At 43.3% G+C, this 72,089-nt stretch overlaps 2 protein-coding genes across 2 annotated transcripts; both read left to right on the plus strand.

Moving 5' to 3' along the window:
• The first annotated feature begins 25,101 nt into the window (after positions 1-25,101).
• LOC141114338 (keratin, type I cytoskeletal 10-like) lies at positions 25,102-31,703 on the plus strand. The gene is made up of 8 exons (XM_073607956.1): positions 25,102-25,269; positions 25,836-25,918; positions 26,730-26,886; positions 27,179-27,337; positions 27,545-27,670; positions 27,846-28,063; positions 28,489-28,595; positions 30,943-31,703. Exons 1-8 carry the CDS (start codon positions 25,102-25,104, stop codon positions 31,038-31,040), a joined length of 1,116 nt encoding a protein of 371 aa, XP_073464057.1. The 3' UTR covers positions 31,041-31,703.
• A 10,832-nt stretch (positions 31,704-42,535) lies between these two features.
• LOC141114337 (keratin, type I cytoskeletal 12-like) lies at positions 42,536-47,141 on the plus strand. Its single transcript, XM_073607955.1, has 8 exons — positions 42,536-43,032; positions 43,285-43,367; positions 43,473-43,629; positions 43,806-43,964; positions 44,056-44,181; positions 44,921-45,138; positions 45,289-45,326; positions 46,863-47,141. The coding sequence occupies exons 1-8, from the start codon at positions 42,592-42,594 to the stop codon at positions 46,958-46,960; spliced, it is 1,320 nt and encodes a 439-aa protein (XP_073464056.1). The 5' UTR covers positions 42,536-42,591; the 3' UTR covers positions 46,961-47,141.
• Positions 47,142-72,089: the final 24,948 nt, after the last annotated feature.

The raw sequence follows: 72,089 nt of genomic DNA on the forward strand, positions 1-72,089 counted from the left end.
TGACACGCACTGACCTACCTGACATACACTGACCTACCTGACACACACTGACCTACCTGACATACACTGACCTACCTGACGTACACTGACCTACACTGACCTACCTGACATACACTGACCTACCTGACCCACACTGACCTACCTAATACACACTGACCTACCTGACCCACACTGACCTACCTGACATACACTGACCCACACTGACCTACCTGACATACACTGACCTACACTGACCTACCTGAAACACACTGACCTACACTGACCCACACTGACCCACATACACTGACCTACCTGACATACACTGACCTACATACACTGACCTACCTGACATACACTGACCTACATACACTGACCTACCTGACGTACACTGACCTACACTGACCTACCTGACATACACTGACCTACCTGACCCACACTGACCTACATACACTGACCTACCTAATACACACTGACCTACCTGACCCACAATGGCCTACCTGACATACACTGACCTACACTGACCTACCTGACATACACTGACCTACACTGACCTACCTGACACACACTGACCTACACTGACCCACACTGACCCACATACACTGACCTACCTGACATACACTGACCTACATACACTGACCTACCTGACATACACTGACCTACATACACTGACCTACCTGATACACACTGACCTACCTGACCCACACTGACCTACATACACTGACCTACCTGACCCACACTGACCTAAATACACTGACCTACCTGACCCACACTGACCTACATACACTGACCCACCCACACTGACCTACATAGGACACAGGCAGGGGTGGTGGGGGTTAGACAAAGGCAGGTGTAGAGGAGGAGGGTTAGACAGACACAGGCAGGGGAGGCGGGGCGGGTTAGACACAGGCAGGAGTGGTGAGGGGGGGTTAGACACAGGCAGGAGTGGTGAGGGGGGGTTAGACACAGGAAGGGGTGGTGAGGGGGGTTAGACACAGGCAGGGGTGGTGAGGGGGGTTAGACACAGGCAGGGCTGGTGAGGGGGGGTTAGACACAGGCAGGGGTGGTGAGGGGGGTTAGACACAGGCAGGGGTAGAGGAGGAGGGTTAGACATACACAGGCAGGGATGGTGAGGGGGGTTAGACACAGGCAGGGCTGGTGAAGGGGGTTAGGCACAGGCAGGGGTGATGAGGGGGGTTAGACACAGACAGGGCTGATGAGGGGGGGTTAGACACAGGCAGGGGTGGTGAGGGGGGTTAGACACAGGTAGGGGTGGTGAGGGGGGTTAGACACAGGTAGGGGTGGTGAGGGGGGTTAGACACAGGCAGGGGTAGAGGAGGAGGGTTAAACATACACAGGCAGGGGTGGTGAGGGGGGGTTAGACACAGGCAGGGATGGTGAGGGGGGTTAGACACAGGCAGGGGTGGTGAGGGGGGGTTAGACACAGGCAGGGGTAGAGGAGGAGGGTTAGACATACACAGGCAGGGATGGTGAGGGGGGTTAGACACAGGCAGGGCTGGTGAAGGGGGTTAGACACAGGCAGGGGTGATGAGGGGGGTTAGACACAGACAGGGCTGGTGAGGGGGGTTAGACACAGGCAGGGGTGGTGAGGGGGGTTAGACACAGGTAGGGGTGGTGAGGGGGGTTAGACACAGGCAGGGGATAGAGGAGGAGGGTTAAACATACACAGGCAGGGGTGGTGAGGGGGGGTTAGACACAGGCAGGGATGGTGAGGGGGGTTAGACACAGGCAGGGGTGGTGAGGGGGGTTAGACATACACAGGCAGGGGTGGTGAGGGGGGTTAGACGCAGGCAGGGCTGGTGAGGGTGGTTAGACACAGGCAGGGATGGTGAGGGGGGTTAGACACAGGCAGGGCTGGTGAGGGGGGTTAGACACAGGCAGGGGTGGTGAGGGGGGTTAGACACAGGCAGGGTTGGTGAGGGGGGTTAGACACAGGCAGGGGTGGTGAGGGGGGTTAGACATACACAGGCAGGGGTGGTGAGGGGGGTTAGACACAGGCAGGGCTGGTGAGGGGGGTTAGACACAGGCAGGGATGGTGAGGGGGGTTAGACACAAGCAGGGCTGGTGAGGGGGGTTAGACACAGGCAGGGCTGGTGAGGGGGGTTAGACACAGGCAGGGATGGTGAGGGGAGTTAGACACAGGCAGGGCTGGTGAGGGGGGTTAGACACAGGCAGGGCTGGTGAGGGGGGTTAGACACAGGCAGGGGTGGTGAGGGGGGTTAGACACAGACAGGGCTGGTGAGGGGGGGTTAGACACCGGCAGGGGTGGTGAGGGGGGTTAGACACAGGTAGGGGTGGTGAGGGGGGTTAGACACAGGTAGGGGTGGTGAGGGGGGTTAGACACAGGCAGGGGTAGAGGAGGAGGGTTAAACATACACAGGCAGGGGTGGTGAGGGGGGGTTAGACACAGGCAGGGATGGTGAGGGGGGTTAGACACAGGCAGGGGTGGTGAGGGGGGGTTAGACACAGGCAGGGGTGGTGAGGGGGGGTTAGACACAGGCAGGGGTAGAGGAGGAGGGTTAGACATACACAGGCAGGGATGGTGAGGGGGGTTAGACACAGGCAGGGCTGGTGAAGGGGGTTAGGCACAGGCAGGGGTGATGAGGGGGGTTAGACACAGGCAGGGCTGGTGAGGGGGGGGGTTAGACACAGGCAGGGGTAGAGGAGGAGGGTTAAACATACACAGGCAGGGGTGGTGAGGGGGGGTTAGACACAGGCAGGGATGGTGAGGGGGGTTAGACACAGGCAGGGGTGGTGAGGGGGGTTAGACATACACAGGCAGGGGTGGTGAGGGGGGTTAGACACAGGCAGGGCTGGTGAGGGGGGTTAGACACAGGCAGGGATGGTGAGGGGGGTTAGACACAAGCAGGGCTGGTGAGGGGGGTTAGACACAGGCAGGGCTGGTGAGGGGGGTTAGACACAGGCAGGGATGGTGAGGGGAGTTAGACACAGGCAGGGCTGGTGAGGGGGGTTAGACACAGGCAGGGCTGGTGAGGGGGGTTAGACACAGGCAGGGGTGGTGAGGGGGGTTAGACACAGACAGGGCTGGTGAGGGGGGGTTAGACACAGGCAGGGGTGGTGAGGGGGGTTAGACACAGGTAGGGGTGGTGAGGGGGGTTAGACACAGGTAGGGGTGGTGAGGGGGGTTAGACACAGGCAGGGGTAGAGGAGGAGAATTAAACATACACAGGCAGGGGTGGTGAGGGGGGGTTAGACACAGGCAGGGATGGTGAGGGGGGTTAGACACAGGCAGGGGTGGTGAGGGGGGGTTAGACACAGGCAGGGGTAGAGGAGGAGGGTTAGACATACACAGGCAGGGATGGTGAGGGGGGGTTAGACACAGGCAGGGCTGGTGAAGGGAGTTAGGCACAGGCAGGGGTGATGAGGGGGGTTAGACACAGGCAGGGCTGGTGAGGGGGGGTTAGACACAGGCAGGGGTAGAGGAGGAGGGTTAAACATACACAGGCAGGGGTGGTGAGGGGGGGTTAGACACAGGCAGGGATGGTGAGGGGGGTTAGACACAGGCAGGGGTGGTGAGGGGGGTTAGACATACACAGGCAGGGGTGGTGAGGGGGGTTAGACGCAGGCAGGGCTGGTGAGGGGGGTTAGACACAGGCAGGGATGGTGAGGGGGGTTAGACACAGGCAGGGATGGTGAGGGGGGTTAGACACAGGCAGGGCTGGTGAGGGGGGTTAGACACAGGCAGGGGTGGTGAGGGGGGTTAGACACAGGCAGGGTTGGTGAGGGGGGTTAGACACAGGCAGGGGTGGTGAGGGGGGTTAGACGCAGGCAGGGCTGGTGAGGGGGGTTAGACACAGGCAGGGATGGTGAGGGGGGTTAGACACAAGCAGGGCTGGTGAGGGGGGTTAGACACAGGCAGGGCTGGTGAGGGGGGTTAGACACAGGCAGGGATGGTGAGGGGAGTTAGACACAGGCAGGGCTGGTGAGGGGGGTTAGACACAGGCAGGGATGGTGAGGGGGGATAGACACAGGCAGGGATGGTGAGGGGGGTTAGACACAGGCAGGGGTGGTGAGGGGGGTTAGACACAGGCAGGGATGGTGAGGGGGGATAGACACAGGCAGGGATGGTGAGGGGGGTTAGACACAGGCAGGGATGGTGAGGGGGGATAGACACAGGCAGGGATGGTGAGGGGGGTTAGACACAAGCAGGGCTGGTGAGGGGGGTTAGACACAGGCAGGGCTGGTGAGGGGGGTTAGACACAGGCAGGGATGGTGAGGGGAGTTAGACACAGGCAGGGCTGGTGAGGGGGGTTAGACACAGGCAGGGCTGGTGAGGGGGGTTAGACACAGGCAGGGGTGGTGAGGGGGGTTAGACACAGACAGGGCTGGTGAGGGGGGGTTAGACACAGGCAGGGGTGGTGAGGGGGGTTAGACACAGGTAGGGGTGGTGAGGGGGGTTAGACACAGGTAGGGTGGTGAGGGGGGTTAGACACAGGCAGGGGTATAGGAGGAGGGTTAAACATACACAGGCAGGGGTGGTGAGGGGGGGTTAGACACAGGCAGGGATGGTGAGGGGGGTTAGACACAGGCAGGGGTGGTGAGGGGGGGTTAGACACAGGCAGGGGTAGAGGAGGAGGGTTAGACATACACAGGCAGGGATGGTGAGGGGGGTTAGACACAGGCAGGGCTGGTGAAGGGGGTTAGGCACAGGCAGGGGTGATGAGGGGGGTTAGACACAGGCAGGGCTGGTGAGGGGGGGTTAGACACAGGCAGGGGTAGAGGAGGAGGGTTAAACATACACAGGCAGGGGTGGTGAGGGGGGGTTAGACACAGGCAGGGATGGTGAGGGGGGTTAGACACAGGCAGGGGTGGTGAGGGGGGTTAGACATACACAGGCAGGGGTGGTGAGGGGGGTTAGACGCAGGCAGGGCTGGTGAGGGGGGTTAGACACAGGCAGGGATGGTGAGGGGGGTTAGACACAGGCAGGGCTGGTGAGGGGGGTTAGACACAGGCAGGGGTGGTGAGGGGGGTTAGACACAGGCAGGGCTGGTGAGGGGGGTTAGACACAGGCAGGGGTGGTGAGGGGGGTTAGACACAGGCAGGGGTGGTGAGGGGGGTTAGACACAAGCAGGGATGGTGAGGGGGGGTTAGACACAGGCAGGGCTGGTGAGGGGGGTTAGACACAGGCAGGGATGGTGAGGGGAGTTAGACACAGGCAGGGCTGGTGAGGGGGGTTAGACACAGGCAGGGATGGTGAGGGGGGATAGACACAGGCAGGGGTGGTGAGGGGGGTTAGACACAGGCAGGGCTGGTGAGGGGGGTTAGACACAGGCAGGGGTGGTGAGGGGGGGTTAGACACAGGCAGGGGTGATGAGGGTGGTTAGACACAGGCAGGGGTGGTGAGGGGGGTTAGACACAGGCAGGGGTAGAGGAGGAGGGTTAGACAGACACAGGCAGGGGTGGTGACGGGGTTTAGACACAGGCAGGGCTGGTGAGGGGGGTTAGACACAGGCAGGGCTGGTGAGGGGGGTTAGACACTGGCAGGGGTGGTGAGGGGGGATGACACAGGCAGGGGTGGTGAGGGGGGTTAGACACAGGCAGGGCTGGTGAGGGGGGTTAGACACAGGCAGGGGTGGTGAGGGGGGGTTAGACACAGGCAGGGGTGATGAGGGTGGTTAGACACAGGCAGGGGTGGTGAGGGGGGTTAGACACAGGCAGGGGTAGAGGAGGAGGGTTAGACAGACACAGGCAGGGGTGGTGACGGGGTTTAGACACAGGCAGGGCTGGTGAGGGGGGTTAGACACAGGCAGGGCTGGTGAGGGGGGTTAGACACTGGCAGGGGTGGTGAGGGGGGATGACACAGGCAGGGGTGGTGAGGGGGGTTAGACGCAGGCAGGGGTGGTGGAGATGAGATCAATGGCGCTGACACTTATTTTCTCTCAGTGTCAGCTGCGCCTCGAGCGATCCCTCTTTCATCATGGGGTCTCAGTGCACCAGGAAGCTCCTCCCCTTCACGCTGTTAGCCGTCAGCTGACTTTCTCTTGTCGTCCCGACATGTCAGCAGCAATAGGGGGGAGCCGCGGAAAGGATGGGCGGCGGTCCGCTGTGCGGGTATAGCAACGGGTGCTCTGCCATCACCTCTAAAAGCAGCGGCGCCGCCCAGGCCACCCTCACAGTGGGATAAGAAGCGGAGCGATCAGCGGGAGTTCCGCCACCGTCTTCTTAGGCATCAATGTGCCGTCCCTCAGAACCTGCCACCCGGGACCCATGGTCCCACCGGGTCCCATGGTAGGGCCGGCCCTGCCCATAAGCACTAGCCCAATGAGCACTAGCGTGGAAGTGCAATCCTCCTCCGCTTTGAATGCTGGGCAGTGTGGGCACAGTGGGCATTGACGTCACTGGTTGCTAGCCGCTAGGCGGCTATAGCAACCAGTGACCAAGAGTAGAGTCAGGCGGGGGCGGAGCTGGAGCCGGAGCCATCGCTACCACGGCTCAGTCCACCCCTGTCCCCTGCATTCTAGGACCGGGACAAGAGACCCGGGGCTATTAGCCCCAGGCTCGGGGCTGTAGCCCCAATAGCCACCCCCTGACGACGCCTCTGGTCATAACTATAACTAAGCCATGACTACAAAGGGTTTCCCACTGGATTGTAAAATGGACAAGAGGACAGTGCCTGTGAAGTGAAGATGCAATCTTGAAGTGATTGTAAATGATCACCTTGTAAAACAACCCATTCCATTTAAAATAGAAATGAAAGGCTAAACATTTGTGTATAGCTATAGAAAAAAACATTTTAAATGCCTTTTTGTTTTTTTGTTTTTTAACCGCATTAAGACCAGCTAACATCATTTGACGGTGGCACAGGTGACGTTCTGACAGGTGACATGACAGGGATCTGCTGTTCCCAGTGGTCGGGAACAGTGATCTCTGTCATGTAAGCCCATCCCCCTCACAGTTAGAAACACTCATAGGGAACACAGTTAACCCCTTGATTGCCCCCCTAGTGTTAACCCCTTCCATGCCAGTGACATTTATACAGGAATCAGTGGCTATTTTTAGCTCTGATCGCTGTATAAATGTCAATAGTCCCAAAAAAGTGTCAAAAATGTTGCAATGTCACAGTCCCGATAAAAATCTCAGATCACCACCATTACTCGTAAAAAAAATAATAATAAAAATGCCATAAATCTATTCCCTATTTTGTAGACACTATATTTTTTTGCGCAAACCAATCAATATACACTTTTTGCAATTTATCAGTTATTTATAACTTGCCTGAAAATTAGTACCAGGAAATTGACACAAGACCGTTTAGTGATAAATTAACTCACGGGTTAACTACGGGTTAGAATAAATGGTGTTTTCATAAATGAACACACAGAATGTAGGTTCAGACACAGCTTGTTAGACAGTAAAATCACTATGTCAAAGTAATTTAGAACAGAGTTCTATACTACTAAACTGGGATTAACTCATGAATCAGCAATCAACAGTAAGCAGTGCGTATAAGCATTAACTGCAATGGAAATAATAGTGCTGTAACAAGTCTAGAGTGCACTCTAGGAAAATGGCTAGGATATCATGCAATGTACTCTGAGTGGCACCTCTTAACATAAGCAATAGGTAAAGGTCTCTATGTAGCAGCTGTAAGAGGACAGTCTTTAGTCCTAACTCTTCAGCCAGCTAGCATTAGGGCCAAGTTGTACCATTGGTGCTCATGAGAATAGTCCCAATCAAGCATGCATGCAGCAGTAAGGCTGCTATATGGCTCTATGGTCAGTTCCTAAAGGTCTCAGGCTCATTCTCCCTGTCTCTCTCTCTCTCTTTCTTTCTCTCTAGCAGCAGAGAAAATTGAGTACTGCCCATGATACTTTTTTATTTGCACTAACACACAATTTTTCAGAACAAGCTTTCGGGGTATGTCCCCTTCTTCAAGGTCCAAGCAGTACTGATTCACAAATTTTTACGCAGAATGTTAAAAAAAAAAAAAAAAAGACACACATCTCTGCGGGAAAGGAGAGAGAAAAAAAAAGAGAAAAACAAACACATACAAATCAATTGTAATAAAGATAGCAGCAGAGTTAGTGAGATAGGACAGAGGGAGAGCTATAGAATGGAGGGGGGGATGATAGTCACAGAGGGGGTCGTAAAACATTGGTATAATGGGTAAGGAAACCAATATCTAAATTCAGGCCATTATTTTTTTTGTCAAAAAGAATTATCATTCTTAGTTCAAATGTCTCTAGCAGCAGATAGTAAATCTCCACAGCAGCAGCTATCAGCGATATTGCAGCTCACCATCTAGTCATACACAGTGATTAGTGCACGCTCTGCTCTGCACCCAAGTTACTCTGTCTGAGAGTACCCCCGAACTCAGCACTCTGGATCCTGTTTAGGCGGCCATTATGCAGCAGTGATGGTACACACTGGGCGACGATAAGCACTCTCTGGTCTTCCTCACGACAAGAGGAAGCTGTGCCCTGTACAGCCTGGGAAAACTTAGCCCTTACCAATTCTTCCAGCAATCTCATCTCTGGGGAATGTAGTTCAAAAGCTTTTGATTACACAGCAGAGTCTCTACTTAGGACTACAGTTCCCACAGTGCATTGCTGTCTGACTCAGTCCATTAAACTCCTCCTGCACAGAAGCTCTCCCCTCCTGCTGAAACAGCTATTAACCAGTTCAGCACTGCAGGGCAGCAGCTACAGAAGGCACAGACAGTGTTACTCTCACTCTCATTCTTAGCCAAGCTTCTGGCTACATATATACACTACTGTGCAAAAGTTTTGGGCAGGTGTAAAAAATGCCATGATATCGTCATGTATGAGTGGAAGAGGACTTCAGTGGCAACCTGTGAAGCTCTGGTGAACTCCATGCCCAAGAGGGTTAAGGCAGTGCTGGAAAATAATGGTGGCCATACAAAATATTGACAATTTGGTCCCAACTTGGACATTTTCACTTAGGGGTGTACTCACTTTTGTTGCCATCAGTTTAGACATTAATGGCTGTGTGTTGAGTTATTTTGAGGGAACAGCAAATTTACACTGTTATACAAGCATTACACTCACTACTTTACATTGTAGCAAAGTGTCATTTCTTCGGTGTTGCTACATGAAAAAATATAGTAAAATGTTTACTGGGTTTCCAGTTTTCTCCAGGTTTTGTAATCCTGGATCAAGGTCCAGAGTCCAAAGGCTTGTCCAGGTCTTATTGAAGACATGCAGGCTGTGTGAGTGAACAGATGTGCACACTTGTTATAAGCAAGGACCTGACCATAGTTTAGGGCTCCTGTTTGGAGACAGGTGTGTGCTCCTGTTAGGAGACAGAGGTGCTCTACTTAAGGGAAGGCACTCCATGCTGGAGAAGAGATTCCATGTCCATCGGATTGAGAGAGTTGAGGCAGCTAAGCGAGTCTGGGAGACTGAGGGAATCTGGAGGTCTTGAAGGAGTGAGAAAGCCCTGGGTGCCAGGAAGGCCAGGGAGTGGGCCCATACAGCAGGGTGCTGAGTGAGCCAGCGGAACCCAGAGAGCCAGTGAACCAGTGCACCAGTGAAAAGACCAGCAGTGCTGCTGAAGATGGAACCAGGTGGCTCATCATTTTTTGTTATCTCATCTGCTGGCGAAGATCCCCGTGTGGGCAACTGTTCTGTTTCATGCCTTTCTTCAAGTTTGTTTAATAAAAGTGGGCAGGCAAGTCCTAAAACTGCAGTTCTGACAAGCGTTGACTACAAATGCTTTTACCACTGAGCTACTACATATACTGTTCACATTGAGGTTAGCGAGAGAGAGAAGGAGAGAGAGAGAGAGAGGTCAGGTTTGTGACAATTTTGGTGAGAAGGCTAGGGTCAACATCATAAGGGGAAATTCCCATGTTGCAGCCATGAAGTATTTTACTAAGGTTAACAGATAAGTAAACCTGATAGAGTCCACCCAAAACACAATTTGTAATTTCAGTTAGTTTACACTATAACAGCTCAAAAAAGCTATAGCATATGGCTTGTTTTATGAATTTAATGGGTGAATAAAGCTAAAAGTAAACAAGGTGGTTTTCAAGCAGTGGCTTGAGGAGAGGCTTCAAGCATCTGGCCTATAGCAGATTGAGAGCTGGGCGATACTTTTCTCCTTCGGAGTGGACGTCATATGACATCCTCTAAGAAGGCGCCGCTGATCGCTATACCAGCCCGCTATCAGTGTCATGTGAGTCCTGTGACCAATCACAGCAGATCACGTGACAATTGTAAGCAATGGATGCTTCCTTTCATTTCATCCATTATATACAATTGTGTTGCTAGACTGTGATTGGTCACAGTGATCACATGGTACAGATAAGGCCAATCACAAGCCATTTGTATCACGCATCAGCTCCTTCGTCGCGTCCTCCTAGTAGTCTTAAAGCGGCCGACGTACTAATACGGCGATTCGTCCAGGGGAGCCAACCTGCCGCAATATAACTGCAGCGGCTGGTCCTTAACTGGTTAAAGCATACCAATAATGGAGTTATCCAGCAGGTCAACTGTAAAAAATTTAAATAAACTAATTTGTAATAAAGATTTATTTCACATATATGGAATGAGTCACTTTTCAGGGCCCTTAACCTAACCCTCCTGACGAAGGGTCTCATCTCTGAGTTTAATTTTGGCAAGTAAAAATGTTTAAGTACTACAAACTACAACACACAAGTAAAGGGTATGTCTCCTAAGTCATGTGTTAACGAGCATTGCTGTACATGCATGTTGGCGTGCAACCATACCATCCATTTCATATGATTTTTCAATGTGCTTCTTACCCAGGGCTGCTGTTAGAAATCACGGGGCCCCATACAGCCTGACAGGGCTTCTTGCCCCCCCCCAAAATTTCATACAATATTTTTGTTAAAATGTCATGGCTGTGATGCTATGCTTCGCAGCCATGGCAGAATTTAAACACCTTTCGAACAAGACCCATTCATGTAAATAGCGCTGCTCTGCAAATGCCTGTGCTGGGTTAAAGTAGGCTGAGAGGAGGCAATATGCTGCTTCCTCACCTCCTGTCAAATGCTCTGAAGAGTGATCCAAATGATGGCTGCTCTTCAGAGAGGAAAACACGTGTGTGAGTCCTTACATTTTTAAAATTATTTTTTAGAACTTTTTTACTTTTTTTGGAAATTTTTTTTTTATCTGCCCTGTTGGGGGTCTCTAAACAGACCCCTGAGGTCTCCAATTTGAAACAGAGAAAGGGAATGAGGACCTAGATTCATAAGTCTCTTTCTCTGCAGCCTCAGCTGCACTGGACAGTGAATGAATTGGAAGTGCCCTGTGGCTTCCTGTTCATTCGCAAACTGAAGCATAGTAAACACAGTTTACTATACTTCAGTGATGAATAGACACAGTGAGTGATCGGTACCAATTGCTCACTGTGTTCATTCAGGAATGGAAGAAGCTGATTCAATATGACATATTTAATGGCCCCCTGATCTCCATCCTGAAACAATCCCTCTGTGTGCCCTCAGCAGCTGCTAGCGGGAGGCAGAGGAGGGAAGCTGACAGCATTGGAGGGGAGAGGGGCCCAAAAGCAGGTGGAAGGGGGCATAGGTACTAAAACCAACCCCCCTGCATCGCAGCTGGTAGGAGGAGGAAGAAGAAAAGGCGTCAGTGCTGCAGGGGGATCTACAAGAGTCACAAGTGTAATAAGGCTGGCCCTCCTGCTCAGCAGGTGCCTGGGCCCCCCTTTTGAACTGATGGGGCATGGGCCCAGTACAGGAGGCTGGCTGTACTACCTTATTAGCGGCCCTTTTTCTACTCACTGAGTACAACATAAGACCCTTTTTCTCAATTATAATGAAGCACGGGTGTCTATTGTTGTATGCATTCCAGTGTGTTAAGAGTCATGTGCATTTTATTTCATGCTGTGCATAAGGAGTCTATTAGAATTAAGAAGGTGCACCCCCAAAATGCCTGGACCATGTGTGTTGAGCAGTGCATGCCAACACATAGTACAATGTATGTTCATAAAAGCGATAAAATGAGCACATGTATGTGACAGGGGCCTTAATGTATATTTAAAACAAACCATTTTTTTGTTTTAGCATATAGAATGGATAAACCCCCTGGGTATTATTTCACAAGAACAGGTGCCCCATTGTAAAAAAAAAATCATTTTTTCCTGTTCTGATGACAGCTATAAAATTTTGATTTTCTCTAACAAGGATCACCCAGACAAATAGGAAAGATGAACCTCTCCATTCAGGATGCAAACAAGAGAGAAAAATCTGACTGGGGTACCAACACTCTAATGGGCCGTACACACAATCTAATTTTCCGACAACAAATGTTGGATGTGAGCTTGTTGGCCGAAGGTCCGGCCGTGTGTATGCTCCATCGGACATTTGTTGTCAGACTTTCGGCCAACAAATGTTGGCTAGTGTGTTCTCAAATTTTCCACCAACAAATGTTTGTTGTCGGACTTTCCGATCTTGTGTACACAAGTCCGTCTGACAAAAGTCCACGCATGCTCGGAATCAAGTACGAGCCAGAAGTGCTCGGCCTTGTAAAACTAGCGTTCCGAATGGAGATAACATGTACGTCTTGTACGTCATTACGTTCGTAACTGTTGGCCAACATTTGTGTGACCGTTTGTATGCAAGACAAGTTGGAGCCAACATCCTTTGAATAAAAATCCACGGTTTTGTTGTTGGAAAGTCCGATCGTGTGTACGGGGCATAACACTTTCCAAGGCAAAAGAAAAAAGTATATATAGTATACTTTCAAGCCCTAATTTAAAGTAGCTATCTAGACAAAAACTTTTTTAAAATTTGGGTTTGATTGTAGCCGTATTAGTGCAATTGTGACAGAGAAAATTGAGTACTGTCCGTGATACTTTTTTTATTTGCACTAACATACAATTTTTCAGGACAAGCTTTCGGGGTATGTCCCCTTCTTCAAGGTCCAAGCAGTACTGATTCACAAATTTTTAAGCAGAATGTTAAAGAAGAAAAAAAAAAAAAAGAGAAAACCAAACACATACAAATCAATGGTAATAAAGATAGCAGCAGAGTTAGTGAGATAAGACAGAGGGAGAGCTAGGGGGGAATGCAAGGGGGGATGCTAGTCACAGAGCGGTCGTAAAACTTTAGCATAATGTGTAAGGAAACCAATATCTAAATTCAGGCCATTATTCTTCGTGTCAAAAAGAAGTATCATTCTTAGTTCAAACGTTTTCCTTTCCTGGATAGTTCTGAAATTCCCTTTAAGAACTAAGACATTGAGGTCTTCTATAGTGTGGTCCGATTGTGAGAAATGATGTCCCACAGGTGTGCATAAACTGTCTTCTTTATGTTCTTTGATGGTATGTCTGTGCAAATTCATCCTCGCTTGCAACTTCTGTCCTGTTTCACCAACATAAGATCCTTTGCTGCACCTTTTGCATTGGATGAGGTACACAACATTACTTGAGGTACAGCTGTAAGATCCCATGATACTGAAGGTCCCATTTGTGTGTGTAACACTTTTGGATAGATTTATCTGGTTGCATAGTTTGCAGCGTTTTTTATTGCAGGGTTTGCTACCATTGTTTGTGACTTCATAATCAGAGTGAAGTTTCCTGCTGATTAGTTTGTGCCTGAGGTTGGGTGGTTGTCTGAAAGCCAATAATGGGGGTTGTTGGAATATTCCTTTCAGAGTTTCATCCTCTGTTATAATGGGTTGTAAATCTTTGATTATCTTTTTGATCCCTTCAAGTGCTGGGTTGTATGTGGTGACTAGAGGTACTCGGTTATTTGTTTCTTTCTCTGTGTATTGGAGGAGATTTTCTCTTCGGGTTTTCAAGGCTGTGTTTATGCTGTTGTTGATCGTTTTGTCTTTGTAACCTTTCTTATGGAAGGAGTCTGCCAGTGTTCTGAGATGTTTATCTCTGTCTTCTGGGTCTGAACAAATTTGGTGGTATCTGATGGCCTGGCTGTGTATGATGGCCCGTTTGGTGTGTTGGGGGTGAAAACTGGAACTATGAAGATAGCTGCATCGGTCAGTCGGTTTTCTGTATATCGACGTGTGTAGCTTGTCATTCCTGATGTATACTGTAGTGTCCAGGAAGTTGACATGTGTGTTTGAATAGTCCATTTTTAGTTTGATAGATGGGTGAAAAGTGTTGATCAATGAGAAGAATTGGTTTAGATTTTCTTCACCATCAGTCCATATCATGAATATATCATCAATATAGCGATAATATCTGTATGGCTTTTGTTGTATGCTGTTCAGGAATTTGTCCTCCAGGTCAGCCATGAATAAATTTGCATATTGGGGTGCCATTTTGCTTCCCATAGCAGTAGCCATACACTGGAGATAGATGTCATTATTGAAAGTGAAGTAGTTGTGTGTAAGAATGAATTCAATGAGCCGTGTCACATCCGCAGCAGTGTATTTGTGGTCTGGTGAGGATGATAAGAATCTGTGACATGCCGCCAACCCATCCTTGTGAGGGATGTTACTGTACAGAGATTCTACATCCATAGTGACTAGAAGTGTATTAGGTGGTAATTGTTGTATATTGTTAAGCTTGTTCAGAAAATCAGTGGTGTCTTGCAGGAAACTTGCAGTGTTCATGACTAAACGTTTTAACCTGTTTTCTACAAGGCCTGAGATATGTTCGGTAAGTGTATTCATACCTGTTATAATGGGTCTGCCTGGATTTCCTGGCTTGTGGATCTTGGGCAGCATGTAGAAGTCTCCAATTTCTGGATTATCCGGAATCGCATTGATGAGTTCTGAATGTAGGTGGCTTGGTATTGTCGCAATGAGACTTTTTAATTGCTGAGTAAAATCCTGGGTCGGATTATAATACAGTTTTTTGTAGTAAGTAGTATTTGCCAGCTGCCTCTGGCCCTCTTGTATATATTTGTCTGTATCCATCACAACGACTGCTCCCCCTTTATCTGCTGGTTTGATGGTTATGGCCTGATTATTGCGCAGATCATGTACAGCTCTTCGCTCCAGTGGTGAAAGGTTGTATAATATTTTCTTTTGCTGGGTGGATATCAGGGACAACAGCGACATCTTCTTTCTCTCAAGATGCAAAAAGAGAAATCTCATACCACAGGGTCTCCGGATTAAAAATCCTTGTGCAAATACACTGAACTCTCCTTATGCAGAAGGACTCTGCAGACGTACCAGCGAAAGGTTAAGGAACAACCTCATTCATAAACTCTATGGTAAAAGGGAAACAATCCGGAAACAAAAGCAGTTGGTGTTTGAAACCTCAACACCATTGGACCCCACAAGCATCAACCAAATTAAGAATGAAATTGAAACCTTACAAAGACAACTGCAAAAACTTGCCATGAACAGGAAGCAAAAAAAACTCCAAAAGCTACACCAAGAGCAGACCTTTTGGATACAACCTAAACAACACAAAACAAACACAACTTCTATAACTCCTGCTATCAGCAACTTGGAAGCCAATCCAGAATCCCAAGGTATCCCTTGTGTAAATGCTGACTTTACAGAAAATGTGGATATAACAGAGGAACTCGGAATCATAAATTTGTCAAATCATCAACTTACTACACCAGAAACAACAGTCCTCTCCAAAGGCCTCACATTCTGCCCAACCACCAAATTGGATAAATTACAGGTATGGTCAGATATGGAGGAATTCTTTAGGAGACTAAGGCTCAAAGAATATTTTGACAGTAAGGAAAGGAATCCTAGGACAATAGGAGATTACAAAAGGAAAAAGAACAGCAACTTCACACCTCCACAAGGACGCAACCCCAAACTGGATACCTATATTGACAGCTTCAGGCTGCGAGTTACATCCCTGATATCCACCCAGCAAAAGAAAATATTATACAACCTTTCACCACTGGAGCGAAGAGCTGTACATGATCTGCGCAATAATCAGGCCATAACCATCAAACCAGCAGATAAAGGGGGAGCAGTCGTTGTGATGGATACAGACAAATATATACAAGAGGGCCAGAGGCAGCTGGCAAATACTACTTACTACAAAAAACTGGATTATAATCCGACCCAGGATTTTACTCAGCAATTAAAAAGTCTCATTGTGACAATACCAAGCCACCTACATTCAGAACTCATCAATGCGATTCCGGATAATTCAGAAATTGGAGACTTCTACATGCTGCCCAAGATCCACAAGCCAGGAAATCCAGGCAGACCCATTATAACAGGTATGAATACACTTACCGAACATATCTCAGGCCTTGTAGAAAACATGTTAAAACCTTTAGTCATGAACACTGCAAGTTTCCTGCAAGACACCACTGATTTTCTGAACAAGCTTAACAATATACAACAATTACCACCTAATACACTTCTAGTCACTATGGATGAAGAATCTCTGTACAGTAACATCCCTCACAAGGATGGGTTGGCGGCATGTCACAGATTCTTATCATCCTCACCAGACCACAAATACACTGCTGCGGATGTGACACGGCTCATTGAATTCATTCTTACACACAACTACTTCACTTTCAATAATGACATCTATCTCCAGTGTATGGCTACTGCTATGGGAAGCAAAATGGCACCCCAATATGCAAATTTATTCATGGCTGACCTGGAGGACAAATTTCTGAACAGCATACAACAAAAGCCATACAGATATTATCGCTATATTGATGATATATTCATGATATGGACTGATGGTGAAGAAAATCTAAACCAATTCTTCTCATTGATCAACACTTTTCACCCATCTATCAAACTAAAAATGGACTATTCGAAACACACATGTCAACTTCCTGGACACTACAGTATACATCAGGAATGACAAGCTACACACGTCGATATACAGAAAACCGACTGACCGATGCAGCTATCTTCATAGTTCCAGTTTTCACCTCCAACACACCAAACGGGCCATCATACACAGCCAGGCCATCAGATACCACCGAATTTGTTCAGACCCAGAAGACAGAGATAAACATCTCAGAACACTGGCAGACTCCTTCCATAAGAAAGGTTACAAAGACAAAACCATCAACAACAGCATAAACACAGCCTTGAAAACCCGAAGAGAAAATCTCCTCCAATACACAGAGAAAAAAACAAATAACCGAGTACCTCTAGTCACCACATACAACCCAGCACTTGAAGGGATCAAAAAGATAATCAAAGATTTACAACCCATTATAACAGAGGATGAAACTCTGAAAGGAATATTCCAACAACCCCCATTATTGGCTTTCAGACAACCACCCAACCTCAGACACAAACTAATCAGCAGGAAACTTCACTCTGATTATGAAGTCACAAACAATGGTAGCAAACCCTGCAATAAAAAACGCTGCAAACTATGCAACCAGATAAATCTATCCAAAAGTGTTACACACACAAATGGGACCTTCAATATCATGGGATCTTACAGCTGTACCTCAAGTAATGTTGTGTACCTCATCCAATGCAAAAGGTGCAGCAAAGGATCTTATGTTGGTGAAACAGGACAGAAGTTGCAAGCGAGGATGAATTTGCACAGACATACCATCAAAGAACATAAAGAAGACAGTTTATGCACACCTGTGGGACATCATTTCTCACAATCGGACCACACCATAGAAGACCTCAATGTCTTAGTTCTTAAAGGGAATTTCAGAACTATCCAGGAAAGGAAAACGTTTGAACTAAGAATGATACTTCTTTTTGACACGAAGAATAATGGCCTGAATTTAGATATTGGTTTCCTTACACATTATGCTAAAGTTTTACGACCGCTCTGTGACTAGCATCCCCCCTTGCATTCCCCCCTAGCTCTCCCTCTGTCTTATCTCACTAACTCTGCTGCTATCTTTATTACCATTGATTTGTATGTGTTTGGTTTTCTCTTTTTTTTTTTTTTTCTTCTTTAACATTCTGCTTAAAAATTTGTGAATCAGTACTGCTTGGACCTTGAAGAAGGGGACATACCCCGAAAGCTTGTCCTGAAAAATTGTATGTTAGTGCAAATAAAAAAAGTATCACGGACAGTACTCAATTTTCTCTGTTAAAATTTGGGGAAACTTCTGTCCAGTTTTTATTGCTATCAGTGACCTGACTGGGGTGATGTCTCAACACTTCCTCTCTCAATGATACAACATAAAATAATGACCTATAACAGGGTCAGGAGGAGTGATGTTGTAAGCCTTCCCCAATCTATTATTAAAAGGGAGCTCTTGAGACATCGAGTCCTTCTTCCAACCCCAGTGATGACCCAACCCTGAACCGAACCTGGCACTCACCAAAACAACAATAAAAATGCAAAGGGATTAATTATGGACAGGACAAACCCTTCAACGCTTAATGATAAGATAAATGTGAGAGGGTCACATGCTTTACCATACCAAGAAGAACTGGATGTTTCACAAGGCTACAGTTGACAACCAGGTCAGCAGGCTGTCGAGTGAACCTGTTACTTTGCCCTGAATAGACAAAGTGACATGTTTCCAGGAATGAATATAAATGAATGAATTAATAAAGTGTGATGTCTGCAAAGCTCAATAGTTTAGAGTAATCCAGCATATTTCTGACTAAAAAAACCCCTGTGTTAGGGTCTGCCGCAGAACCTTAAAAACTTTATAATGATTACCAATATAGAAAACACCATGTTATGTACACCATTTTTTTTATTATTACCACCAGGGGTTTATGTTTCACAAGGATATATGCAGGTTCTCCTCCATTCTGAGTCACCCCTTGTCTCTGCCCCCTACCCATCTTCGAGCTCTGTCCCTTGGTTCCAACCCCTACCCACCTTCCAGTACTGCCCCTTTCAGAAAATACAGAACCAAGATAATAACAAAAGCAATACAATACATCTTCTCCATATACAAAATACCCTCCAGCAACAATAGATCCCCCCAGAAACAATAGAACCCCTGCAACATAATATCCCCCAACAACAATAGAATACCGCCAGAAACAATACAGTAAGTCTCCCAGCAGTCAGCATCAATAGACACTCAAGCAGCCAGCAACAATAGACTCCTCCCTCAACAGTAGATCCCTACCAGCAAGAATTGACCCCATAGCCACATAAGATCCTCCAGAAACAAATGACACCCCCACAAGCCACAACAGACATTCCTAGCAACAATAGACCCCCACAACAATGGATCCCCTAGAGACAACAGATCTCCCAGCAGCTAGCATCAGTAGACCCTCCAGCGCCCCATTCAGCCCTGGAGGTGCCAGAACTGCGTTCCCTGCATTCCCGCTGAAAAAAAGCCCTGATTACCACTCATTAAAATCAGTAAAAATTACTGTGTTGACAAAATGTTATCACTCACTTTTTTGCTTGTTCTTAATTTTTTTTTTTTTTAGGAGGGGGAATCCTTTTTGACAAAAAGACCCATTTACTTTAACCCCTTTGCGCCTAAGGGTAAAACAAATCTAAATGCCTAAGCACAATTTTGAAACTTTGACATGTGTTAGTAAAATTGTACATATCATCACAACTACTTTGTGCATCCAGGTGGATTATACCATGTTTTTTCAGGACAAATCGGGCTTTCTTTTGGTGGTAAATGGTAAAGGAAAACTGGCCCATACAGTAAATTTTTTTTTTTAATTTAGCTGTATATTTCTGGTTACTACCATAACCTTTTACCAAAAAAACAACCCAAGTTAAATTCTCCTGCTCTTGACGATTGCAACAATATCACATATGTGTATGTTAGTTGTTGTTTGTACCCGTAGTACAGCCCAAAATCAAGAGTGCCCATTTTGCTTTTTTTTATCCTACCTAAAACACATGGACACTAACTGACACTGATACTATAAGTAAAAATAAAAATACTGACCCTGACCTTGACCCAAACACTAACCCTGGCACTGACTTAGATCAAACCTTGATCTAGGTACTTTTTATTATTAATATTATTCTCTTTTTTACACACTGTATCAAATGGTGGGTGTGGCCAAATTGCACTAACAGTGGGAGTGTCTTAAAGGGGCATTGTTAAATACCAGGAGTGCATTACGTACAGAGTGCAGGGTTCATGAATATGTTGCATACAAAGTGCAGAGTGCACTATGTGCAGAGTTTAGGAATGTGCTGTGTACAGAGTGCAGGGTTCAGAAGTGTGCTACATACAGAGTACAGGATTTAGGCGTGAGTTGCAAGGTTCAGGGGTGTGCTGCGTACAGAATGCAGGTTTCAGGAGAGCACTGTGTAGATAGTGCACTAAGTACAGAGTGCGGCAATCAGAAGGGCACTACATGCAGAGTACAGAGCTAAGAAGTGCGCAATGTACATAGTACAGGGTTCAGAAGTTCGCTACACACAGAGTTTTGGGTTCAGGAAAGTGCTGCATACAGAATGCAGGATTCAGGAGATCGCGGCGTACAGAGTGCAGGGTTCTGGAGCATGCTCTGTACAGAATGCAGGGTTCAAGCGTACACTGCATACAGAGTGCAGGGTTCAGGGGTGCGCTCCATACAGAGTGCAGGGCTCAGAAGTGCACTCCATTCAGAATGCAGGGTTCAGCAGTGCACAACATACACAGTCCAGAGTTCAGGAATGCACTACATACAGACTATTCAAGTAAGAATGTTGTTTGCTCCAATTCCAATAGGTTAATTTTCTCTTTTGTCAGAAGACAGACATTTTAATACTGTGTTTCTTTGGTATGGTAATAAAAATATATAGTAAAAACATTAAACTCCTAAATTATAGCAATAAAGCTCAGACTTAACTCCACCTGTCTCTGCTTTGAAATGTGATCCAGTCTCAAACTACTACCCAATTTTAAAGAAATATTCTTGAAGTCAGTTATTAAACATTATAAATAAGTACATAGAGATTCTAGGTTGGTAACATTGTAACATTCAATAGTTTATAGAATTTTGCCACATAACACCCACTTGGGTATAAAATGCCATAAAGTCACTTCGGTGTTACTGTGTGTTTTGACAATCATCTCTTCTCTAAGAAGTCTACATTTCTCCCTTGAAGAAAATGTCAACCCACCAGGAATCTCATGGGACTTCAACATCAAGCGGACAAAGTGAAGGCTGTGAAGATAGAGATGATCAGCATACATCTTCTGGTGTCCACAGTGATGAGCACGTTACTGGTCCTGGAAGTAATACACAAAAGCAGCCAAATGCTAGAGAAACTTCTGCTGGAAACTATGGCGAGGAAAACACTCATGGTGGTTCAGGTCAGGAACATAGGGAAACAGCTAATAACATGAACAGAAGTGACCACAGAAGAAACTTGATCTCTGTGTCTGATCATGGTTCAGGAAATGACTCATTTGGAAATCAGAAAGGTGGTTCTAGTAGTGTCTCTGTTGGTGGTTCTTCTGGTGTTTACTCAAGCAGTAAATCTAATGTAGGCTATGATAGCAGTTCCAGTGGACATGGTGGCATTTCCAAGGCAGGGAAAAGTGGAGGTCAGGGTGGTAGCTCTGGGGGATATACAAGTGGCTCTAGTGGAGGTCATAGTGAAGAATATGACAGTGATTCTAGGAGACATGATGCTGTGTCCATGAGCGGACAAAGTGGAAGCAAGGATGGCAGCTCTGGTGGATATACAGGTGGTCCCAGTGGAGGTCATAGTGGAGAATATGACAGTGGTTCTAGGAGACATGATGCTGTGTCCATGGGCGGACAAAGTGCAAGCAAGGGTGGCAGCTCTGGTGGACATACAGGTGGCTCTAGTGGAGGTCATAGTGAAGAACATGACAGTGGTTCTAAGAGACATGATGCTGTGTCCATGGGCGGACAAAGTGGAAGCAAGGGTGGCAGCTCTGGTGGACATACAGGTGGTACTAATGGAGGTCATAGTGAAGAATATGACAGTGATTCTAGGAGACATGATGCTGTGTCCATGGGCGGACAAAGTGGAAGCAAGGATGGCAGCTCTGGTGGATATACATGTGGTCCCAGTGGAGGTCATAGTGGAGAATATGACAGTAGTTCTAGGAGACATGATGCTGTGTCCATGGACGGACAAAGTGGAAGCAAGGGTGGCAGCTCTGGTGGACATACAGGTGGCTCTAGTGGAGGTCATAGTGAAGAACATGACAGTGGTTCTAAGAGACATGATGCTGTGTCCATGGGCGGACAAAGTGGAAGCAAGGGTGGCAGCTCTGGTGGACATACAGGTGGTACTAATGGAGGTCATAGTGAAGAATATGACAGTGATTCTAGGAGACATGATGCTGTGTCCATGGGTGGACAAAGTGGAAGCAAGGGTGGCAGCTCTGGTGGACATACAGGTGGTACTAATGGAGGTCATAGTGAAGAATATGACAGTGATTCTAGGAGACATGATGCTGTGTCCATGGGCGGACAAAGTGGAAGCAAGTGTGGCAGCTCTGGTGGACATACAGGTGGCTCTAGTGGAGGTCATAGTGAAGAACATGACAGTGGTTCTAAGAGACATGATGCTGTGTCCATGGGCGGACAAAGTGGAAGCAAGGGTGGCAGCTCTGGTGGACATACAGGTGGTACTAATGGAGGTCATAGTGAAGAATATGACAGTGATTCTAGGAGACATGATGCTGTGTCCATGGGCGGACAAAGTGGAAGCAAGGATGGCAGCTCTGGTGGATATACAGGTGGCCCCAGTGGAGGTCATAGTGGAGAATATGAAAGTGGTTCTAGGAGACATGATGCTGTGTCCATGGGCGGACAAAGTGGAAGCAAGGGTGGCAGCTCTGGTGGATATACAGGTGGCCCCAGTGGAGGTCATAGTGGAGAATATGACAGTGATTCTAGGAGACATGATGCTGTGTCCATGGGCGGGCAAAGTGGAAGCAAGGGTGGCAGCTCTGGTGGACATACAGGTGGCTCTAGTGGAGGTCATAGTGAAGAACATGACAGTGGTTCTAGGAGACATGATGTTGTGTCCATGGGCGGACAAAGTGGAAGCAAGGGTGGCAGCTCTGGTGGACATACAGGTGGCTCTAGTGGAGGTCATAGTGAAGAACATGACAGTGGTTCTAAGAGACATGATGCTGTGTCCATGGGTGGACAAAGTGGAAGCAAGGGTGGCAGCTCTGGTGGACATACAGGTGGTACTAATGGAGGTCATAGTGAAGAATATGACAGTGATTCTAGGAGACATGATGCTGTGTCCGTGGGCGGACAAAGTGGAAGCAAGGATGGCAGCTCTGGTGGATATACATGTGGTCCCAGTGGAGGTCATAGTGGAGAATATGACAGTGGTTCTAGGAGACATGATGCTGTGTCCATGGATGGACAAAGTGGAAGCAAGGGTGGCAGCTCTGGTGGACATACAGGTGGCTCTAGTGGAGGTCATAGTGAAGAACATGACAGTGGTTCTAAGAGACATGATGCTGTGTCCATGGGCAGACAAAGTGGAAGCAAGGGGGGCAGCTCTGGTGGACATACAGGTGGTACTAATGGAGGTCATAGTGAAGAATATGACAGTGATTCTAGGAGACATGATGCTGTGTCCATGGGTGGACAAAGTGGAAGCAAGTGTGGCAGCTCTGGTGGACATACAGGTGGCTCTAGTGGAGGTCATAGTGAAGAACATGACAGTGGTTCTAAGAGATATGATGCTGTGTCCATGGGCGGACAAAGCGGAAGCAAGGGTGGCAGCTCTGGTGGACATACAGGTGGTACTAATGGAGGTCATAGTGAAGAATATGACAGTGATTCTAGGAGACATGATGCTGTGTCCATGGGCGGACAAAGTGGAACCAAGGATGGCAGCTCTGGTGGATATACAGGTGGCCCCAGTGGAGGTCATAGTGGAGAATATGAAAGTGGTTCTAGGAGACATGATGCTGTGTCCATGGGCGGACAAAGTGGAAGCAAGGGTGGCAGCTCTGGTGGATATACAGGTGGCCCCAGTGGAGGTCATAGTGGAGAATATGACAGTGGTTCTAGGAGACATGATGCTGTGTCCATGGGCGGGCAAAGTGGAAGCAAGGGTGGCAGCTCTGGTGGACATACAGGTGGCTCTAGTGGAGGTCATAGTGAAGAACATGACAGTGGTTCTAAGGGACATGATGCTGTGTCTATGGGCGGACAAAGTGGAAGCAAGGGTGGCAGCTCTGGTGGACATACAGGTAGTTCTAGTGGAGATCATAGTGAAGAATATGACAGTGATTCTAGTAGACATGATGCTGTGTCCATGGGCAGACAAAGTGGAAGCAAGGATAGCAGCTCTGGAGAATATACAGGTGGCTCTAGTGGAGGTCATAGTGGAGAATATGACAGTGGTTTTAGGAAACATGATGCTCTGTCCATAGGCAGACAAAGTGAAAGCAAGGGTGGCAGTTCTGGTGGACATACAGGTGACTCTAGTGGAGGTCATAGTGAAGAACATGACAGCGGTTCTAGGAGACATGATGCTGTGTATATGGGCGGAAAAAGTGGACACAAGGGTGGCAGCTCTGGTGGATATATAGGTGGCTCTAGTGAAGGTCTAAGTGGAGGCCATGACAGTGGTTCCAGGGGATATACTGGTTCTTCTAGGAATGTGCAAGGAGGAAGCCATGGTGGCAGCTATGGTGGATATAAAAGTGGTTCTTCCAGTGGAGGGCAAAGTGGAGGCTATGAAAGTGGTTCTAGAAGACATGATGCTGTGTCCATGGGTGAACAAAGTGGAAGCAAAGGTGTAAGTTCTAGTGGATATACAGGTGGCTCCAGTAGAGGTCATAGTGGAGACTATGACAATAGTTCTAGGAGACATGTTGCTATGTCAAATGGAGGACAAAGTGGAAGCCAAGATGCCAGCTATGATGGAAATAGAGGTGGCTCTAATAGAGGGCAACATGGAGGCCATGACAGTGGTTCCAGGGGATTTGCTGGCGCTTCTAGGAATGTGCAAGGTGGAAGTCATGGTGACGGCTCTGGTGGATATACAAGTGGTTCTTCCAGTGGAGGGCAAAGTGGAGGCTATGGAGACAGCTCCAGAGGACATAGAGGCAGCTCTAGAAATGCTCAAAGTGGGGACCATGTTGGTAGCTCTGGAGGATCTACTGGTTTAGGGGGTGGTCATTTTGATGGGCAGAATGGAAGCCATAGTGGTAGTTTTAGCAGCAGGTCAACAGGGGGCTTTTCTAGCAGAAGTTTAGCTAACCATCAAGGCTCCGGTGGAGTCTGTGACGGAAATTCTGGGCAAAGAGGAGGCTTTAGCAATTGTTCCCTTGGAGAAGTTAGTCTTCATCAAGCTGGGGGAAAGGAAACCATGCAGAATCTTAACTCTCGCTTGGCTACCTATATGGACAGAGTGCATGCTCTAGAAGACTCTAATGCAGAACTTGAAGTCAAGATAAAAAACTGGTATGAAACCCATAAACTTCAAAAAGTCGATTACACTAAATATTACAAGACCATTGAAGAACTTAAAGATAAGGTAAGCCTTCCAGCCACTACTATAAGCTTATACCTATTGAATTTGTATAAAAGAAACATATTTCTATTGGTCAAACCCTATTATCATAAAACAGGAAGACAACTCTTCAGGGCTGCTAGATGTGTGTTGCTAAAGACAACTGTACATTAGTTGTAGAGATATGAATCATAGTGAAAAAAACATGAGACTTAAATGCACATTGTGAAATTTTAAATATAAAGTTATAAATATATCCTTACGCAGATCCACAATTGCTTTGCAGGACAGTTACGGGCACCTCCTAGGCCTAAACACAATAATGTAGTAAGAGTAATGATATACCAACAGCCAATACACACTAATGCTAAGGTGTTGCAAGGCACGTTTCCTGTGATTATCAAATCAGCTTTTTTTTATTATGAACTAAAGGAGTGACTTACACTATGTTAAAATTGCACAAATTTGCTACATTATTCATAGGCATTATATTACATACAGCTTTTTACAGTCTAGATTTATTATTTGAAATCCAAGGTGCTTAGACATGTTAAGCTCATCCTATTTTGTTTCCCCCTATATTCTTATAGATATTTTCTTCTATTTTGGATAATAATCATCTCACTGTGGAAAATGACAATTCTCAACTGGCTGCAGATGATTTCAAAGCAAAGTAAGTGAAAAAAAAGTACACAGTTATGCAATTTCCGTAACAGTAAATTTGATCTAAAAACAAATCTCTGCTATCAGTCAATAACTAAATGCTGTTCTAATGTACGTAAACCCTAAATCTAACAAAAAGTGATTTGTCTAACAAGACTGTGTATAGTGAGGCATAATGGCAAATGGACTGAAAAAAATTTCATATTCCTAACCACTTGACAAAATGTTTAAGGTGTATAGTTCCTCCTTAATGCAATTATAACAGTACTAAAACAAAATAAATAAATAACGCAAAGCTAGTTAAAGCCCGTTTTCTAGGTACACAGCACCACCTGCCGGCAACAAATGTGAACTGCAGCTCCCAGAATACAATAAATTTGGAAAATATTTACAAAATTGATCTCTGCACCAAATTGGATCTAAGCCGAATAATTTTAGGGTGAAATAGAGCAGGTTTCTGCTTCCTCTCTTTAGTTCATTCTTTATATAGTCTTATGGAGAATCACTTGAAGGCCTGTGACAAGGTTTGGGGAGAACTTCTAGCAAAGAACGCAAACTGTACAAAAAATTTGGTGAGGCTCAAACCCTGCCCTACTCTACCCAAAAGAAAAAAATGTATTATGAAATGTATTCACTGCAAATGTGTGTGTGTTTTGTTGAGTGAAGTTTTATTTATGTACTATACTAGTATTGTATATTTAATGGTAGGGCTAATATTGCTTTGGAGACTGTTGTCATGATCAGCAATCCTGGCTACTAAAAGAATATTGCAGACAAAAAAATATCTCATCATCCCTACGAATGATGGTTTGTGTTTTCAGGTATGAAAGTGAACGCAGCCTGTTTCAAAATGTGGATGCCGATGTCTCTGGTTTATGTAACGTTCTGGATGACTTGTCCTATGATAAGTCCAAACTTGAAGCTCAGTTTAAGAGCCTAAGGGAAGAACTTGCATACCGTAAGAAAACCCATGAAGAGGTAAGATATGCATTAGCCGTATACATATGCTGATAGACAGATTTGGGTAGTATAGGTCAAACCAGTAGCATTATTAGAATTCATATTGGCATAGGCACATTATTTTACATTTCCTTCCTCTAGTGCTAACCCACCAAAGCTTTATGTTAATATAGATCTGTGCATAAATATAATAGTTATTATTACTGCTTGTAGAGTACACATGGAAGATAACACAAGTCATGTATTTATACACTTAGGAATGTGTTTGTCACTGACATTAGTTATCAGTTGACTAACTTATCATTTCTAGGAGATGAAGGCCTTGCAAGGTGTCTCTAGTGACGTGACAGTCCAGATGGACGCTGCTCCTGGATTCAACATTCTTAAAATCTTGAATGATACCAGGTCTCAGTATGAAGAGTTGGCTGAAGCAAATCGCAAAAAAGCCGAGGAAGAATACCAGCAACAGGTGACTTAACTGATAATATGTTTTCCCTCAACACTAAAATGAAAACACATACTTTCTTTGGAGGAAAAAAAATCATATTGTTGTGGTAATGGTCTTCCCATTTGTTTAGCAGGAGGGGGTCTCCAGTTCAACCCCGATGAAATGCTTGTGCATCCTCAATTTCCTGATGTGTATTTTAACTGCAAAATTCTGTACCTTCTGTTTTAGATCAACGAGCTGAAGAGCGAGATATCTGATAGCAATGAACAGATTGAGTCACAAAAGAGTCAAGTTATGGAGCTGAGACGCACTGTACAGAATTTGGAGATAGAACTGCAGACACAGTGTGCCACGGTACATTATTAATCCCAATATTATATACATTTAGCACCCCCAACAGATTTTATACTTCTATATTTATACTGAAGATTCTATTTGGATTTTGGATTATACCATGGGTGTATTGGTAATGGCCTGAGATGTTTTTTCTCTTAAATAAAAAGTCATAAATGTTCCCTCAAATAAATAGAAAAACTCCTTGGAGAAGGCACTGGCAGAGACAGAAGGTCGATACTATGATGAGCTGACTGAAATTCAAGACAAGGTGATGATCCTTGAGGATCAGCTGTTTGATCTCCGACATGAACTGGAAACCCAGTCACGAGAGTACAAGCTTCTGCTGGACATCAGAAGCAAGCTGGAGAATGAGATAGACATTTACCACAAGCTTCTAGAAGATGAAGAAAGGTAGGTGTAATATATATATATATATATATATATATATATATATATATATATATATATATATATATATATATATATATATATATATATATATATATATATAATTTATTTATTTATTTATTTATTTTTTTGTAATTTTGCAAAGAAACATACAATTTACTTGTTGTGATTGCCTGGACACCCAAATTGTCATTCAAACAGCTGTACTTGCAAATATTTAAGGAATCAAGAAGTGATGATTAGTGTTTCCACCCTCCCCACATAGCAGTAGTCACTTTTCTGGTACAGAATTAGCTAAAGATGATTACGCCAATATCTTAAGATGGCTTTGTTTATGCTATATAGTATTATTGTTAAATATTTGAATTGATTATAAACAATGTGTACATCCCCATTTCAGCAATGCCAATTTCTTATTTTTTGTGCAGAAGTTCAGTGCACCGTAATGGTTATGGTAACAGTAATGATAATGGTCATGGCAATGGTAATTTTTCATCAAGACAAGGAGGAAGGTCAGCTTCATCTTCAGTCTCAGGTAAGTACAAAAAAATGTAGCATAATCATTTTTTTTTTAACTATACTAATGTATGGATGGAAATCATATCAAGGCCCTAAACCCCTATGTACTTGATGTCACCACACACCTATTGCACCCATAATATATTGATCTGCATATTATCAGCTTTGTTGGCTGGCATCTCCAACTTGAACCACTACTAATCACTTCAGCATGAGCCAAGGCAGCTAGTCATATTCATTTCACAGCGACAAAAGCAAACGGGTTTTGCTATCTAATGAAACAGACCATATGGGTCAGTAAACTTTTCCCTTTCCAACACCAAGAAAAACTTGGCACACAGCAGCAACATCTACTAAGCTCCATCTTTGGTGATTTATGTGTATATGCAGTTAAAGGGTCAGCCCAGCCAATGGATGGTTGCTGGCAGGTTGACTCTGTTTTAATATATCTCTGGAGACACTAATGGAAAGAATCCCATGATCTCACTTAGGCCAAAACGCAGTGACCATGACCCAAACTGGGATGTACAGAAGTGCTGGTTTTAAAAAGACTGTTAACAATATCTGACTGTTATTCTACCGCATACTTGCCTTGTCCTGTCTGTTGTAGGCCTCTGCACTGATAGCATGCATTCTTGCACCAAAAGCTTGTGTGTGGCAATCCTGGCACCAGAATACTCTAATCTGAAATATTGATATTGAATCAGCACTTTAAAATATTAGTCTTTGATTGGTTTCTCTGGGTTTCTGTATGCCACTATTCCTCGTTCTTCATATCAGACATTAATAAGCAATTAAAGAAGAACTGTAGGAAAAGCTTTTTTTTTTTCATTTTGGATAGAGTCAAGGATGGTTACAACCCTTGTCAAGTTTTTTTTTGCCATCTGTGTCCCATTTGGGAGATCTACCTTTACTTTCCATCCCTTCACCAAAACAGGAAGTTAGATGAAATGCCTGCAAATTAAGGGAATCCATTGGGGCCCCCAAGGTCAGCAGAACTAGATTCCTCATTCAAAGATTTCCCCTCTATTATTGTTCTGGAGACAACCCCAGATTGGGGATTTTCTTTAAATTTCACTTTTGATGATGACGGTAAACAGGACAAATGCAGACGGTGAATCTACGGTGAATCAGGGAAAAGGGGGGGTGGGGCAAAAGAAACACTAAAAACAGATGTCCTAATCCATCTCCGCTCTGTCCAAAACTTAAAAAAAAAAAAAAATTGCCTTTCATTCTACTCTAAGCTTTACAAAAAAGAAAAAGGAAGTTCCCCGTGGGGCTTTTTAGCAGCAATAGATCAAAAAGGAAATTCGTAAAAATATATTTTATTTTATTAGCAAAATACTCCGAACATGATTTTACAGAAGTTTAAAACATGAGCTCCGGTTCACATAATACGAGACACAATGGGTAAATTCACAAATCAAGCGGTAGATTATATCACAATGGATTAAAAAGGGCATACATATGACAATGCTGCCTACAATATAGATTATAATTATATTTGTGCTTTCCGATGTTGGAGAAAAATGTTTTCTCCATGTTGGAGAAAAATGTTTTCTCCAACATCGGAAAGTCTACCGCTTGATTTGTGAATTTACCCATTGTGTCTCGTATTATGTGAACCGGAGCTCATGTTTTAAACTTCTGTAAAATCATGTTCGGAGTATTTTGCTAATAAAATAAAATAAATTTTTACGAATTTCCTTTTTGATCTATAATTGCTGCTAAAAAGCCCCACGGGGAACTTCCTTTTTCTTTTTTGTAATACTTACTTTGGGGTGCGCAGCTGCATCAGACTCTGTTGAGGTGTCATTCTGTTGTTATGGGGCGTACACACGGTTGGACTTTTCGGCTACAAAAGTCCGACGGACGCTGACGGACCAAATCCGGCGGACAATCCGATCGTGTGTGGGCTTCCCCGGACTTTCAGCGGACTTTTCCAGTTGCAAATCTGACGGACTTTAGATTTGGAACTTGCTTCAAATCTTTACGTTGTAACTCCGCCGGACCCAGAAATCTGCTCGTCTGTATGCTAGTCCGATGGACAAAAACCCACGCTAGGGCAGCTATTGGCTACTGGCTATCAAATTCCTTATTTTAGTTCTGTGTACGTCATCACGTACGAATCCGTCGGACTTTGGTGTGATCATGTGTAGGCAAGTCCGTTTGTTAGAAAGTCCACCGCAAGTCCGCCAAAAGTCCGTCGAAAGTTTGTCGGACGGGCTGTCGGACTTTTGTAGCCGAAAAGCCCGACCGTGTGTACGCCCCATTAGATTTTCTGCAGATTTTTGTCTTCAGATTTACCAAAACCATGTAGTGTGAGGGCCTAAGCTTTACCATTTTCTCTTTCCTATTCTCAGATCACAGAAGAAGCAGTCCAGGGACCGCATTTGCTGAAGACAGAATGGACAGCAGAAATGTCTCAACCAATGTGAATGAGATCCATCAGAAGAAATAAACCAGAAAGATCTAGTTGCTATCTTACGTTTGGTACACAACAGTTTAAAATATCATCCTGTTAGCGATTAGATATCTTTCAGGTCACAGTGAACCACATACTGGTGGGTGAAATAGCTTCACTGTAAAAAAAAAAAGGGTAAAAAATAGGTTAAAGGAACCATCTGTTTGCCTATACCAACCAAAAATATCTATATTTTAATTTTTCAGTTAAATTAAAATGGAGATTCTTACTGCTGTACCTGATTGTTATATACCAAAACCAGCTGCCTTTAATTTTTCTGTTATTTGTATGGAAATTTCAATAAAAATTCTTTAATGATAAAAAAATAAAAAATAAAATGGAGATTCTGATTGGTCAACAAAAAAAATGTAATTTGTAAAAATGTGTAGAGCTGTTTTATTCCTCTATCTATTATCCCTAACAGTCTAATGTGTGCTCTAAAAAATTAATTTCCTACCACATTTGTCTTGAGGTGCTTTTCTATCTGTCACCATTGGCTCAGTGAAAGATGTAAATGTCCAATGAAATACTGTATTTTCTTCTTCTCATTTAATAAATGCTGCTATGTGCAATGATAATAAATCTGACTTTCATGTGTGTTTTTATGTAAGTGTGTGTGTGTATAGACAAGGTACCAATGTGGGTGTACAAATGAAGTACCTATGTATATTTGTGTGTATGTGTAGATGGAACACCTATGTGTGTATCTATGTTTGGGTGTGTCTCTTGATGGTATACCCTTCTACCATCCCAGAAAAAGTGAGGGCAGATTAACTGGACCACACTCTTGAAGATGTGGCCATTACATTGTGCTTTTTGCTTCTAATATACACTTACTGTATTTCCTAGTTACTGGTCAGGTGAACCAGAGACCCCATTCCCTAAAACCTTTGTTGATTAGTATAGGAACATTTTAGAGATATTGAAAAGAGTCTGCTGATACACTGTATTGTCAAAAGTATTGGACACCTGCCTTTATACGCACATGAACTTTACTGGCATCCCAGTCTTAGTCCGTAGAGTTCAATATTCAGTTGGCCCACCCTTTGCAGCTATAACAGCTTCAACTCTTCTGGGAAGGCTGTCCACAAAGTCTAGGAGTGTGTCTATGGGAATGTTTTGCATTCTTCCAGAAGCACATTTGTGAGATCAGGCACTGATGTTGGACGAGAAGACCTGGCTCGCAGTCTCCGCTCTAATTCATCCCAAAGGTGTTCTATCGGGTTGAGGTCAGGCTAGTCAAGTTCCTCCACCCCAAACTCGCTCATCGATGTCTTTATGGACCTTGCTTTTTGCACTGGTCCAAATCATTTGGTGGAGGGGGGATTATGGTGCGGAGTTGTTTTTCAGGGGTTGGGCTTGGCCCCTTAGTTCCAGTATAGGAAATGCCTAAGGCATCAGCATACCAAGACATTTTGCATAATTTCATGATCCCAACTTTGTAGGAACAATTTGAGGATGGCCCTTTCCTGTTCCAACGTGACTGTGCACCAGTGCACAAAGCAAGGTCCATAAAGACATCGATGAGCGAGTTTGGGTTGGAGGAACTTGACTGGCCTGCACAGAGTCCCGACCACAACCTGATAGAACACCTTTGGGATATATTCAGAGCGGACACTGCGAGCCAGGCCTTCTCATCTAACATCAGTGCCTGACCTCACAAATGTGCTTCTGGAAGAATGGTCAAACATTCCCATAGACACACTCCTAAACCTTGTGGACAGCCTTCCCAGAAGAGTTGAAGCTGTTATAGCTGCAAAAGGTTGGCCAACTCAATATTGAACCCTATGAACGAAGACTGGGGTGCCATTAAAGTTCATGTGTATGTAAAGGCAGGCGTCTGAAAACTGTCTGAATCGAAGTTTTGTAAAGTGTCAGAATTATAGTTTTATCTCTTTTACCATTTTAAATGCATGCTAAGAATCTGCTGGCCTTTGGCCTTGCTTGCTGCAGCTTTGTATTGCATGCTATTGCTAAGTCTGTCTTCTACGAGGACCCTCAGATCCTTTTCCATCCTTGATTTCCCCAGAGGTTCTCCCCCTAACATGTAACTTCAATGCATATTTTTTAGCTCCCAGGTATATTACTTTACATTTTCCTACATTGAACCTCATCTGCAATTTAGCTGTCCGTGCCTCTATTTTAACTAGGTCTTCTTGTAAAGTTGTTATATCTTGTTGTTAAATTATTGGCCTGCTTAGCTATGTATCATCAACAAACACTGAGATTGAACTATTTTATGTTTTATATATACTTTCAAGTCCATTTTCAAGGAGACATTCAGTCCATACTTTTTTTTTCTTAGTGACCTCACTGGGGAGATTTCTCAACACCTCCTGTCTTGTTGATTCAACGAGTCATGAATAGAGATGCTCTAAGCTATCCCCAGGCTATTAAAAGCAAGCTGCTGAGATGTTGGGTCCCTCTTTCGTCCCCAGTGATGACCCGCCCTGAAATGAACACAACATTCAGGGCACACCAATAAAAATGCAAAGGAACAGGGCAAGCCCTGCAAAGAGATCTGCCTAAAGAATTGCAGCAACAGGGTTAACTTGATATTATTTACAGGAACAAACAATCATTAAGACAGGATAGGAGTGAAATTACCATGCTGACAACAAAGTAATAAAACACAGTAGAGAAATAAAACCAGGGAGAATACAAGGAGACGTGTAAGCAGATGCTTGTGGGGTGTCAGTAAATGTATTTCTAGTGTTGTATTCATTGTACTCTGTAGTTATGCAAACAGTTCAGGCTGCCCAGTATGAGAAGTGGTTAACTGTGTCTAGACTCTTTTCCCTGGCTTTCTGAGTTCTGCCCTCTGCTGCAAGCCACATAAATACTAGGGGAGGGCTCAGAGCTCTTTTCCCAATGGGATTAACAGAGGAAGAACTGCTGCAACATGTAGGCCTCCCTTATGGGTCAACCTGCTGCGATTCATCCTAGACTAGGAACCTACCATAATGGACTTTTGCTGAATAGACTTTGTTTCTCTGGAAGGTATAAACCTGGGCAGCTTACATTAGGTAGTTAAGCCTGGACTCTGTTTCAAATGTGCTGTGCTGTTGAACTGTGTTGCTGAATCATCAGAAAAGTTGTTAACTGTTTCATGCCTGGTCTGAAGTTACATAAAAGGAGTGCATAATGGTACTTGGCTTATCATAAGAACAGGGCCTGTAAAGCACTCATACGGGTTACAGGAGGAAAGCCACTACAAAAGATTAAATCGGCAGGAGCATTAAAGCAGGAGAGTTGTTGCCACAGGTAACCATAAACTGGTGGGAATGTACAGAAGCCAGAAAGCATGGTACCTGGCGAAGATGACAGGTCCTCTGGTAGCAAGGGGGTTGGTGTTCAGGCTCCTTCCCTAGTGGTTGGTTCCCCCAAAAGTAACTGGGACCAATCCTGTGATACGGAGACCCCATATACCTAGCTGCATAGTACAACACGTACGACAAGCCAAGAAAAAATGAAGTTCAATAGCTAGTGTGGCTCTTCTGCTTGATTCCGTGCATGTGTGGAATTTTGTGCATCAGAATTGTGTACACACGATCGGAATTTCTGACAACGGATTTTGTTGTTGGAAAATTTGAGAGCCAGCTCTCAAATTTTTGTTGTCGGAATTTCCGACAACAAATGTCCGATGGAGCCTGCGCACGGTCGGAATTTCCGCCAACAAGCTCACATCGAACATTTGTTGTTGGAAATTCTGACCGTGTGTATGCGGCATAAGCATGGGTTGCTGGTAGCTATATAATGTCCACCATTTGCTACTGACTGCAGGCACCTCTCTGATCAATTTCTGAACGTATCTCCACAAAGGCCACCAGCCCAACATAAATTTTTAGTATTGGCAAATGCCTCCTTACCCCTAAGCCAACGTTTTCCTGATAAACATTACCACAACAGAGCATAATTGTGTTTATATTTTTTATTTTTTTTCCCATTTTTAACATTTTTAAACTTCCTCCCTGTTCCAGATTGATTTATCGCAATATAAAAACCATTAGATTTATGCTACATACCCCTTCCTTCTTCAGTCTCAATAAGCCTTCGTCTCTCTTTGGGTGGAATTACCCTTGGAAATAAAAGAGATAGGAGGACAGAGAAAGTCACCTATTTTTGGGAACTGATTGAACACCAGGATATACAGTGCATCCGGAAAGTATTCACAGAGCTTCACTTTTTTCCACATTTTGTTATGGTACAGCCTTATTTCAAAATGGATTAAATTAATTATTTTCCTTAAAATACCCCATAATGACAAAAAAAATCACACGTGCATAAGTATTCACAGCCTTTGTTCAACTTTGTTGAAGCATCTTTTGCACCAATTACAGCCTCAAGTCTATTTGAGTATGATGCTACAAGCTTGGCACACCTATTTTTGGGCAGTTTCTCCCATTCTTCTTTGCACGACCTCTCAAGCTCCGTTAAGTTGGATGGGGAGCATCGTTGCACAGCCATTTTCAGATCTCCTCAGAGATGTTCAATTGGGTTCAAGTCTGGGCTCTGGATGGGCAACTCAAAGATATTCACAGAGTTGCCCCGTAGCCACTCCTTTGTTATCTTGGCTGTGTACTTAGGGTTGTTGTCCTGTTGGAAGATGAACCTTTGCCCCAGTCTGAGGTCCAGAGTGCTCTGGAGCAGGTTTTCATCAAGGATATCTCTGTACATTGCTGCATTCATCTTTCCCTCGATCCTGACTAGTCTCTCAGTTCCTGCCGCTGAAATACATCCCCACAGCATGATGTTGCCACCACCATGCTTCACTGCGGGGATGGTATTGGCCAGGTTATGAGCGGTGCCTGGTTTCCTCTAGACATGATGCTTGCCATCCAGGCCAAAGAGTTCAATCTTTGTTTCATCAGACCAGAGAATTTTGTTTCTCATGCTCTGAGAGTCCTTCAAGTGCCTTTTGTCAATCTCCAGACAGGCTATCATGTGCCTTTTACTGAGGAGTGGCTTCCGTCTGGCCACTCTACCATACAGGCCTGATTGGTGGAGTGCTGCAGAGATGGTTGTTCTTCTGGAATGTTCTCCGCTCTTCACAGAGAAATGCTGGAGCTCTGTCAGAGTGATTGGGTTCTTGGTCACTTCCCTGACTAAGGCCCTTCTCCCCAGATCGCTCAGTTTGGCCGGGCGGCCTGCTCTAGGAAGAGTCCTGGTGGTTCCAAACTTCTTGCATTTACAGATGATGGAGGCCACTGTGCTCATTGGGACCTTCAATGCTGCAGAAATGTTCCCCAGATCTGTGCTTCGATACAATCCTGTCTCAGTGCATCTACAGACAATTCCTTGGACTTCATGGCTTGGTTTGTGCTCTGACATGCACTGTTAACTGTGGGACCTTATATAGACAGGTGTGTGCCTTTCCAAATCATTTCCAATCAACTGAATTTACCACAAGTGGACTCTAATCAAGTTGTAGAAACATCTCAAGGATGATCAGTGGAAACAGGATGCACCTGAGCTCAATTTTGAGTGTCATGGCAAAGGCTGTAAATACTTATGTACATGTGACTTTTTGTTTTTTTTTATTTTTAATAAATTTGCAAAGATATCAAACAAATTTCTTTCATGTTGTCATTATGGGGTATTGATTGTCGAATTTTAGGGAAAATAATACATTTAATTAATTTTGGAATGAGGCTGTAACATAACAAAATTTGGAAAAAGTGAAGTGCTGTGAATACTTTCCGGATGCACTATATGAAGGAAAGATGCTTTTTGTCACTTAGAATGGATTACTTTACCAATAGAAGAGGAACCAATAGGAAAGGCTGTTTGTTCATCCTAAATGTTTGCCATATTTTCTTTATTATCTGATGGTAAGTCAAAAAAAAGGGAGAGATGCTCGGCATTTGAGGGGGCTTTATTCATTCAATGAGGGTTGGTATACCTGGTGTCTACTCTGTCCTAGGAAAGGGTATAGTGAGCACTAAAGAAGATTACATGCATAGGCTCTGCCTGGCTTATTGGGACAAGAGGTCGCTGAAGTTGGTGTACAGAGAACCAGCCGAATCCAGAGTTTGGACTGTGTGCCTTGTCCTGGGGATGAAGCTCTCCTCCAGCGACTGTGTCCATGTTTATTTCAAAAGTTGCAAGAGAAGACTTTTGTTCATTTGCTACTGGGCCCTTTGACTACCGTAGTGGTATTTCCAATCCCAGACATATGGGGGAGCAATATTTCCACTTGGCCACACACATGTTGTCTTTAATATTACAGTAAAAACCCAGGCTAATTAACAGTAAGAAAAACTCATAAAAAGTATATGATGCAAGATGATGTTCCAGACGCTTGCACAGGCTTCACCCAGTCTGTTAACATTGCAAGTTGATGTTGGGTGCCCGCCTTTATCATGTAACAGCGTGGCTTATGAATGCCACAGATAAACAGTACCTTCACACCAAAAAATAATTAAAGCTATAAATTAAGTATGGCAGCATTGTAATTATGATAATTGTTTACTGTATGACGCTGGATTCACGGTTCATTACTCTTTGTTAAACAATTATCATGTTTACATGCAGTTTAAAGGAAATCATAAAAAAAAAAAAAAAACAAACAAAAATAAAACAATACATTTATAACAATACTTTGCAAAGAATAATGTCATATATTTTGTACAGGTAGTAAAAATTATCAGCAAACATTTTTTTCAGTAGAAAAAATATGGTAGATGTATAAACTTGTATCCATCTTATCTGAACTTCTTGATGGTGGGCATGAGACCTGTGATGTGGTATCTATTGTGGTTATTGTGTACCTTTACTAGGTGTAAGTAAACCCATTTCTGCACAACCCCTGTTTACTGACCTAATTTTAGCAGCATGGTAGAGCTCCTTCCTCCCGGGCTCCTGCAGGATGACATCAGCACCCCTCCCATACACAGCTGCCTAAAGCTCCTGGAGACTGAGAACCTGTATGTGCAGATCCCATGAAAGAAGCCGGGCAGCACTGACTGCTTTGGCACGCCTCCTCTGCCTCAGCTCGCGGCGCCTGGGTGCAGTGCACCCTGTGCATCTGCTTTGGGGGGGCACTTGACCCCCCCTCGCGGACGCCCATGGTTATGGAGATGAGGAGGGAGGGAAGATTTCTAAAGTCTTAATACACTTCTTGTCCTAGGGTGACAATGTTGCTTCTTCATAAATACATTCTTGGATGGGTGTGCCTAATACAAAAGTATATATAATCTAAAGTTCTTTTTGGAACATTTATTGATTATGTACATCAGATGCAGTTAACACGTTTCAGGGGTAGGGACACCTGCCTTTACACGCACATGAACTTTAAAGGCATCCCAGTCTTAGTCCGTAGGGTTCAATATTGAGTTGGCCTACCCTTTGCAGCTATAACAGCTTCAACTCTTCTGGGAAGGCTGTCCACAAGGTTTAGGAGTGTGTCTATGGGAATGTTTGATCATTCTTCCAGAGGCGCATTTGTGAGGTCAGGTACTGATGTGGATGAGAAGGCCCGGCTCGCAGTCTCTGCTCTAATTCATCCCAAAGGTGTTCTATCGGGTTGAGGTCAGGCCCCTTCCTGTTCCAACATGATTGTGCAGCAGTGCACAAAACACACTACTAAATCTTGTGGATGGCCTTCCCAGAAGAGTTGAAGCTGTTATAGATGCAAAGAGTGGGTCAACTCAATATTGAACCCTACGGACATATGCCGTGTACACACGATCGGATTTTCCGGTGGGAAATGTTGGATGTGAGCTTGTTGGCGGTAAGTCCGACTGTGTGTACGCTCCATCGGACATTTGTTGGCGGACTTTCACACAGTAAACATTGTAAGGTACACATTTAACCCCTTGATCACCCCTAGATGTTAACCCCTACCCTGTCATTAGTACAGTGACAGTGTATAATATTAGTATTAGTGTCACTATTGATGTATAAGTGTCAGTCAGTTAGGGTACCCTCCAGCCAGCATCAGCTAGTGTTATGCCCCGTACACACGGTCGGACTTTGTTCGGATATTCCGACAACAAAATCCTAGGATTTTTTCCGACGGATGTTGGCTCAAACTTGTCTTGCATACACACGGTCACACAAAGTTGTCGGAAAATCCGATCGTTCTAAACGCGGTGACGTAAAACACGTACGTCTGGACTATAAACGGGGGAGTGGCCAATAGCTTTCATCTCTTTATTTATTCTGAGCATGTGTGGCACTTTGTCCGTCGGATTTGTGTACACACGATCGGAATTTTCGACAACGGATTTTGTTGTCGGAAAATTTTATATCCTGCTCTCAAACTTTGTGTGTCGGAAAATCCGATGGAAAATGTGTGATGGAGCCTACACACGGTCGGAATTTCCGACAACAAGGTCCTATCACACATTTTCCGTCGGAAAATCCGACCGTGTGTACGGGGCATTACTATCACAGTCCCGCCATTACTAGTATAAAAAAAAAAAAAACGTTCCAGTTTACAAGATACCAAATGCTATAATTTTAACACAAACCAAACAATATACACTTATTGGGATTTTATTTACCAAAGACATGCAGCAGAATACATTTTGGTTTAAATTCATGAAGAAATTAGACTTTTAAATTTTATTTATAGGATATGTTTTATAGCAGAAAATAAAAAAAATATATAATTTTTTCTACATTTTCCATCTTTTTTCGTTTGTGTCACAAAAAAATAAAAATCCCAGTGGTGGGCAGATATCACCAAAAGAAAGCTCTATTTTTAATAAAATGTAATTTGCATACAGAGTTGCATGACCACGCAATTGCCAGTTAAAGTAGCCCAGTGCCGAATAGCAAAAAAAAATGCCCTGGTCATGAAGAGGGTAAAGTCTTCTTGGAGGTCAAGTGGATACAGAACAGCTTTGTGAGCTGGGGCTTCTAAGCATCTGCAAGAAAATTCAGCTTTTATTCAGAGCACCCAGGGAACTCAGAATCAAGTGATGAGCTACTATGCAAATATTGACTTCAGTTAGAAAGTCAGAGATTTGTCCTGTCCCCTCCCACCAACTGCACCTCATTTTATCTCTTGACTGTAATTACCACCCTTACTAATAGGTGACAGTGGGTATAGGTGGACCAAACCTCCAATTCCCAATATGACCCAGAATTTCAGGGATCTTGGGGTCACCTGCAGGCACCTAATAAACTCAAGTGGCAGTTTATTAGGGTAAGAATCATTACAGGTTTACTCTGATATTTTAAATTAATTCTGTAAAAGGTACAGTACAAAGAAAGCATGAATAATGTAAATTGAAAATAAAGAAGGTTACTGTATATGCAACCAAATTATGAGTGTATGTGGACAGCCAGCTGACATTTACAAGTGATTTACACCCAAAGATATAAAATAAAAAACAATATAAAAAAAAAAATACATTTGCAAAAAAAAGTGTCTATAGCAAGAATTAAGAATATGTGACATCCGAATACAAGCTTGCAATTACAAAGAGAAAATCACCAAAAATTGTGCCATGCAACAATCAAAACAAGAAATACAATGTAAAAAAAAAATCATATAATGCAGTCCCAAAAAAAATCACATGGGACAGACTCTGTTCCAATCAGCAGGCCAGGGATCTGTGAGATGATCCCTTGCTGATCGGAGTGGGTGGATGACTCTATAGGCACTCCACTGTCCACTCCACTGACTCCACTGTCTGTTTACACCCGGCTATCTCTGATCTGCTCCACCCAAACGGGACCCAAAGGTAGGCGGTTGTAAACAGACACAAGTCCATTTATACCTGCCTGTCCATAGGAATGTGTGAGCCTTCCAATCCGCCTGCAAAACAGACACTGATCGGAAAACCCAGTGTGAAAGGGGCCTAGCACCAAATTCCCAGATTGCATATGAATATAATGACTAGCCATACAGTGTTCTTCCTACACAAACATGTCTATACTTACCCGTACTGTGCACAGTGCGGCCCTGATCCTCCTCTTCCTGGGTCCCCCACTGACATGCATGGCTCCTCCTCTCTTGCTAGTGCCCCCAATTGGAAACTGATTCCAATGGTTGGCACTCATGCAGGCTCGCTCCTTATCCCCACTTCTCCATCAATTGACACCGCCCCCCACTCCCTCGTCACTACAGTTGATTGACAGGAGTAGGAACCAATGGCTCCCACTAATATCAGTTGGCCCAGGGAGGAGGGGCAAAGCCAGGAGAGGAGAGGACATGGATGAGTGATTTTGGGGTGGAGGAACTTGACTGAACTGCACAGAATCCTGACCTCAACCCGAGAGAACACCTTTGGGATGAATTAGAGCAGAGACTGTGAGCCAAGCTTTCTCGTCCAACATTAGTGCCTGACCTCACAAATGCGCTTATGGAAGAATGGTCAAATATTCCCATAGACACACTCCTAAACCTTGTGGACAGCCTTTCCAAAAGAGTTGAAGCTGTTATAGCTGCAAAGGGTGGGCTAACTCAATATTGAACCCTACAAATTAAGACTGGGATGCCATTAAAGTACATGTGCGTGTAAAGGATGGTGTCCCAATACTTTTGACAATATAGTTTGTGTGTATATACACACCATTTACATATATATATATATATATATATATATATATAAAAGGTTGGTGTAAAAATGGCCATTATTAGGCTTAGTCCACACTAGTCCAGCCTCTGAAAAGCTATCCATGCTGGATTGCTTTCACATTGCGTTCAGGAGTTTTTTTTAGCTTTGTTTTTTTTGATGAACAGAAATTTATAATGAGGCTAATGTGCTGCCAAGGGTTTAGCTCATGGTGGCGACGTGGCCCCATTGACTTGAACAGCCAAGTTTGACAGACAGTACTGCCTATCAACTCGACATGCTGCATTCAATTTACGGCAGCCTTGACATAACAAGCTTATTTCAGATGATCGAAGATGAGCAAACAGTGTAACCTGGCAGTGGAGAAAGCAAAAAGATTTCTGAAGTGCTTCACTGGGGGGATCACCAGCAGGACGGTATATATAGTACTTTAGTTAGACCTCATTTGAATCACTGTGTCCAGTTCTGGAGACCTCACTTATAAAAAGATATAGATAGAAAGAAAGAGTCCAGAGAAGGGCAACAAAAATGGTCTGAGGGATAATGTAATACATACTGTACATTGTTGAGCAAAGAAGGAAAAGGGGGTTTCACAGCTGAAACTAATTATGAAGTGTTTTCAATCCCATAAAACTTCTTATACCCATTTGACATTCCTACGGTAGTGATCAACATTTGAGGTATTGTTTCTCAAGAATCAGTCATGCAATCTCTAGCTGGCATTTGGCTTGCCAATTCACACTTAATTTTCATCTATGAAAATAACTCTGGGAGGGTAAAGAGTTTCAAAATATAAATTAATTGTCTGGATTTAAAAGATTAAAGAAAAAAATATGGACACACTAACTTTATCTTTCAATTAACCTTTCATCAAGAATTTGAGAGCCAGACATGGATTTGGGAGTTGTAGGAAAATGAACCACCCACAAGATATTGTATATAAAGGCTAATGATTTTAATAGAGATTAAGCTTGCTATCGCTTTCATCTAGCTACTTTGAGGGCTATCATAGCTAGAATATGTTTTACTCAAAAACATCTGCTTCCTCAAGACGCTCTGTCGGAGCTGGAAATTATGGAACAGCCATTTGCTCCTTTCTTGGAAGTTCTGGAGCTACATGTGGTGCAGGAAGCTTAGGTGCCAACCAAGGTTGTGGTGTTTTTGGTGTTGGGAGCTTGAGTGGAGGAGCTGTTGGTGGCTTTAGTGCAGGATCCATTGGTGGCGGCTTTGGTGGTGCAATGTTTGGTGGAGATGGCCTTCTCATTGGAAGTGAGAAGGAAACCATGCAAAATCTTAATGACCGCTTGGCTTCATACATGCAAAAAGTGCAAGATTTAGAGGACGCCAACAGTAACCTTGAATGCAAAATTAAGGCTTGGTATGAACAGCACAGCAATGATAACAAGCAAGTGAAGGACTACTGCAAATATTACCAAACCATAGAAGATCTCAAAAAGCAGGTATTGACTTAAAAAAAATGATGGTGGTAACTATACATGAAAGATAAAAACAAAAATGGAGAATGACTGTATATATGTATTTATTTATTAAAGGTACTTTATGGAAATGTTTTCAGTTTTTGCCTTCATGTATTCAATATGCAAGCAGATCAAATATTTTCCTTGGATAAAGAAACAATGCATTACAAAGTTAATTCATTAAATCACATTATCTAAACAGGTTTGATTAGAAACATTTGTCATTTTGTATAGATTCAGATAGCCACTGTGGATAATGCAAGAGTTGTCCTCCAAATTGACAATGCCCGTTTGGCAGCCGATGATTTTAAGCTCAAGTAAGTTTCTGATCAAAAATGTATTTTTTTTTTTTAGCTAGTTAATATATCGGTGTTGTGTATTGTTTACTTTGCACATGGATTATCACATTTTCTGCCCTGCAGGTTTGAAAATGAGCTCTGTCTCCGTCAAAATGTTGAAGCTGATATTAATGGCCTGCGCAAAGTGCTAGATGACCTCAGCTTGGCTAAATGTGACCTTGAGTCTCAGATTGAAAGCTTGATGGAGGAGATTGTGTGTCTCAAGAAGAACCATGAAGAGGTATCATAAAGTAATCCTCACAATGTCTTTTACTACACTCTGTCATTTTACATGTACTATTGTTTCATACACTGTGCTAGAAGTTTTAGTCTTTCTTGTGAATCGAAAAAAGTCACCTAGCCCTTCCAGACATTTCAAGACACTTCAACTATATCTTTTTTATTTTTTTGTTTCAGGAAATGAAGAGCTATCAAGGAGTCACAGGACAACTTTTTGTGGAGATGAATGCTGCTCCGGGAAATGACCTCACCAAAATCCTGAATGATATGAGATCTGACTATGAATATTTAGCAGAAAAGAACAGAAGGGAGGCTGAAGCTCAATTCCTTGAAGCGGTAAAAAAAGGAAGCCAAATTACTGCCATTATAAATGTAGACTAAACTATTTTCAGTTCTGTTTCCAAACTCTTTGATGGTTGTGTTTCAGAGTCGAGCCCTCAAACAGGAAATTTCATCTGGTGCTGAGCAGGTCCAATCTAGTAGAAATGAAATTATTGATCTGAAGAGATCTGTACAAGCTCTAGAGATTGAACTACAAGCTGCGCTTGCAACGGTAAGGCTAAAATACTTATAATGCTTCTATTATTACCATGCTCTATCTTCAATTAGTATTTGCTTAAGATGTGGTTACCTAGAAAAATCTAGAAAAACGTTTTCGTTGTTAGGAGGGATTTTTGTATTTCATATAATGGCATTTACCTTTATTTATATGTTTTTTGTTTCAAAAAAATATTTTCAATGCTTTCCTCTGTATATGTAAATACCCATAGTCTAAACCAGATGTATTCAACCTTTCTAATAGTGATGCTTCGAAGTTTGTGTTATGTTATGTCCCTTGGTCCAAAATTATTGGGTTCCAGTTGAATATTGCTGTATCCAAGATCTATCTACGGACTCTAAGTTGCAATCACCACCAACAGTTTAAAGTAAAACCCACATGAATGACATTTAGTTTTCTAGAGCATTTTGTGTATCAAATAAATGCAATTTTTGTAAAAACAAAATATAGCATATTAGGACTGTTGATCTCCTACAGCCTCCTTACAGTCCACATACATGCACTCCATCAGCAGCTGCACATCATTGTTCTGTGCGGGTTTTCCTGGAAAATGGGAAATTACTTTTGAAATTTTGTTAACACTTATGAGATCTCGGTGTTTGGGTTTGCATGTGCTTTAAGTAAAGTAAATAGTAAGCTATCATCCAAACAGTATAAGTGTAAGTCTGGCAATACTGATCTATCTATTTTTATATTAAGGACTAGATACACATTGAATGGTCTCTTTCTTTAGAAAAGAACACTGGAAAGCTCCTTGGCTGAAACAGAAGGAAACTACTGCATGCAACTTCGGCAAATCCAGGCAAAAATAAGCTCTTTGGAGGAACAGTTATGTGAAGTAAGGACAGATATGGAGAGACAAGGCTTAGAGTATGATCAACTTCTTGACATCAAGACTAGACTGGAGAGAGAAATTGAAACCTACCGCTGCTTACTTGATGGACAACCCATGTAAGAAAAGTTTTGTTAAGATATTGTTACCTATACTGTAAATATGATTTGTATTTATACTTAACTCTATCAGTATATGGTAATAACGACCCTTGGCAAACTGAGAAATCGGTCTAAAAATGATATTCCTATTTTCATTCTTTATTATAGCTCAGTCAAACCCCCTCAGTACATTCAGGTTCCTAAAGGTAAGCAGATTAAAGTATTGTTCTTTTTATAGACTTTAGTAAAAGGGAATCATTCTGAAAATATGTTCTGCTGGATTAACAGTCATTATTAATGACTGCTCACGTTAGATAGTATATTTTTAGTTACGTGTTATAATATCTATGTTTATAGGAACTTTTAAAAAACTTACTTTAACCCTTTATTTTGTGTCTGACTTTTGGCCGCCTCTGGACATTTGTGGCTTAACCCAGCAAGAAAAGCATAAGAGAAGGGGCTGCATAGGATGTTGAGGAGACAGAAGACTCTTTAGCTTAGGAAACATGAACCTATTCCTCCTTGCTCTGGATTGGTGGTCTGTAAAGTAGTTCTGAATGTTGAGCAAACTGCATGCTGTCTTTGTTAGTACAAATAACAATTATTTTTACCACAGTAGCCACATGAAAAAGGGGCAGAACTTTTTTAAATGGACATTGTACATGGTCATTTGATACCCCCACCCCAGAAGCATGAACTCACCTTTTTCTCTCTCCTCCACCACTACATTGGAAACAAGGAAAAAAATCCCATTTTAGCTCCACACTGACTTGTTGGAGCATAAACAAGACTGAGGACTGTCTCTTCACCCCTATATGACAGCATTGGGAAGATGGGTGAATCAAATAAATGACCCTGTTGCTGGGTCTTGTATGTCCAAAGTAAATAGTTATATTAGCAAAGTGCATACAAAATTATAACACACATTGCATCATATGACCAACATATTATGCTGCACATTAGAGAGTAGTTTAGATTGAGACTCATGTCTCTCATCCAGCGCTGGATGTATACTTATTGTCCCCTATGACAACGGCCATCTACCACACACCCTCTGCCTTAGTTGAGTAACATCATACTAACAAGTTCAAACTTCATTGCTGCACAAGGTAGGAATGAGGATGGAGAGGCTGAAAAAGACCATTTACTTACTTATGCTATGTCAGTAGATCTTAGCTGATGATTATAAAAGAAGGAAAAATGGTCCACTTGTTCTTCTAGTAGTTGGGTTCTACGAATACAGATCCAGATTTATAACCATTGAATTGTATTTGTTGAACTAGATGGACTTGTGTCACTTGTGTGAATGACTTTTTTTCAACCAGACTAACTATGTAACTATGTAACCAGTACACTGGCTATGAAAAATGTTTAAGCTATGCAAGGGTAGTAATAAAGAGGAACCAGTGGTAGGCAAGGAGTCTGGACCATTTTATATGCATGGGTGGCTGCAATGTGCCCCTTGCAGCCCTAGGCCATAGTCTAAAGTGACTATGTAGAAATCCATCCTGGGCCACACCCATACACCCTAGAAAATGTGTGCTCAGTAACCTACACAACACGAGAACCAACTCAAGAATAATACAAGAGAAAGACCCAAGGCCACTTTAAGACATCAGTGCCAAAACTGTGTCACACTCACTATGTGTATAGAAAGCATACACCTTAACCATGTTACACATACTTTAGCACATTCTGTAACTGAAAACTTTCAGTAACTAATGCAAATGCTTTCCTTTCAGAGCCACAAAAGGTTAGAAGAATAAAAACCGTTGTTGAGGAAATCTTTGATGGAAAAACAGTGTCCCAGCAAGTTAGGGAAACCGAGGAGAAGATCTGATTGGTATCAAGAAGCCCTCATGTATCATTATGCCTACAGTCTCCAGAACCTTTTCTGATGTTCTCATGGAGCTAACCTAGAGTTCTGTTTCCTCAATTCTGATATTTCTTAATATAATATGAGGTGCTTCTATCTTCTGTTCTGATTTCTGATTAAATAAAGCTTTTTTCTGATGCAAAAAGTGTCTCTAAATATGCGTGATTTGGGATAAATGTTATCTAACTGGTAAGAAACATCTAGTTAGAAGCAAAAAGTAGTTTAGACACTTGGTTATTTCTGGTAATAAATTAGCTTTAAATCTCATCTGTTTAAAAACACCTTAATTTACAATGTATTTACAACTTATTCAAATTTAATAATACACGGATTTGATTGTTATTTTTGTTTTTATGGGATTGTTTGAGCACCACTACACAGTCTAGAAGAAATATTCTTACTGATTTTTGTGGTTCAATTTTGCAGGATTATTTTCCTCACAGGTGTTATGATATGGCCTTATTTCACCTTTTTCTCTTCCTTATTGATTAGCGGTACTGACTGCAAGTCTATATATGGATAGATTACACTAAATGTACACAGGTTTACACTAAATGTCTACACATTTTTTATATAGGGCTACACTTTTTCGTTGCTCTTATCTACACATACAATTTGTCCAATTGGTAGTGTTGGCAGCTTGACACAATTAAGTTGGCGCAGCAGTTTTTCGTTTGATTTATTGTTTATTCTATTTTTGGCACCACTGCTGGAGCCTTCCGTTTATTTATTATATTTTTTATTTTTCTATCCTTCCAGTCCTTTTAGAAAGGATATGGACGTATTTGAATACCGCACTAGTCGCACTTTTAACACAGAAGGTGTTTTTTCAGTTCTGAACACAGATTCTGAGATAGGAGGCCTATTTTTGAGGCTTAAAAACCTAATGGTCTCCGAAATTCATCTAGAATGGGATATTGCCTTCTTGGAGCAGTACTCCAAGGATCTCATGGTACCAAGAGGTCTAAGAAGGACTATCCATCCACAGCAGGGGGATGTTGATATAGAATCATGGTTCCATTATTTTAATGAGGCAGGGATCTCATTGCTTAGTTTTCTTATAGATAGAAAGCGGGCAAGGAGAACCACGATTGATAAAGAAATTAAAGAATTAAGGGACAGGTTACTTCCATATAAATCTTCCACAGAATATATTAGTCTTTCTACAAATTTAAAAAATCACCTAGAAAAAGAAGAACGGGAACAAAAAATCAAGAAGCAGAAGAAATACAGTAGGGATACTAATGATTACAAAATGGGTAATGTTTTTAATAGGCAAAATAAAGAGCAAGAAATGAACGCCGTGGCTGCCACACAGAAACCGATGGAGATGACAACTTCATCCACTACAAGATCTGTGGAGGCACCCTTGGTTCCCCCTCCACCCAGAAGGGTTAAATATAACACTCAACATACATATGGTCCCCATACGCCTACACCCCACTATAGGAGTCCAGCCCCCTACTATAGAGGCAGAGGAAAAAATGGTAGAGGTAGGGGCAAGAGGAATAGGGACCGTTCATCTCATTATGAACAAGGTCCACGAGACTCTTCAACACACAGGAGACACGTGAGCCATAATGATTATTATCAATATCAGCCTTACCCTCAAAGGACACCCCTCCATACCCACAACAGGTTCTCACCACTAAGAGAGGAACAAAACAGATATTATAATTCTCAATACTCAATATAGAGATAGAGAAAATGATTATCCTGAAAGATCACCATTTCATTACAATCAAAGGTTACCTAGACCCCCAATCATGGAGGGTTTTCACAAGGAAATAGAGAACATCCAACGCAATGGAGAACAAAACGGGGCACCAGAGGGGGGAGGCGCGCCAGGAAAAAGAAAGCGGTCATAGAAAATAAGGGCATTTTTAATTTGAGCAAGGCGACTTTTACAGAGGCCGAAAAGGTTGTCTTAGATAAAGGCTTGAAATTTGCACCCCCTAAGACATTGAACAAGTTCTCCACATTTATTGACATACACAAATATGTGCGAAAACTAAATATCCAAAGATATATTGTTTCAAATCCAAGTAGATTTTCTTATCCACAAATTACTACACATACTGTGCATTCAGGGTTGAGTAATCCATCATTATTCAACCCCCCAGTTCCTACAGCACCTTCAATTAAGGTATTTAGAGATCTGGTATTGAAGGATCTTGAAGATCTCCCACATAAAAGAACATATAATGATCCCAGGTTGAAAAAAGGATTAAAATCTTTATGTGAACGGAAAGATCTTATCATCCGTCCCGCGGATAAGGGAGGTGGGGTGGTCATTCTTGATAAGACTACCATGGTAAGATGACCAGGATCCTGAGTGATTCTAATACATATCGCCGCCTCCCAAAAAACCCTACCTCAGAATACAAAAAGATACTAATCGATCTTGTAGACACCGGTTCCCAGTTGGGTATTCTGGATAAAAAAGAAAAAAACTATCTGGTCCCAGTCGCACCACGAATTCCTATAATGTATTACCTGCCAAAGGTACATAAGAATGCGACACACCCTCCTGGGCGCCCAATTATCAGTGGCATCAATTCCATAACTTCCCGGATAGGGAAATACATAGATTTCTTCCTTCAACCAATAGTTCAAGCCACTCCATCTTTTCTGAAGGATACTAGGGATACTATAATAAAATTACAACAAATCACGGATAATAACAATTTAATATTAGCCACCACGGACGTTACATCCCTGTATACCCCAAGATTTAGGCTTGGGAGCCGTAGAACTATTTCTTTCGAGGGACAGGACTATTCCCCGAACACAAAAAAGATTTATAATGGACTTGTTGAAGTTTGCCACAAGCTCAAATTATTTTTGGTATGATAACCAATTTTATTTACAAACAAGGGGAGTGGCCATGGGGGCCAAATTTGCCCCCAGCCTGGCAAATATTTTCATGGCCAAATGGGAGGAGGATGTCGTCTATGCTTTAAACCCCCCACAGTTAGTTCTGTGGGTGAGGTACACAGACGACATCCTCCTCCTATGGAGGGGTAGTATGGAGTCCCTTGATTCGTTTATGGTTACTTTGAATGATAATCAGGTGGGGATACATTTGACCCATGAGGCAAGTCGGTCAAAGATCCAGTTTTTGGATTTAGAGATCACATTGAATAATGGCCACCTGGAAACAAAAACCTTTTTCAAAACAAGAGACCGTAACGAATATATTCCGACGGATAGCTGCCATCATGCAGCATGGTTGAAATCTATACCCAGGAGCCAATTAATGAGGATAAGGCGAAACTGTTCCCATCTTTCCGATTATTTCCAACAGGCAGAAATACTAAAGTTACGGTTCTGTGAAAAGGGTTATGATATCTCTCAAATTAATAATGAGATTCGACAGGTGGCCCTTGTAGATCGAGCTTCCTTACTGACGGTGAAAACTAAAGGACCAACTGAATCTAAACATAAGTGGTCTTTTTTGACAAATTTCTCCACCCAACACAAACAAATCAAAGAAATCATTAGGAGGCATTGGAGAATACTAAAAAATGACGCAGTTCTGGGTCCTTTGCTCCCTGAGCGGGCAGCTACTATATTTAGGGGCGCTCCATCGATAAAAGGTCAGATTGCACCAAATGTGACTAATCCCCCAGGTATAACATCATTTTTTCATAACATGAAGGGATTTTATCCCTGTCAGAAATGCACAGTATGTAAATGGAATGCCTGTAAAGCACGTAGAATGGAGACATTTAACTCCACTATTACAGGCAAGGAATATAGGATGAAGCAATTTGCTACATGCAAAACTAAATACATTGTTTACCTCATTACCTGCCCGTGTAAGAAGCAGTACATTGGTCGGACAATACGAAACTTTACTACAAGAGTTAAAGAACATATCACAGCAATCAAAAAGGGGCGGACCAACCATAGTGTGTCTAAACATTACGCACTTTGTCATGATCGAAGTCCAGGGGGTACCACCTTCCAGATTATAGATAGATTTATACCGCACTGGAGAGGAGAATCGAATGTGAGAGGGGTATCCAGACTTGAAACGTGGTGGATACACCAAATAAAATGTTATACGCCCCATGGTTTAAATATTGAGTGGGATATTAATGCGTTTATAAACCAGTCCTAGTAATTTATTTGAAGTTCTTTCATTTACCATCTCTTTTCTATATTGATGGATATTTATCTATTTTTGGTGGTCAGTTCCTCTATCTACTCTCTCTTTTTCACACAGATAGACATTCTTTACTCTAGTCTGTTGGTCCGACTAATGTTACTCCCTTTATTTAAGACACGTTTTACAATATATCTAATATATTTCTATATAAATTCCCTACTGTATGAATATCATTAGTAACACCACTCACACTACCTACTAGTTAATTGTAGTTACATTGAGACCAAGGTTTTTTAGTAGATATATAATATGTTTTTTTCTGGTAGATCATTAAACATATATGTTCTTATTTTTAATTTTTATTTTAGTTTCATATTTTTTTAGAGATGTTTTTGGCATGAAAAGTCTATGTAAGATATGCTTCTTGATACATACTCTGATATGGGCCTTACAAGATCCACTATCAGATGTATAGCATTTTTAAATATTTTAATAATTTTCAATATTCAAAACCAGATAAGTTTATGTTATAAGTGTTTAATATATATATTTGTAAACATAGGGGAACGAGTGTGACATGACATCTAATTTTAATAGGGGTTATAGTGAACACCTATTTTTTATCACAAGCTGTACAACCTTCGTTTCTATATAACAAGCCTTACAACCCCCTTTACCCTGCATCCTAATGATTGTTTCCTCTCTGGTATTATTGCGGTGTGCTGTCATGGCGACAGAGGATGCCGTGGTCACGTGATCGCTACCACGTAGACTACACAGAGAGCGATATGAGTGGAAGACAAGAGGGAGGCTAGGCTCTGTTAGAAGGTGCACCTGCGTCATCGCGTCTAGATGTGATGAACGCAGGCAGATAGGAAACCGCGTCATCATGCGATGACGCGCCAGTCACGTGACTGTTAGGTCTGGGATATCATGAGGCAGATAGTAAACCGCGTCATCGCGTCTAGACGTGATGAGGCACCAGCCATGTGACAGCCACTTTTAGCTATCATGGGGAGGAGGTGAACATCAGAAAGAGGCTTGGTATCACAGCGACCTCCCACCCATGATTGGCCCAATCCGATCACGTGACCGGAGGGATAATCACAGGATATGGTAAACAGATAGAGATTGACTCACTGCTAGTCATGTGACCAGAGGGCGGGTCACATGACACGTAAAACCCGGAAGTCACGCCACACAGGTGTCCCCAATGGAGTTTCTGGCATTTTTAGATAAAAAGCGCAGTAGATGGCAGATTAGCCTTACCCCAGTTGAAGTCTTGGTAGACGAAACGCGTCGGGTGTGTGACGCTACCACAGCCATCTGATTTTACTGCGCCAGATTTATATTTTTTATTTTTTGTTCATATGAACTTTGATCTTATACCTGATTTTTATTGGAATTCTTAAACCATACCAATAAAATTCCCTGGTTATCCGGATTTTATGCTATGTGGAAGCCTTTTTTCTCTTTCTCGATCCCACATAGGTTGGACTTGATGGACTTGTGTCTTTTTTCAACCTCACCTAATATGTAACATGAGTAAAAACCAAAGAAGGGATTATCAGAAGAGGATCCGATTGTGCTATCTGATGCGCTCCTCCATTGGGGTGGATTCGATCTTATCGCTGAAGACTGCAAATCGTGAAGTCGTCTGGAACCTTCTATCACGGACCGAGTACAGCTTTAACCTAACCGTATAATCGGTGAAAGCCTATATGACTCACCGCCAACGGCTTGTGAGTCCACCGTTTCTGGTAAGGGCATTTCATTTTATTTTCCCCTTGCTGAATATAAGAAGAATTATTCTGGACATGAATATATACAGCTGTGTGATCCACACTCATACTCTATGATCACCTTTGGGACTACGCTTAGATGAACTGTCTAATATCCCAGGGACTTGTTTTACAACTTATTCAAATTTAATAATACACAGATTTGATTGTTATTTTTGTTTTAATGGGATTGTTTGAGCACCACTACACAGTCTAGAAGAAATATTCTTACTGATTTTTGTGGTTCAATTTTGCAGGATTGTTTATTTCCTCACAGGTGTTATGATATGGCCTTATTTCACCTTTTTCTCTTCCTTATTGATTAGCGGTACTGACTGCAAGTCTATATATGGATAGATTACACTAAATGTACACAGGTTTACACTAAATGTCTACACATTTTTTATATATCGCTACACTTTTTCGTTGCTCTTGTATACTTATTTTCCCCTATGACAACTACCATCTACCACACACCCTCCGCCTTAGTTGAGTAACATCATACTAACAAGTTCAAACTTCATTGCTGCACAAGGTAGGAATGAGGATGGAGAGGCTGAAAAAGACCATTTACTTACTTATGCTATGTCAGTAGATCTTAGCTGATGATTATAAAAGAAGGAAAAATGGTCCACTTGTTCTTCTAGTAGTTGGGTTCTACGAATACAGATCCAGATTTATAACCATTGAATTGTATTTGTTGAACTAGATGGACTTGTGTCACTTGTGTGATGGACTTTTTTTCAACCAGACTAACTATGTAACTATGTAACCAGTACACTGGCTATGAAAAATGTTTAAGCTATGCAAGGGTAGTAATAAAGAGGAACCAGTGGTAGGCAATGAGTCTGGACCATTTTATATGCATGGGTGGCTGCAATGTGCCCCTTGCAGCCCTAGGCCATAGTCTAAAGTGACTATGTAGAAATCCATCCTGGGCCACACCCATACACCCTAGAAAATGTGTGCTCAGTAACCTACACAACACGAGAACCAACTCAAGAATAAAACAAGAGAATGACCCAAGGCCACTTTAAGACATCAGTGCCAAAACTGTGTCACACTCACTATGTGTATAGAAGGCATACACCTTAACCATGTTACACATACTTTAGCACATTCTGTAACTGAAAACTTTCAGTAACTAATGCAAATGCTTTCCTTTCAGAGCCACACAAAGTTAGAAAAATAAAAACCTATGTTGAGGAATTCATTGATGGAAAACAATGTCCAAGCAAGTTAGGGAAAGCGAAGAGAAGGTCTGATTGGTATCAAGAAGCCCTCCTGTATCATTTACGCCTACAGTCTCCGGAACCTTTTCTGATGTTCTCATGGAGCTAACCTAGAGTTCTGTTTCTTCAATTCTGATATTGCTTAATATAATATGAGGTGCTTCTATCTTCTGTTCTGATATCTGATTAAATAAAGCTTTTTTTTCTGATGCAAAAAGTGTCTCTAAATATGCGTGATTTGGGATAAATGTTATCTAACTTTGGTAAGAAACATCTAGTTAGAAGCAAAAAGTAGTTTAGACACTTGGTTATTTCTGGTAATAAATTAGCTTTAAATCTCATCTGTTTAAAAACACCTTCATTTACAATGTATTGCATATACAGTAATAGTGCCACGTATTAAATTTCCATTTCTCTTCTTGTGTGGTTACTATACACACTAAATATAGGAGTGTGTTTTCTTTCAAATATACAGGCTCTAACTCTGTAATCCCAACGCTGGTTTCACTGATCTGAATCATGGACCTGGAATAAGCATGTAGCCAGTGAGGCCTTAAAGCCTGATCTTCTGTTCTGTGTTCCTGTTTCAGGTCAGTGACTGAAAGTATAGGACCAGGATGCCAAGTTCTAAACCATGGCAAATAATTTTATTACTATGTTCGCAATTTACCTTTAACATCACATGAGCTCTAAGTAAAAGGTGTTTGCTTTAAGGGTTGTTAACAAGTAACAATCCAATTCAGAGATTTTTCAGGGACAGAAAGCTCTTCCTTCCTTCACAAGGCGGCTATGAGGTGCCTTACTGCTACCATTTACTGGTTCTTCCTATAAAGAAAGTTAAACTCTAAGTAAAACATAGGTTTCAGGTCTATAACAAAACGTACATATTTTTTTATTAAAATATGACTCACATCGCATTTCAACTCTGAAAAGGAACATAGTACGAACTGTCTTCATGCACCCTTGCCTTTGTAGCTTAGGACAAGCATAAGTGACGTACAAAAAATGAAAAGGTGAGGGATAGGAAACAGGTCAAAAAATCTGTTTTTAGTGGCACATTGTAGGTCCAAAACGTAAGCCATTTTCTGATTGGACTCTATGGACAGCTACACAAATTCAGATCATTACACCATGTCATGTATAAATGTATTATGCACATATATAACATGTCTAGTAGTGCAGCTTTCAGCAGCTACTCCTGGACCAGAACAAATTTTACTCCAATTGCTGCCATCTCTAAAGAAGCCTAAATGAATAGTAAACAGAAAGACCAAGAGATTTTTGGAAGAGTTGGAAAGCCACCAGCAGACCAAGTGAATTTTTTCCTTTCTACAGTCTCCCAAATTAGCCATGTTTATATTTTCTTAAAAGTCAAAAACAGCTAAACCCAGTCTCTATACCTCATCACTCCCCCTTGGTACGGATATATGCCAACGGCCCAGCAGAGTGCATTGACATGACTCACTGAACGGGAAATATGCCTTTATTCACAGGCTTTGACTGAAACCCTGGCTCCACTTTATGTTATGTAGCGTTACCCCCAAAGGAGCCCACGGTAATTTGGGCTCTCTGTTCTGTGCCTCAGCCCCTCTGGCACACCTGGTTGAGTGAAAATTGATGAACACACCTATAGGGACACAGGTGTGGATACCTTTAACCCGACTGTGAATTAGTATCAGGAAATTGATATAAGACTGTTCAGTGGTAAATGAACTTAACGTATTTCTATGGAATAGAGCAAATGATGGTTTGAGCATAAACGAGCACACAGAGGAAAGATTCAGACAGTCAGATAAACAATATTATATTTAGGCTGAAGTGACTTAGGTTTGAGTTCTGTACCACTAGACCACTAGACTTGAATCAACTCATAAATCAGCCAGATTAGCAATAAGCAGTGCATATAAACATTAACTGAAATGTGAATAATTATACTATAACTAATCTAGAATGCTTCCCTGGAGAATGGCTAAGATATGATGCAATGTCTCTGAGAGGTACCTCTTGTCATGAGCAATAGGTGAGGGTCTCTGTGTAGCATCTGTAAAGGCACAGTCTTTAGTCCTAACTCTTCAGCTGGCTAGCGTTGGGGCCCAGTTATACTGTTGGTTCACATGAGAATAGTCATAGTCAAGCCTGCATGCAGCAATAAAGCTACTATATGGCTGCATGTTCAGTTCCAAAAGGGCTCAATCTCTCTCTCTAGCAGCACATATTAAATCCAGATAGAAGCATAGAAGCAATTTTATCAGCATGGTAGAGCTCCTTCCTCCCGGGCTCCTGCAGGATGACATCAGCACCCCTTCCATACACAGCTGCCTAAAGCTCCTGGAGACTGAGGACCTGTATGTGCAGATCCTGTGAAAGAAGTCGGGCAGCACAGACTACTTTGGCGTGCCTCCTCTGCCTCAGCTCGTGGCACCTGGGTGCAGTGCACCCTGTGCACCTGCTTTGGGGGGGCACTTGACCCACCTTGCGGACGCCCATGGTTATGGAGATGAGGAGGGAGGGAAGATTTCTAAAGTCTTAACACACTTCTTGTCCTAGGGTGACAATGTTGCTTCTTCATAAATACATTCTTGGATGGGTGTGCCTAATACAAAAGTATATATAATCTAAAGTTCTTTTTGGAACATTTATTGGTTAAGTACATGAGATTCAGTCAACACGTTTCAGGGTTAGGGACATCTGCCTTCACATGCACAAGAACTTTAATGGCATCCCAGTCTTAGTCCGTAGGGTTCAATATTGAGTTGGCCCACCCTTTGCAGCCATAACAGCTTCAACTCTTCTGGGAAGGCTGTCCACAAGGTTTAGGAGTGTGTCTATGGAAATGTTTGACCATTCTTCCAGAAGCGCATTTGTGAGGTCAGGCACTGATGTGGATGAGAAGGCCCAGCTCGCAGTCTCTGCTCTAATTCCTCCCAAAGGTGTTCTATCGGGTTGAGGTCAGGCCCCTTCCTGTTCCAACATGATTGTGCAGCAGTGCACAAAACACACTACTAAACCTTGTGGACAGCCTTCCCAGAAGAGTTGAAGCTGTTATAGATGCAAAGAATGGGTCAACTCAATATTGAACCCTACGGACATATGCCGTGTAAACACGATTGGATTTTCCGGCAGGAAATGTTGGATGTGAGGTTGTTGGCGGTAAGTCCGACCGTGTGTATGCTAAATCGAACATTTGTTGGCAGACTTTCCGCCAACAAATGTTGGCTAGCATGTTCTCAAATTTTCCGCCAGCAAATGTGTGTTGTCGGACTTTCCGATCGTGTGTACACAAGTCCGCCGGACAAAAGTCCAAAGTACAAACACGCATGCTCGGAAGCAGAAGCGGTCGTTCTTGTAAACTAGCGTTCGTAATGGAGAATTAACATTTGTGACGTGGCAAATTATGGAATCTCCAAATGCAGAGCACAATTCTCTTCTTGTTTAATGGGATAATAATGAAGCTGCTTTACTGGTGATACTGATGGAGTTTTAGAAAACTAATTTTTAAAGGCTTTTTTTTTTCTAGTGATATCAAGAATAATATTATTATGTTTTTTGTTTTTTTTTATTTGTGCAAGTTACCACAACACCATTATCCCGTAGTTTTTAAAAACAAAGATACAACTATGTTGGTGTACCTTGTCAATTTTACATTGTATTTTTTAAAATGTAACTGCCTACTCCCAAACTGTCATTTGAAGTAAAACACATAGCAAAGTATTATTGTACACAATTTTTTATTGTGCATTAAAAAAAAAAAATAAAGTTAGACATGCTATCTGCCAATAGAAAATAACCAAAAAGTGCATTCTATGCATCCAAAAATATAGAAAATTTACCAAATCAAATCATTATTGAACCAAAAAATAATGTCAAAGCAATAACTCCAAGGCTAATAATAAATAACACGTTATCTCGAAATGAAATGAAATGAAAAACGCAAAAATAAAAGCGTGAATCAACACTCACCAAACTTCTACTAACACGAAATTAGCAGAAGGAGCCCAAAGGGTGGCGCTAAAGAGCTGAAAAACCACGTAGTACGTCACTACATTCGTAATTGTTGGCCAACATTTTTGTGACTGTATGTATGCAAGACAAATTTGAGCCAACACCCTTCAGACTAAATTCCACGGGTTTGTTGGCGTAAAGTCCGATCGTGTGTACGAGGCTTAAGACTTGGATGCCATTAAAGTTCATGTGCGTGTAAAGGCAGGCGTTCCAATACTTTTGGTAATATAGTGTATATATACAGTGTATATATATATATATATATATATATATATATATATATATATATATATATATATATATATACACACACACACACACAGTATATACATATACAAGTATATGTTTTCAACTCAAAAAGTCCCTTCTATTGCTCTCACCCCTGTCAAATTCTTAGCACCTCCTAACAGCACTAAGAATGACATCCATAACCATTTGCCAACCGTCTCACGCAGATTTCCTGCAGCAGGGTGGCTGCTCTGCACTGGTTCACGTATCTGATACATGATCAGCTCTTCTGGATAGGGGACATGCGCGCACGCTGCCCCGGTTATGCTATGATTTGTAACAGCACAATCCGATCAGTGGGTGCCGGCCAATGATTGATCGCCGGCACCCACTGATCAGCTCCGTCATTCATGGAAGGGACAAGTTTACAACACTGACAGGGGACCTTGTTGATTTTTTATTCGCAGCACATAATGCACACAGTAAACATTGTAAGGTACACATTTAACCCCTTGATCACCCCTAGATGTTAACCCCTACCCTGTCACTAGTACAGTGACAGTGTATAGTATTAGTATTAGTGTCACTATTGATGTATAAGTGTCAGTCAATTAGGGTACCCTCCAGCCAGCATCAGCTAGTGTCAGATTGCCCGCAATACTACCACAGTCCCGCCATTACTAGTGTAGCACTAACTCTCGGTGGAGCTGCTGGTTTAAAGCGGGCTGTTACCTTCACTCTTGATACTTCTGTTTCACCCGCACCGGGTCTAGGGTCTCATTGAGTTTACCTCTGGACGATGTAGACGCTTGAATAGATTTTTCAATGCTTTAATGAACAAATAATAAAGGAAGTAGCAGGAAAGAGGCAGAAGGAAAGCTGCAGGGAAGCTCAAATACCTTTCCTTAGTATTCTTTGGAACATTCTCTGGAATTGAACACTTGCGGTTGAATGCGCTCCCCCTTGTGGGATTCAATCTTTGCTCGCCTGGATAGACCTCTCTCACTTGTCTAGCAGCCAGTACGCAGCACAAACAAAAGTCTCTGCCACAGACTTGTTTGGGATAAAACCCATACGATCCTCTGCCACAGGATGTATCGGTCTGCAACGAACGTCAGACACAGTACTTGGACCTTTAAGCCAACCCGGCAGTACTATGCAGCAAGATTACTTCAGGACACGTCCTCCAACCGAGTCACCAGGCCTCCCTCCAGACCAGCACTTTGCATGATCCTTCCATGACGGGTCCTCCCCTGGGATATTCTCGGTTGTCCAGCTTCTTCACTCAGGATAGACAGCTCAGGACCGTTCCTCTGCTGCTGTGGTAGGCCCCAGACAGGCTTCTGGGGCCACCCACATGCCACAGCAACGTGGGCCTCCAGAACGGAGGACCACGAGGTGGTACTCTTAACGCATACCTGTCGGCCAGGAGGGCCAGCAGGTGGCTGAAAACGAACCCCTAAACATGGCGTCTGTCCCATAAATACCCTCTCCCAGAATGCAACTCGGAGGACCACCTCCACTGAGTTGTCCCCGGGACAGAGGAGCACTCATACGCTTCAACACGTTGCTTTTCCAACATTGACCCATGGCGACAACGACACCTACCGACATAGTGTGGAACTACATGCAACTCAGCCAAGCTGGAACAGAGGCCAATCTAACTTCCTATAAAGTGACCCACTAGATTAACCTATCAGCGATAGATTAAAAAGTCTACCAGCGCTACACTAGTATAAAAAAAAATTAAAAATTCCAGTTTACAAGATACCAGATGCTATCATTTTAACACAAACCAAACAATATACACTTATTGGGATTTTTTTTTTACCAAAGACATGCAGAAGAATACATTTTGGCTTAAATTCATGAAGAAATTAGATTTTTAAATTTTATTTATAGGATATGTTTTATAGCAGAAAATAAAAAATATATATTTTTTTCTAAATTTTCCATCTTTTTTCATTTATGTCACAAAAAAATAAAAATCCCAATGGTGGTCAAATACCACCAAAAGAAAGCTCTATTTTTGATAAAATGTAATTTGCATACAGAGTTGCATGACCATGCAATTGCCAGTTAAAGTAGCGCAGTGGCGAATAGCAAAAAAATGCCCTGGTCACAAAGAGGGTAAAGTCTTCTTGAAGGTCAAGTGGAGAACAGCTTTGGGAGCACTTGTGTTCATTTACTGGGGCTTCTAAGCATCTGCAAGAAAATTCAGCTTATATTCAGAGCACCCAGGGAGCTCAGAATCAAGTGATGAGCTACTATGCAAATAATGACTTCAGTTAGAAAGTCAGAGATTTGTCCTGTCCCTTCCCACCAACTGCACCTCATTTTATGTCTTGACTGTAATTACCACCCTTACTAATAGGTAACAGTGGGTATAGGTGGGCCAAACCTCCAATTCCCAATATGACCCAGAATTTCAGGGATCTTGGGGTCACCTGCAGGCACCTAGTAAACTCAAGTGGCAGTTTATTGGGGTAAGAATCATTACAGGTTTACTCTGATATTTTAAATCAATTCTGTAAAAGGTACAGTGCAAAGAAAGCATGAATAATGTAAATTGAAAATAAAGAAGGTTATTGTATATGCAACCAAATTATGAGTGTATGTGGACAGCCAGCTGATACTTACAAAAAAAAAATACATTTGCAAAAAAAAGTGTCTATAGCAAGAATTAAGAATATGTGACATCCGAATACAAACTTGCAATTACAAAGAGAAAATCATCAAAAATTGTGCCATGCAATAATCAAAACAAAAAATACAATGTAAAAAAAAAATCATATAATGCAGTCCCAAAAAAAATCACATGGGACAGACTCTGTTCCAATCAGCAGGCCAGGCATCTGTGAGCTGATTCCTTGCTGATCGGAGTGGGTGGATGACTCTATAGGCGGCCGGGAGTAAACAGACTCCACTGTCTGTTTACACCCGGCTATCTCTGATCTGCTCCACCCAAACGGGACCCAAAGGTAGACGGATGTAAACAGACACAAGTCCATTTATACCTGCCTGTCCATAGGAATGTGTGGGCCTTCCGATCCGCCTGAAAAAAAGACACTGATCGGAAACCCAGTGTGAAAGGGGCCTAGCACCAAATTCCCAGATTGCATATGACTATAATGACTAGCCATACAGTGTTCTTCCTACACAAACATGTCTATACTTACCTATACTGTGCAAACAAATCCCAGATCCTCCTCTTCCTGGGTCCCCCACCGATGTGCATGGCTCCTCCTCTCTTGCTAATGCCCCCAATTGTAAACTGATTCCAATGGTTGGCACTCATGCAGGCTCGCTCCTGAGCCCCACTTCTTTGTCACTTGACACCGCCCCCCACTCCCTCGTCACTACAGTTGATTGATAGGAGTAGGAACCAATGGCTCCCACTAATATCAGTTGGCCCAGGGAGGAGGGGTAAAGCCAGGAGAGCAGAGGACCATAAAGACATGGATGAGTGAGTCTGGGGTGGAGGAACTTGACTGACCTGCACAGAATCCTGACCTCAACCCAAGAGAACACCTTTGGGATGAATTAGAGCGGAGACTGTGAGCCAAGCTTTATCATCCAACATTAGTGCCTGACATTCCCATAGACACCCTCCTAAACCTTGTGGACAGCCTTTCCAAAAGAGTTGAAGCTGTTATAGCTGCAAAGGGTGGGCTAACTCAATATCGAACCCTACAAATTAAGACTGGGATGCCATTAAAGTACATGTGCGTGTAAAGGATGGTGTCCCTATACTTTTGACAATATAGTTTGTGTATATATATATATATATATATAAACCATGTGTATATATATATATATATATATATATATATATATATATATATATATATATATATATATATATATATAAAAGGTTGGTGTAAAAATGGCCATTATTAGGCTTAGTCCACACTAGTCCAGCCTCTGAAAAGCTATCCATGCTGGATCTCATTCACATTGCGTTCAGGAGTTTTTTTTTAGCTTTGTTTTTTTTGATGAACAGGAATTTATAATGAGGCTAATGTGCTGCCAAGGGTTTAGCTCATGGTGGCGACTAGGGATGAGCTTCGCATTCGAGTCGAACCCATGTTATATATATTATATATATATATATATATATATATATATATATATATATATATATATATATATATATATATATATCCCAGCTTAGTGCAGCTACAGGCCATTAGTATGTCTGGAAGGCCAACAAGAAGAGGCAGACAGTCACAAGCCAATAAAAGAGGGCAAGCAGGCTCTGTGTCTAGAGGCAACAGTGCTGGTCGTGGAGACGGTGCATCCTCATCAGCACGTGGCCGTGGGACGCGCTTGACCTTTTTTCGGCAGCTGGCCGTGTTGAGCCGCAACATGCGGAAGACTTGATCGAGTGGATGACCAAGCCATCCTCATCCTCCTCATCCTCTCTCATGCTCAGGGTACTTTGTCTGGCAAAGCAGCTGCCAACGCGGACTCTTCCCTCGGCTCAATGGCATCAGTGACTCCTTCCCTAGCCCCACCATGTCCTCCTGAGGAGTTCCTCGAACTGTTTGACCACAGTGTTGGGTATGTGCTCCAGGAGGATGCCCAGCGCTTAGAAGGCTCTGATGATGATACTGAGCTAGATGAAGGCAGTAATGTGAGCACAGACAGAGGGGGTGCCCAAGAAGGACAGCAATCTGGCAGTCATGCTCCCTCTCCTGCAGCATACTGCCAGGATTGCTCCAGTGATGAGGAGGGAGTGGATGATGAGGTCACTGACTCAACATGGGTGCCTGATAGGAGAGAGGAGGAGGAGGAGGAGGCACATCACCAACGAGGCATGATGCCCTCCAGGGGCCAGCCTAAGGGCAACATACTGACTGCATCACACCCCAAAGCTCCGCATGTGCAGGGCGCTGCTGTCTCTGCGTGTTATTCCAAAAGTTCTTGGGCCTTTTTTGAGACGAGTGCATCAGATCGCACCACTGCTATTTGTAACATATGTCTCAAGCGTATCTCGCGTGGCCAAAACATCTCCTGCTTGGGCACCACATGCTTGACCAGACATATGTTGACCTGCCATGCAGTTCGTTGGCAAGTGTATCTAAAAGACCCACACCAAAGAACAAAGAGGACCTCTCCTTGCTCCTCATCAGCTGAGATCTCCAACCCCACTATACCTTCAGTCCTCTCTGAGACCTGCACTGAGAGGAATGAAGGTGTAGAATTAGGTGTGTCACAGCCAAGTACTTGGGGGCAATCTGCTTTCGGTACACCGACGTCAGATTGTACCAGGCAAATTTCCCTGCCCCAGTTGCTGCACCGCCGAAAGAAGTTCGCTCCCAGCCATCCACATGCCCAGCGGTTGAATGCTAGCTCGGCAAAGTTTCTAGCACTTCAACTGCTGCCTTTTCAGTTGGTAGACTCTGCCCCCTTCCGTGAGTTTGTGGAATGTGCGGTTCCTCAGTGTCAGGTACCCAAACACCATTTTTTCTCATGGAAGGCGATTCCGGCTCTCTACCGGCATGTGGAAGGCAATGTCCATGCCTCGCTGGACAGGGCGGTCAGCGGTAAGGTGCATATTACCGCTGACTCATGGTCCAGCAGGCATGGACAGGGACGTACCTAAGTTTCACCGTGAATTGGGTGACTCTGCTGGCAGCTGGTAAGGAGTGCCAACAGGACAAGGTGCAGTAGTGTTGGAGGTTGTTCCGCCACCACGGCTCCAAAATGCCACTACTAATGATTGTGACACACCTCTCTCCTCCACACCCTCCTCTTCTTCTTCCTCCATGGCCTCTTCCTGTGCTTTGTCCTCGGAACCAGTGGTGCTCCGTAGCCGCTCAAGGGGCTACGCAAGTATGCAGGCCAAAAGATGCCATGCGGTGCTTGAGCTGGTGTGCTTGGGGGACAGGAGCCACACTGGGGCAGAGGTTCTGTCAGCTCTGCAGGGGCAGGTTCAGAGGTGGTTGACGCCACGCCAACTTAAGGCATGAATGGTGGTTTGCGACAATGGCACCAACCTCCTCTCTGCCCTCCGACAGGGACAAATGACCCATGTGCCCTGTTTGGCTCACGTCCTTAACTTGGTGGTGCAGCGGTTCTTGGGCAGGTACCCGGGCTTACAGGATGTCCTGAGGCAGGCCAGGAAAGTCTGTGTGCATTTCCGCCGGTCATATAATGCCAATGCTCGGCTGGCAGACCTCCAAAAGGTGTTTAACCTGCCCAAGAACCGCCTAATCTGTGACATGCCCACCAGGTGGAACTCAACATTGGCCATGCTGCAGCGGCTGTACATGCAGCAGAGGGCCATCTAATGAGTACCTGTGCGACTATGGCACCAGGACAGGGTCAGGGGAGCTTGTTTTTTTTTCCCCATGCCAGTGGGCCATGATCAGGGATGCATGCACTGTCCTGTCACCATTTGAGGAGGCCACGAGGATGGTGAGCAGTGACAGTGCATGCATCAGTGACACTGTCCCCCTTGTTCACTTGTTGGAGCACACGCTGCGTGGAATAATGGACAGGGCACTTGAGGCAGAACAGAGGCAGGAAGAGGAGGACTTCCTTAGCTCTCAAGGCCCCCTTTATCCAGACAGTGTTCCTGCGTGCCCGCCGATCACACAGGAAGAGGACGAGGAGGAAGAGGATTGTGTCAATATGGAGGTGGAGCCTGGCACTCAGCATCAGCAACAGTCTTTAAGGGATCAGTCCCAAGAAACACATGGACTTGTACGTGGCTGGGAGGAGGTGGCTGCGGACCATGTCGTCCTTAGTGAACCAGAGGACTCCGGACCGAATGCCTTAGCAAACCTATGCTGCATGGCCTCCCTGATCCTGCAAAACCTGCGTAAGGATCCTCGTATTCGTGGTATCAAGGAGAAGGACCAATACTGGCTGGCAACCCTCCTTGATCCACGTTACAAGGGTAAGGTTGCGGACCTTATCTTGCCATCGCTGAGGGAGCAGAGGATGAAACATCTTCAGGAGGCCTTGCAGAAAGGTCTGTGCAACGCGTTTCCAGAGACTGGGAGGTTATAAACTTCTGTTTCTGGACAACGTGTTGCTGAGGCTTCATCAGTCAAAGAAGGAGCAGTGGAGAAGGTGGTCAGCTGACCGATGCGTTCAGACAATTTTTTAGTCCGCAGCCCCAAGGTATGATCAGTTCCAGCAACCATCGGCAGCGTCTGTTTTACATGGTGCAGGAATACCTAGGGGCAAGATCTGACTTGGACACCTTTCCCACCCAAAATCCTCTGGGTTACTGGGTCTTGAGGATGGATCACTGACCAGAGCTTGCACAGTATGCAATTGAGCTACAGGCCTGTCCTGCGTCCAGCGTTCTTTCGGAACACACATTCACTGCTGCTGGAGGCTTTGTAACCGATCACAGGGTGCGTCTGTCCACCGACTCGGTCGATCGACTGACCTTTATAAAAATGAATCAGTTTTGGATCACCAGCAGCTACCAAGCACCTGATGCTGATGTAACCGAATAATTTTTTTTGAAATCTCAGATCCCTTCAAAGACTGCCTATGCTGATGCTGAGTGACTATCCTTAGTAATTATCCTCTTCCTCCTCAATGATCACGCTGATAGCTTGTAAGAACATTTTTGGTTCTGGGCGCCACCACCAGTGCCTAAAGCCCAATTTTTCAGCCCCTGTTTAACAGAGGCATGTAATTACAATTTTTGATGCAATACTTTGCAGCAGGGCTCGTTCCTGCATTCCAACTAGAGTATCTGTGAGGGGTTGCAGTGTTGTGGCACCAGCACCAGTGCCTAAGGCCCAATTTTTCAGCCCCTGTTCAACAGGGGCGTGTAATTACAATTTTTTATGCAATACTTTGCAGCAGGACTCGTTCCTGCATTCCAACTAGAGTATCTGTGAGGGGTTGCAGTGTTGTGGCACCAGCACCAGTGCCTAAGGCCCAATTTTTCAGCCCCTGTTCAACAGGGGCATGTAATTACAATTCTTGATCTAATATTTCACAGCAGGGCCCGTTTCTGCGCCCACCAAGTGCGAGTGAGGACTTACAGTGTTGTGGCACCAGCACCACCACCACCACCAAAGGCCCAATTTTTCGGCCCCTGTTGGGCATGTAATTACAATTCTTGATCTAATATTTCTCAGCAGGGCCCTGTGAGGGCTTACAGTGTTGTGGCCACAACAACACCTAAGGCCCAAATTTCTGCTGAGTATATAGAGCATGCCCCTACTTTCAAACATCCAACTTACAAACGACTCCTACTTGCAAACAGAAGGAGACAACAGGAAGTGAGATGAAATCTACCCCTAGGAAGGAAAATTCTCTCCAGTAAGGGTTAACATGGGAAAAACATTTCTCCTTTCCACTGATGCTTTATCACCAATCCTTGTTTCGCAAAAAACCCCAAATTTTCAAAAAACATTTGTCATTGGGACACAAAGTGAGGTGAAATCTTCTGAAGAGGAGCACAGACAGAAAAACAAATGTCACAGGGGTGATAACCCTTCCCTATGTTTTCCAAAAAGCTTAAAATAGATTTTTTGGCTGGAGCTAAACACGTTAAAAATGTACCAGTTCAAAATTACAAACAGATTCTACTTAACAACAAACCTACAGTCCCTATCTTGTTTGCACCGCCTGTATACTGCTGTTTAGAGTACAGAGCCTGTATACTGCCGTTTCCTTTTTTAATTTGGGTGCGGGGTTCCCCTAATATCCATACAAGTCCCAAAGGGCCTGGTAATGGACTGGGGGGTACCCATTCAGTTTGTCTCACTGATTTTCATCCATATTGTAATATTTCATTACATTAAAGCCGCAAGCAGTTTTAAATGACTTTTTTTCCTTTAAAAATGACATTTTGTGCAGGGACTGTTCTAAGCACGGGAAACACACACCACTTTACAGACATACTATAGACATCCCCCAGGTACAATATTTAAAGGAATATTTCACTTTTTTTTTACTTTAAGCATCATTAAAATCACTGCTCCCGAAAAAACGTCCGTTTTTAAAAGTTTTTTTTGCATTGATACATGTCCCCTGGGGCAGGACCCGGGTCCCCAAACCCTTTTTAGGACAATACCATGCAAATTAGCCTTTAAAATGAGCATTTTTGATTTAGAACGTTCGAGTCCCATAGACGTCAATGGGGTTCTAACGTTCGTACGAATTTTCGGTCTGTTCGCAGGTTCTGGTGCGAACCGAACCGGGGGGTGTTCGGCTCATCCCTAGTGGCGACGTGGCCCCATTGACTTGAACAGCCAAGTTTGACAGACAGTACTGCCTATTAGGGATGAGCTTCGAGTTCGAGTCGAACTCATGTTCGACTCGAACATTGGCTGTTCGCAAGTTCACCGAACAGCGAACAATTTGGGGTGTTCGCGGCAAATTCGAATGCCGCGGAACACCCTTTAAAAGTCTATGGGAGAAATCAAAAGTGCTAATTTTAAAGGCTAATATGCAAGTTATTGTCATAAAAAGTGTTTGGGGACCTGGGTCCTGCCCCAGGGGACATGGATCAATGCAAAAAAAAGTTTTAAAAACGGCCGTTTTTTCAGGAGCAGTGATTTTAATAATGCTTAAAGTCAATCAATAAAAGTGTAATATCCCTTTAAATTTCGTACCTGGGGGGTGTCTATAGTGTGCCTGTAAAGGGGCGCATGTTTCCTGTGTTTAGAACAGTCTGACAGCAAAATGACATTTTGAAGGAAAAAACTCATTTAAAACTACTCGCGGCTATTGCATTGCCGACAATACACATAGAAGTTCATTGATAAAAACGGCATGGGAATTCCCCAAAGGGGAACCCCGAACCAAAATTAAAAAAAAAAAATGACGTGGGAGTCCCCTAAATTCCATACCAGGCCCTTCAGGTCTGGTATGGATATTAAGGGGAACCCCGGCCAAAATTTAAAAAAAAAAATGACGTGGGGTTCCCCCTAAATTCCATACCAGACCCTTCAGGTCTGGTATGGATTTTAAGGGGAACCCCGCGATAAAAAAAAAAAAAAAAAACGGCGTGGGGTCCCCCCAAAAATCCATACCAGACCCTTATCCGAGCACGCAACCTGGCAGGTTACCGTGCGTCAGAGGGGGCGGGGTCACCGGGTGGCCCCGCCCCCCCCGTTATTTAAGAACTGTCAGACGAGGAGCGCCGTCACACAGCGGGAGCCTCCCTCCATGCCAGCATGGATTGCGGAGCGGCCCGGAGAAGAAAAGAAGAAAAGAAGAAGAGAAGAAGAGAAGAAAAGAAGAAGAGAAGAGCGGGAGCCTCCCCCCATGCCATGGGTGCGGAGCGGCCCGAGGAGAAGAAGATAGAAGACGCCGCGGAGGAGATGCTGGACGAGAACGCCGGAGGAAGAACCAGAAGAGCCAGAAGAACCAGAAGATGAAGGAAGATAGAAGAAAGAAGAAGCATTTAAATAAAGGAATTGTCAAAAACTGTCTCTTGTCATTTTTAACATTTTTGACACTTTCTTCGTGAAATGGTAGGGGTACTTATGTACCCCCTTACCATTTCACACAGGGGGGGGCCGGGATCTGGGGGTCACCTTGTTAAAGGGGGCTTCCAGATTCCGATAAGCCCCCCCGCCCGCAGACCCCCACAACCACCGGCCAGGGTTGTGGGGATGAGGCCCTTGTCCTCATCAACATGGGGACAAGGTGTTTTGGGGGGCTACCCCAAAGCACCCTCCCAATGTTGAGGGCATGTGGCCTGGTACGGTTCAGGAGGGAGGGGGGGCCGCACTCTCGTCCCCCCCTCTTTTCCTGCGGCCTGCCAGGTTGCGTGCTCGGATAAGGGTCTGGTATGGATTTTTGGGGGGACCCCACGCCGTTTTTTTTTTTTTTTTTTGCGCGGAGTTCCCCTTAAAATCCATACCAGACCTGAAGGGTCTGGTATGGAATTTAGGAGGAACCCCACGTCATTTTTTTTTTTTAATTTTGGCCGGGGTTCCCCTTAATATCCATACCAGACCTGAAGGGCCTGGTATGGAATTTAGGAGGACTCCCACGTCATTTTTTTTTTTTAATTTTGGTTCGGGGTTCCCCTTTGGGGAATTCCCATGCCGTTTTTATCAATGAACTTCTATGTGTATTGTCGGCAATGCAATAGCCGCGAGTAGTTTTAAATGAGTTTTTTCCTTCAAAATGTCATTTTGCTGTCAGACTGTTCTAAACACAGGAAACATGCGCCCCTTTACAGGCATACTATAGACACCCCCCAGGTACGAAATTTAAAGGGATATTACACTTTTATTGTTTGACTTTAAGCATTAATAAAATCACTGCTCCTGAAAAAACGGCCGTTTTTAAAACTTTTTTTTGCATTGATCCATGTCCCCTGGGGCAGGACCCAGGTCCCCAAACACTTTTTATGACAATAACTTTCATATAAGCCTTTAAAATTAGCACTTTTGATTATTCATGTTCGTGTCCCATAGACTTTAACGGTGTTCGCATGTTCGAACGAACTTTTTTCCTGTTCGCATGTTCTGGTGCGAACCGAACAGTGGGGTGTTCGGCTCATCCCTACTGCCTATCAACTTGACATGCTGCATTCAATTTTCTGCAGCCTTGACATAACGAGCTTATTTCAGATGATCGAAGATGAGCAAACAGTGTAACCTGGCAGTGGAGAAAGCAAAAAGATTTCTGAGTTGCTTCACTGGGGGGATCACTAGCAGGACGGTATATATAGTACTTTAGTTAGACCTCATTTGAATCACTGTGTCCAGTTCTAGAGACCTCACTTACAAAAAGATATAGATAGAAAGAAAGAGTCCAGAGAAGGGCAACAAAAATGGTCTGAGGGATAATACATACTGTACATTGTTGAGGAAAGAAGGAAAAGGGGGTTTCGCAGCTGAAAGCTTTGAATGTGAATAAGGCTCAGGAGACCAGTCTCTTCAATATTGAAGTGGTTGTAAAGCCACTATATTATATTTATACCATCCCATCTGTTATATAACACTATGTGTCCCGGTGCCTGTACTATATAAAAACAATGCAGATTTCTACCTTATCTCAGAGCATCTCCTGGTGCTCATGTGACTCCTTGGCTCTCTACTCTCCCCGGCTGACAGCTATGGTGGGAGAGACTGAGAACTCCCACTGATGTCAGCCGGAGAGGAGGAGAGGAGAGAAGCAGAGAGACGAGCAGTCACATGAGCACTGGGAGACATAGAATTTGGCATAGTTTTTATATAAAAAATGAACGTATATGTGTCACCGGCGCAAAAAACTGTGTACTAAACAATAATATTTCCCTTAAAACTTGAGTTGCTGCATTAAAAAAAAAACATTTGGTGAAAAAAGGATTAATATGAGTGTTGAGTGCATTACTCTATTTGCAATACACCACTCCGTTTAGCATTGTGTGCACACAAACATTCTGAACGCATAATATATACCTTAATTAAATAATATTTCCATAGACATCAGTATATAGAACAGCGTAACACAAAATTCAAAATGTTCCAGCATACGGAAAAAAACCCACATTCATGTGTATATAAATTTTAACATGTGAGTTTCGCAAAAACAAACAAAAATAAAAATATTGAAAAATATCACAAAAAATTATCACAAAAAATGATATAGTGTCCAAAAGTCCATGTGCAAAGTGCAATGTGCAATAAATTCAAAGGTTACTGTGCAGCCTTCCTTCAAGTTTACAACATTTATTATCCGTGATTCATTGTGACATAATCACCACTTCTGTGACAAACCACCACCACATGGATTGGCCACTCACCAGATGTTTAATGAACAATGCGCCTTCGGTTCATTAATAGGGATAACCACGCCACCTGGTTCATATATGTGCTGTCCCCCATGCGCTACATATGAGCCTTAGTTTTCCTCATAGAAAATATGTAAACAGCGAATATTGCGCAATAAGTTTAAAAAGCTGTTTATTTTAGCCAAATAAAAGAATACAAACTCACATTTAAAAGTGCCCTCGAGCCGGCACTAAGCTGTTCCAGCAATTAAGGATGGGTGTAAAGATGGCGTGGTTACCGGTGTGCGATATGAACTTCGTCCGCACTCGGCTTGCGCTTCACCCATCGCTCTCCTCCAGACCGGACGTAACGTAATCACGTGACCAAAAAATCACCCAGCAGCCTCTACGCGTTTCGCATCATAGTGTGTGTCATCAGGAAGCTGCTTTGTGATTGGTGTGTCACCCTATTTATATTCTATTTTACCGGAAGTTGTGTAACCGCCATTTTGACTAAAGGCCTATGCCCACACTCAGTTCAATATGTTTTACTTACATCCCCCCGGAAATAGTTACGCCGCCATTTTAACTGTGGTTATTTACCCACTTAAGAGTTGTTCTCTTTCCAGTTAAGCTGTGATTATACTAAGATATAATTAAATTCCTTCCTTTCACCGAGGCTTGCCCATCTAAAGCTGCTGGAGAAGCTTTTAAAACTCCCTAGATAATATAATTGAATTCAAAATTTAATTATCAAAACTTTAGATTAGACCTACTTCAAAATTAAAACCAAAATAAAGCATTTAGTCCATAATTGAAATATGAGACGGCAAAAAACTAAAAAAAAATATATGTACTTGAAAACCTTGGAGAAATTTGAAAAATAAATGAGAATAAATGAAAAATAAAAATAGAAATAAAAATAAAAATAAAAATAAAAAAATAAAAACAATAAAAATAAAAATAAAGATAAAAATAAAAAAATGTAAAAATAAAAATAAAAATAAAAATGGAAAATAAAAATAAAATTAAGAAAATAAAA

The sequence above is a fragment of the Aquarana catesbeiana genome, linkage group LG12 (genome assembly GCF_042186555.1).
Source record: "Aquarana catesbeiana isolate 2022-GZ linkage group LG12, ASM4218655v1, whole genome shotgun sequence".
Taxonomy (NCBI): Eukaryota; Metazoa; Chordata; class Amphibia; order Anura; family Ranidae; genus Aquarana; species Aquarana catesbeiana.

Bases quoted from the DNA above. Each gene is read 5' to 3' on its own strand.
- LOC141114338 (XM_073607956.1), top strand. From the start codon at position 25,102: ATGCAGAATCTTAACTCTCGCTTGGCTACCTATATGGACAGAGTGCAT. The intron at 25,919-26,729 runs GTAAGTGAAAAA...TTGTGTTTTCAG, and splicing joins GCAGATGATTTCAAAGCAAA to GTATGAAAGTGAACGCAGCC. The intron at 26,887-27,178 runs GTAAGATATGCA...TATCATTTCTAG, and splicing joins GTAAGAAAACCCATGAAGAG to GAGATGAAGGCCTTGCAAGG.
- LOC141114337 (XM_073607955.1), top strand. From the start codon at position 42,592: ATGTTTTACTCAAAAACATCTGCTTCCTCAAGACGCTCTGTCGGAGCT. The intron at 43,033-43,284 runs GTATTGACTTAA...CATTTTGTATAG, and splicing joins TAGAAGATCTCAAAAAGCAG to ATTCAGATAGCCACTGTGGA. The intron at 43,965-44,055 runs GTAAAAAAAGGA...GTTGTGTTTCAG, and splicing joins AAGCTCAATTCCTTGAAGCG to AGTCGAGCCCTCAAACAGGA.